Source organism: Pleuronectes platessa, chromosome 17 (assembly GCF_947347685.1).
Source record: "Pleuronectes platessa chromosome 17, fPlePla1.1, whole genome shotgun sequence".
NCBI classification, from domain to species: Eukaryota; Metazoa; Chordata; class Actinopteri; order Pleuronectiformes; family Pleuronectidae; genus Pleuronectes; species Pleuronectes platessa.
In genome coordinates this window covers 15,834,090-15,904,656 of record NC_070642.1, presented here as the reverse complement: position 1 = coordinate 15,904,656, position 70,567 = coordinate 15,834,090, and the positions used below count along the sequence as shown (strand labels likewise).

The 70,567-nt window shown below is 40.1% G+C and overlaps 5 protein-coding genes across 7 annotated transcripts; all 5 read right to left on the bottom strand.

Moving 5' to 3' along the window:
• Nucleotides 1-9,951: 9,951 nt before the first annotated feature.
• epm2a (EPM2A glucan phosphatase, laforin) lies at nt 9,952-16,857 on the bottom strand. The gene is made up of 4 exons (XM_053445287.1): nt 16,223-16,857; nt 15,064-15,238; nt 11,964-12,208; nt 9,952-11,869 (listed from the first exon to the last, which is right to left on the bottom strand). The coding sequence occupies exons 1-4, from the start codon at nt 16,467-16,469 to the stop codon at nt 11,586-11,588; spliced, it is 951 nt and encodes a 316-aa protein (XP_053301262.1). The 5' UTR covers nt 16,470-16,857; the 3' UTR covers nt 9,952-11,585.
• Nucleotides 16,858-17,106: 249 nt separating this feature from the next.
• On the bottom strand, nt 17,107-31,273 carry LOC128460426 (hydroperoxide isomerase ALOXE3). 3 transcript variants are annotated; one of them, XM_053445620.1, is made up of 14 exons: nt 30,904-31,273; nt 30,139-30,343; nt 29,927-30,008; nt 29,706-29,828; nt 29,507-29,610; nt 28,574-28,746; nt 27,661-27,804; nt 27,318-27,521; nt 26,887-26,973; nt 25,275-25,441; nt 24,781-24,902; nt 24,584-24,684; nt 17,845-18,015; nt 17,107-17,726 (listed from the first exon to the last, which is right to left on the bottom strand). In XM_053445620.1, exons 1-14 carry the CDS (start codon nt 31,048-31,050, stop codon nt 17,547-17,549), a joined length of 2,010 nt encoding a protein of 669 aa, XP_053301595.1. In that variant the 5' UTR covers nt 31,051-31,273; the 3' UTR covers nt 17,107-17,546. The 3 variants fall into 3 exon arrangements, with proteins under 3 accessions (XP_053301595.1, XP_053301593.1, XP_053301594.1); XM_053445618.1 differs by lacking the exons at nt 24,584-24,684; nt 24,781-24,902; nt 25,275-25,441; ... (2 more) ...; nt 27,661-27,804; nt 28,574-28,746 and adding exons at nt 18,302-18,402; nt 18,494-18,615; nt 18,912-19,078; ... (2 more) ...; nt 19,987-20,130; nt 21,015-21,187 and having other exon boundaries at nt 30,904-31,269; XM_053445619.1 differs by lacking the exons at nt 17,107-17,726; nt 17,845-18,015 and adding exons at nt 23,448-24,011; nt 24,130-24,300 and having other exon boundaries at nt 30,904-31,271.
• A 2,861-nt stretch (nt 31,274-34,134) lies between these two features.
• On the bottom strand, nt 34,135-42,896 carry LOC128460427 (polyunsaturated fatty acid lipoxygenase ALOX15B-like). The gene is given in 15 exon segments (XM_053445621.1): nt 34,135-34,733; nt 34,863-35,033; nt 35,298-35,398; nt 35,495-35,616; nt 35,983-36,149; nt 37,874-37,960; nt 38,305-38,508; nt 38,636-38,779; nt 39,512-39,684; nt 40,487-40,590; nt 40,686-40,788; nt 41,600-41,619; nt 41,719-41,800; nt 41,931-42,135; nt 42,644-42,896. Coding segments are annotated over 15 exon segments (2,010 nt in total). The 5' UTR covers nt 42,791-42,896; the 3' UTR covers nt 34,135-34,553.
• Nucleotides 42,897-46,524: 3,628 nt separating this feature from the next.
• On the bottom strand, nt 46,525-53,241 carry LOC128460423 (hydroperoxide isomerase ALOXE3). The gene is made up of 14 exons (XM_053445613.1): nt 52,777-53,241; nt 52,015-52,219; nt 51,802-51,883; nt 51,581-51,703; nt 51,382-51,485; nt 50,346-50,518; nt 49,427-49,570; nt 49,089-49,292; nt 48,711-48,797; nt 48,435-48,601; nt 47,913-48,034; nt 47,721-47,821; nt 47,264-47,434; nt 46,525-47,134 (listed from the first exon to the last, which is right to left on the bottom strand). The coding sequence occupies exons 1-14, from the start codon at nt 52,921-52,923 to the stop codon at nt 46,955-46,957; spliced, it is 2,010 nt and encodes a 669-aa protein (XP_053301588.1). The 5' UTR covers nt 52,924-53,241; the 3' UTR covers nt 46,525-46,954.
• A 3,174-nt stretch (nt 53,242-56,415) lies between these two features.
• Nucleotides 56,416-62,617, bottom strand: LOC128460425 (hydroperoxide isomerase ALOXE3). The gene is made up of 14 exons (XM_053445617.1): nt 62,368-62,617; nt 61,683-61,887; nt 61,475-61,556; nt 61,253-61,375; nt 61,055-61,158; nt 60,046-60,218; nt 59,321-59,464; nt 58,978-59,181; nt 58,549-58,635; nt 58,244-58,410; nt 57,824-57,945; nt 57,627-57,727; nt 57,173-57,343; nt 56,416-57,043 (listed from the first exon to the last, which is right to left on the bottom strand). The coding sequence occupies exons 1-14, from the start codon at nt 62,512-62,514 to the stop codon at nt 56,864-56,866; spliced, it is 2,010 nt and encodes a 669-aa protein (XP_053301592.1). The 5' UTR covers nt 62,515-62,617; the 3' UTR covers nt 56,416-56,863.
• Between the last annotated feature and the right edge of the window lie 7,950 nt (nt 62,618-70,567).

Genomic DNA, 70,567 nt, shown 5'->3' with positions numbered 1-70,567 from the left:
CATTTACTGTTTCCACTGAAGCACAGCTTCAAACATTTTCCAATTTCCTACCCGTGAAGATGCCAAACTAAATTAACAGCAGACGCAAGACAATGAGACAGGGCTGTCAGCCCCCCCTCTGCCCTGAGTCATTTTTAATAATCAAAACATTATAAATCATCTGTTTGATTAGAAATTACAGCTTTTAAAGGATGTCTACTCTCAGCAGGACAATGCATATTTACATTCCTGTAATATTATAGAATAAATAGTTTTTCTACAAAATATGCAGGAAAGCAGTAACAGAAGTGGGTTATGGGGAAAGTACAAGTGAAAAAAAAGTGATGAGACTTTAAATGCAAAGAGAGAAGGTCTAAAAAAAAGGGAACAAGTGAAGGCAGAGGGTGAAAGGGAACGAGAGGGTGATAGAATCGGGGATAAGGTCCATTGTGATGCAGCAGAGGAGCCAGATTAGATCAGAAACCGCTATTTTACCTGAGCAACCTGCAAAAAGAGCAGAGAAAGAGACTGAAAATAAGATGAGGAAGAGGAGTGAATAGGGAGGTGAAGTAAAAAATAATACAAGTCTTGTACAGAGACCAAAGGGCGAAAAATGATGTAACCCTGTTTTCCACGAATCCCATTTATATGCAGCTGATTGACAGTCAGTGATAAGTGGCTGTGGAGATGCAGAAAGCATTGTGGCACAGATACAGGTCAGCAAAAATGTTTAAACCTTTCATTCACTCTTTCTTAACTGCTCCAAATCAGCCGGTGTGTTGTACTGCCACTGGGAAGTACTGTTTTTAGAGCAATCATTACATCCATACAGGGTTAGGAGAACAATACAAAAAAGGTTTTCCAGGGATTTGAATCAGAAAGGGAGGAATAGCATCAGAACATCTCCATTGGACACTTCCTTATTTTCAGCCTGACATACTTAGTGTTTTCTCCTCAGATCGCCGTCCAGGAGCTGCAGGTGAATGCGATTCAGATGGATCTCAGTGGTAAACAGACTTTTTTTTTTCTTTTTACATATCTCAAATAATATTGTGTTAAACTGGGACAAGGTTCGAACCAGTCACGAGAACGAGGGACAACAAACGGAGCTCATTATTTTTAATTAGCCCGAACTTTTCAGTCTCGTTGCCTCTAATGCTGCTGCTGTTTCTGCCAGCGCTGAACAACACTGCTGCAGCTACAGACCTTTGTGGATCCTTCCTGCTCCCTGCCATGTTGAAGAGTTGATTTCAAATGAGCTGGTGTCGGTGCTGTTACTGTATTTACAGGTTTAGTTTGGCTGAAAACCAGCAGTGAGTTTATCTTTGTTGGAAGAGAAGGAGTCGGTCAGGAGAGAGAATCGGAGGCGCGTCCAGAATTAACTTCAACACTTAATTGTTCCAAATGAGAACAAAACGCAGCCAATTGTCACCAGTTCCTCAGACTCTAAAAAGTACATTTATTTAATCAGTTAAGACCTGAGGCGCTCTAGTAAAAAAAAGCTTTTTACAAGCACATTTACAACTTATTCAACATTTTTAGGTCATTGTGGTTTATCGACTTTTGCAATGCAATGATTTGCAGTGAAAGTTTTAAGCTCTGTGTTACTTTTATTTTCGTGTTTTAATGTTTTTCACAGGTACATCAGGCCGATCTTCTCCTCCTCTCTCTCCTCCTCTCTCTCCTCCTCAGCCATCGTCTGGACTAGAAAACCAAACACATACTTGTCCCAGCATGCATTTCATCATCTCGACATAAACAGTTAATCTCGATTCATTTCATTGTTCATGTTTCTTAAAAACGACAGCATCATACAAAACTTACGCCTCACCTGCTTTAAGAAGCATGCAGACGTCACACCCAATCTTATAAGGATATATACTGAATGCATATGTTTGTGTTTCTGGTGTAACTGGGTTACAATGGAGACTTTATTAGTATCTCTCTAAAAACTTTTTCCAATCAGTTGTTCATCTTTTGCTCTGATGATTCATGCTCGGCTAAACCTTGGTGTTGCTCCAGCTGTGCACTGAAATCATAATGTGAATGTGGATTGCCTGGAAAAAGTGGAACAATGCACATGTTTGACTTCATCACAGAGGTTGATGGAGGTTCACTCCATTCTGCCCTTTTAATGGGGTGGAAACAAGTCTGAGAATCGGTGCGCCGTCTCAGTTTTCCACGCTCTGCGCTCGGTAATGGCAGAGTATTATTCGCGGAGGCAATGAGACATGGCAGCCAATAATGTCAACATTCAGGGAAACAAGCTGTTTTCATTTGCCTATGCAAATTTATAGATGTGGAAAAATAGCAAATACTTTCCAAATAAAAACAAATATTGAACTTTTTCGTAAAAGGCTTTTTTGAAGAAAGGGTTCACTGTGACTTTTCTGTCATTGTGTGCTGTAGGCTGTTATCTGTCCAACGAAACATCAGTCTGCTGGAAATGTGACATGAAATTACCCACAATCCCCCTCTGCCCTCCCATCAGCTTGGCAGTTTCACAGTCCCTCAGAGGTGCAGGATAATTTAGGTGGGGGATTTCGAGTGAAAATGTGTGTTCTCGCGCGTGTGTGTGTATGTGTGTGTGTGTGTGTGTGTGTGTGTGTGTGTGTGTGTGTGTGTGCGCACACATCTGCATGAGTGTGTGTGTGACAGTGAAGGAACGAGAGAGGGAGATAACTGGAATAGTGAGGTTGAAAGATTGACATTGAATAGAATGGAGCTTTATTTCTGAAGCTAAAGACCGACAGGTGGAGTCCAGCGGTGCCAACTTCTTTATTTGCAAAGTCACTTTAGCGCCGTCTTAGTCCGACTTGGTGTAAGTGATTTGACAGTGAAGATAAACTCTGAGGAACTACTTTATGAGCTTCACCAACATATTCTCCTTTAATGCATCAGCTGTCTGAACAGAGTACGACAACTTGGGGTGAATGATAGTCCACTTTGAAAGACTAATTTGCCTTTGTCTATTATCCAGAGGCCTTGCAGTCATATTCGGGCTCAGCAAAGACACTGACGCCTCTAAGGTTCTGCCACAGAACCTCTACTGAGCACCTTCCGGGACTGGATGTTGCCAATATATTCCTGAAGTAAGCTTTGAACACCTGGCTCAGTCCCCAGACTAAAGACAGGCCTCATCTACTTCCCATCTGTCTGGCTGTGGGGTCCAGATGTGCTGATGAGGAACAATAATCAAGGGAAGATAGAAATTCTGGACAGGAATGAGCCAAATGCGCAGAGTGTCCAAAACAACTCTAAAATCGATGTTTATTTTTGTATTTTTATTAGAATTCGCAGCATCTTATATTTGAATACAAGAAAAAAACAAGCAAATGAGTTTAATTCTGAATTGTTTTGGGGCCACATGTCGTATTCAGTAGCTGAATCATTTTTTCATCTGTGTCTGAAATTATTTATGCGTAAATATTGATGCATGTATTTCATGTTGGACACAAATCTTCTTATTCTGCCATCATTTCACAGAGCAGATATAGAGAGGAGCAAACCAATCTTCTCTGATAGGCTGGCATTCATTATCTGCTGTCGCTAGTGATTTATGAGTCTGGTGGTCCCGGGTACAGGCGACCATATGTCTCCTCATTCCTATACACACACATGCGGCACCGTCCTGTTAATGATGCTCGGATTCATCGTCCACAGACACAATAAACACCCCGAATAAACTTTTAATGGTATCGACAGCGGCCGGGCTTTTTCCTCCTTTCGGACCCGGCTCTGCTAAACAAGCAGAACAGAGATGCTTCGATCAGGGGAGAGAAAAACCTCCGTCTGGCAATTTTGGCTCCATGTGAAGGGCGTGGTTGTCAAATCAGAAATTACCCCATTTCCAAATTCAGCTCATCAGACACTGTGGTATTAGGCTGAAATGGAGCAAATCACATTAGGTCCAAAGATGTCAATTAGCCTGTGGGTAAACTAAATTTGCTTCCTATTGTGTTGAGTGAGTCATTATCTGGTCCCCCCCCCCCCCCCCCCCCCCACACACACACACACACTAAAACCATGTAAATGATAAGATGAGCATCATCAATTTTCAGCACAGTGAATACCCCAAACTATGTGTAATATAATTTGCATAAAGAATGTTTCTAACTAATGTCCCCTTGATGGTCCGGTCAGTTCAGAGACCTTCTTTAAATAATTAGACTAATTTAGCCGAGGCTGTTTCACCACCATGTTCTTCCTGTGAGCACAGACTGTGAATATACTCAGGGCCGTGGAGCTCAGCACCCGCTTGTGTGCGGTCGACGTCTGAGCCGCTCTGTTGTAAATGTTATCTGTTCTGGCGGTGACTCCATGTCAAATGGTGCGAGGGTGACGAAGCAGGTTATAGTCACGCTCTGTCCCCTGTCAGCCCACGTCAGGTCACCCTGCTGCCCCTAGTGGCCTGCTGGGTGTCTGTGACGCTGTGATCGGGGACAACTCGAGCAAGTGCATCAGATGAGATTAGGTCTGCTGCGCACTTCGGAGCTCACAAAAACTTGCGCGATCAAATGTGATTAAAAAAAAAAACGTAAACATGGAGGCGGACAGCCAGTGTCACAATGTTTTGCCCTGAAAAACACCACTCACACTGATTCCAAATGACATTGGAGAGAAAAATCTTATTTACGCTATCGGCAGTTTCAGTTGACAGCTCACTCTCATTGGCTGTTGGGCGTCTCGGCTCACTCACCTAATCACTGTTCCTTTCATACCGTGTGAGTCATCGAATGTTTGATATTTTAAAATTCAGTCGGTGACATTAAGATTATACATCTAAACCCCTCTGCACTACATGTTCATTGGCTCAGATAATTGTGCTGTGATCAGCCTCAGATCAGCAACGCTGCATTTACAGAGGGCATTGGAGCAGCCATGTTGGACTAGTCATCGTATACAGGCATTTTAGACCTAGTTTCCTCAGAGCTGTCACCTGGGAAGACTCTGTAAACCCTCCCAGATAAAATGTCAGATGTCTGCACAGAGATAAGCTGATTTTATTCCAGAGTTAATGGAGTTGCAACTGAAATCAAAGGTAATAATCTTATTGTTCTGGAACCAAATGCCAGTAGGTACTGTTGCATTACACTATTGACTACACAACAATCAAGTCAGAGAGCATGTGGAGTAATTGAAATAAGCAAGTTCAAGCATTCTGATGAGTACGTAATGTAAAAGCTGAATTCATTTTTATGCGGAGGTGTTTCCATTATCAGACGGATGACGATACTCATGACCAAACTAAAGTTCACGTTCAAACCACTGATCACATGGTCCCTGTGCAGAATCATGCTAAAATGTTAGACCTGTTTTCGATTGGATCATTTAGTGCTCATTGATCTCTTGATTACCATGTTAACCGAGCTGTCAGCCCTGGCATCTGGCATCACACACTCAGACAGGGGGAAAGAAACTGGGGAGGCCGCCCCACTTGTCATGCATGGCCACACACTCTCTCCTCTCTTTCTCTTTAGGCTAGCCAACTTAATTACGCGCTAAAAAACGTCTTCAAACGAGCTCCTTCCACAAAGTGACGTATACCTGTCCGCTCCGGTTTGGCTCAAGCTGGATGACAGATATGAAAACAAACAGACTATACTATGTCGCCGCTGTGGTTTACTGCACAATAATATGATGCATTAAGGATCAGGAGACGATTTGCTAAATTTAACTGAAAGGAAAGAAAAGCATCAGATAAGATTGGAGGAGCGGAGACGTCTGAGTGATTCGTTTTCTCAAATTGTCAAACGGCCTTATCCACCTTCTCAGAGAGAAACTGTTTTGAATTTTACCATCAATAAAGATTTAACGATACTATTTTAGTTCATCTGAGACTCTGATTTATGATATAGTAAATATGAATTGTGGCATTGAAAAGAAAAGTGCAGCATCTTTCCTCCTCGCACACAAAGAGCTTTCAGTATAACTCATTTCGCCAAATATAATTTTAGGGGTCCAGATTTTGATTTATGTATTACAATCAAAACCCTTTTAGCTTGATTGGAATACAAAAAAAACTATCCAGGTATGATGTTGATTTAACAAATTAAAAGCTGCTCAATTTGACAACCGATCACATAATTTATTTATCACAGCTTTGGCTTTAACGCACTGCTAACGATTGTTCGGAAAAAATGTGTCCTACCTGCAAAAATATTCTTGTTGACTTTTTAGTTTGGTCCTTGTCTCATCCACTAACATGGAGGAGGCAGGTTCCATGAGCTGTACTGCAGCCAGCCACAAGGGGGCGATTGAAATGTCATACTTTCCATCTTTATATACAGTCTGTGTAAGTAACAGACAAAAACCTATTAGGGTGAACAAATCCAGATTAAATCAATGTGGTTATAATCATAGTGGCAGATCTTAATTTACCAGTTGAATGGCAGTTCCTCATACGCTTCCTCCGTCCTTTGTGTGAAGCAGTTTCTTATGTGAGGAATGAGATGAGGATGGAGAGTGAAATACAGAGTCCAGTCAGGACTGTGTGCGTAGACCCAGAACAGAGCTCCAGGTAGCAGATGGAATTCATTGATTTGGGATATATCTCTATTTTCCAAGGTCATTGACCCCAGCATCTCCCTGAGAGTCAGTGTCAGTCTGCGCCCAACATGAATCATGACATTCTGACCATACAGACCTGCAGAATTTGATATATTACAGTAAGATGTCATGACAGAGTAGAGATAAAGACACCACAGTTGAAATCAGGCCTGGTGCACAACGCGCAATCCTTTAACTGTCACGCTTATCCCAGTGACACGTCGCCCCTCCTCCCCTCCCACTAGTTCATATCAGAATCTGTCCCGCTGACACTGATCAATGGCAGCGGCGATGTAGAAGATGGAGGGAACAACAAAGGTATTGACAGCAAGAGATGGATTTCACGGGAAGCCGGTCAGTACAGTCGCCGGGTGACAGACTCTAGTGGGGTCTTGTCAAAGCAAATGATTTGCTTCGTCCATTTCTCATTTTTCGCCCCATCTGCCGTACCACTCGTCCTTTTCTCGTGATGAACAGCACTGCGCTGAAATTGACTGAAGTGTTCGAGTATCGTTAATTGAGGCAACATCACAACTGGCAGCAATTATCTCATGTCGGGAAAATAACAATTTCTTTGCAGCCTGGTGTCATTAACTTGAATAACATCAGACATGCATGTAATGAGAGCATAACTGATCTGCACTTGATCAAGATGCCTCAAAACTCCCACAGTCGTATCTGGATAAGCAAACCTCCAACCACTGAATTATTTCTAATTCAAGAATTCAATTCATCCATGGAGAACATTTTTGACGTTGATTAATTTTAAGAGAAATCTCGAAGACACTGCTCACGCAATCTCACTAAACTAATTATCGGGTAGGCTTATTAGCAACACTAAGATCTATAGTCGATCATTCATCGATGATACCAACGTAAGAGCCTTTTCACAACTGAAAATCCGAACCAGGGTTAAATGTTTTACATTTGATCACGATGGTTTTAGTTCCACATTTCAATTTAGGGATAATTAGTCAGTAGTCTTTTCTATTTTCAGTTATATAAAATGTCCTTATTTAAAAGTATATAAATTGGTAGATTGCAACAAACAGAATACGCTTCTGCAAAACAGAGATTTGCAGTTTTGTATCTGCAAAAACAACAACCAGGAAATGAATAATTCAAAATCTCAGTAATGTTCTTAATAAAACCAAAAGTGCACTCAGGGTACAGGCAAAGCAAAGTACATGCAGAAGCTCACCAGCTGATTTGGAAAATTAATTGGGTGCATGGTCTATGTGTTGAAGCAATAAATGATTTTCAGATTGCATTCACACAAAAATGTCGAGCCTGCATATATCAGCCCAGTCATTGTTATTGTTTCCCGGAGACAAAGGCCGGGTATTATTGAATATCAGTTGGGCACTGCCACCGGCTCCTTGTGGAATGCAAATAATGCATTAAAGTTCAGTTCAGCGGATGTTTGCTGCTTGGATAATCCCTCCAATTGGCTCTGGTGGATGTTTTGATGGCTCCATCTCCTTCACTTACCACTTTCCAACCTGAATAAATCAACTTCACAGCTTGTGCAACTGCTTGAAAGTTGGGCTGGAGAACTGCAAGACATTTGATTCAGGTATGTCATAAGCAGGGTCGGGAAACCGGTGCCAATTACTACCTGAGCAATGAATGGAAATATTTGCACCTCCCTAGCTAACATTTGGTGTAGCTCTCACACTCTATATAGCTAGTAGCTACCTCAAACTTAACACGACAACAAAATGCTTAAAGCTAAATGGTCAAAAGTGTGGCTGTGTTTCAGGTGAAAGGATTCCGACGCCTGGACATGCAGCAAATGTCCAGGAAGTAATTAGAGCGGGGGAACCTGGATACATTTGAAATCAGATTGATGGCGTCAGGCCATGCCCATGGCTGGGGAGACAGGAGCTGCAGTACTGAAACTTATTTATCTGTTAAATTATTGTTGCTGGGTTAGGTTTTATTTATTGTGTGATTTTGTTATGTAAAATCATAAGAGTTTTCTCTTGTCGTAAGAACTAAATAATTTTGGCGTCTCTAACGGAAAAAGCCCAAACTATACCCAACCCTAATGATAACAGACCACGCTGTTTCTTTGTTGCATCAAGTTTGGGCCTTCCATCTAGATCTAATTCTCTCCACAGTTTAAGTGGAGGTGAAATGCAGAGAACTGTCAGCGTGTGCCAACAAGTCTAGCTTTTTGGAAAATGCTGACCATTCTCCAGACTTATCTCGACGAACACATGCCAGATTTTGGCCCGGCACAGTCTCATGCATATCATATTGCAATTTCTGAATTATCTACTATTCAACAATGTTACCCTGGAGCCTCACAGATTTTTGTAACTATATTTTCCAACTGCCTGATATCACTCTGTTCACTGTTCATTTTGCGCTGATTGCTTCGCAGTCAGATGTTCTCGACCTTCAACGATGGGCGGCTGGTGCACCTGCCGAGACATACGTACGTGGAGGAATACCTCTCCGTGAATCGGGAGCTATAGTGAGTCATTTACCTGACTGCCTGCAAGCAAAGTCAAGTGCAGTGTCTTCATTGTTGGATTGTATTCTTAAGGACATATAGAGAGCCCAGACAATGCAAATCATTTGACTGAACCTGGAATCTATTAAGTTAATTGGCTGATGGTGTCCTGACTGAGGTGATGCATATAAATCATTGGAGGCTCTTTCTATGTAAAGCGCTTTCCCTCTCTGTCTATGATGAATGAATGGCTATAGCGCAGACTGGTCAAGCTAATAGAACTGCGGGGAAGATGAATAGTAAGTGTTTGAAAAGGTGCAAAGTTCATGAGTATCATGAAAACAAAAGGCTCAACAGACAAAATGCAATTCACGCCTCAAAGCTTAAATAGACTGGCTGCCCGGGGAGTGATACAGGAAGTACACAAATCTGGTCTTCTTTGAGGCTTGTTGACTTTAAAATGCTCTGCTCATCCATCTCACAGATATGCAAAGTAAGCAGAAGAACATTCAATGAGGCTTTTAATGAGTCTCGTTTCAGATAACCGCCCTGGTTGGATGAAATGAGGCAATACAGAGTGATTTAATGTATAGTTTGACTGTGTTTGTCAGGTATCTGTATAGTGCACGTGTGCCTGTGTTCCACTGTATTAAATGTAGACACCAACTTCACAATATGACAAAATCTGAAGTTTGTGAACCTGAAGCAACTTTCTATTTGTGCACATATGAACATTACTCAGCTTCTTTTATGCCCTTTTACAAGTAGGTGGACATTGCTTTTGCAATCTGAGTTTAACTGTGCATGTTTATTTGCTTTAATTAAGCTGAGTTTGTTTGGCAGCAATGCACAGTGAGTCACAGAGAGGGAGACTGCTTAAATTGTCGGGGAACCTTAGGGAGGGGGAGGCCTTTAGGAAATGTAAAAGTGAGTGACCAGTAAAGTTGCACTGAGGACAGATAACAGCATAAACAATTTATTCCAGATTTCTGCCTGATAAAATACACACATACATTTAGTTTTAATTATAAAACACCTCCACCAACCTGTGGCAGTAACTGCATGGCAAGAATTCAAGATTCCTTTTGATAAACATCCCAACATGATTCAAGCAGTTTAATGGCTGAAATCAGTTCATCGGTTATTATTATAATCTCACTTCTGTGTGGCTCCCTAATATTTAGTTTACTTTAAATTAAAAAGGATTAAAACATTTCACTGTTTTAAGTTAAATTCAGATCTGCATTCTGTGGACCAACACAAAGGTGAACAAATGAATGTATACAGATATTGGAACATGGTTAATAAACACTAGTCAGAGGCCTGCAGGGACAAAACATTTGGGAAACAACAAAGGTACATGCAGCACTCTCATGACACATTGTTTTAGAGATGGAAGTGTATAATTGTGGAACACTGCACCATATAAATCTGTCTTCTGTGACAGTTGCAAATGCTTTCTAATACTTTCTCCAATTTAAATGCAAGGATCTCGGGGAACAGGCAGAGGTGACTGACAGATCCTGGAAATCATGTGGACTACAAATACTTTATAACATCAGTCACTGACGACTACCCAGTGGAATAAAAGCAACATGTTTTTCCATTTCCAATTGCATCAATCCGATGAAAAAACACCAGCAGCCACACACACATAGTAAGGTATAGACGCATTTGTTTTGAAACCTCAACACATTCTGCTTCTTCTTCAAAAAGGAAAAGTATGTCACTCATTTCTAATCTGGGTTTTATGCATATTTTTTAGAGCGTTTGGAAATCCACAACTTTGCCTCTTTTTTTTCTGCATGGCTCAATCCACCCACCCGTCCCCACTGAGGCTCTTTTAAGTTGCTGTCTTCCGCAGGTACTCACTGAAAAGTAATGAGAGGCTGTAAGACACGCTCGAGGAGAAGAATCCTCCCTCCTCTCTAATCCTCAAACTTTCTTAAATCAGGGAAAGGTAACAAAAACACTGCATCTTAAAAAAGGAAAAGGAATACATCCTCATTTTGAGTCAAGGCAGAAGAACAGTATTCCGATCATGCTTTATTATGTATGCATTAAAATGGTCTGGCAGGGATGTTGTTTTTTGTTATTTAGGAGAAGGATCGGAATAGCATCTGTCGGATAAATAAATAAAGATGAAATGCGATCAGGCTCTCCGAGAAAGACGGGGCGGAGCTGTGTTCTTCAATGTCTGGGAACAGTATAGCTGCTTGACAGATATGGAGAGGCATTGTCATTGGAGAATTGATTTGTTGCTTTGGCATGGGGCCGCCGTTTTCAGGCAGCATCAAGACTTCTTTCCAAAATAATTCGCTGATGAGATTAAAAATGATTTTTGGTACAGAGTTGGGAAATATAGAGAATACCCGTGGAAAGGGTAGACAGCTGGTTTCGTTTTAGTGTATTGATATTTGGTTTGTTTTGCAGTGTGTCCCACTCAATCATTGCTGTTCAACACTTAAACTAGAAGTTGCCTTTTCCAAATGTCAACGCTCTTCGTTGATTATTACTAAAACGGCTGAAGTCTTTCTTGTTTTAGTTCCAGTCTTCTTTAAATGTGAAAACTTCAAAGTGCAAAGACCCTTTACCCTCAAGGCTCCAGGTAAGAGAGGGAGGGTCTCAGTTGTCCAAACTTCTGGATGAAGTCGGCCTGAGCCTGGACCAAAGCCTCCTCATCGATGTACACCACCGGCCTCCTGACTGCGACAAAGTACTGCACCTTCCTCAGGCTCCAGCCGAGGACGTACATTAGCAGGCCACACACGGCGGCCGTCGACCTGCCCACTCCAGCGTTGCAGTGAACATAGACGGTGTGGCCATTCTCCAAGAGACCTTTAAGCAGGAATACCGCCTGGGGAAGCATCCTGATACGACCTGCACAAGAAGACAGTAAAGTACAATACGTGTAAAGGAGAAGGCGGGTAATTACATCTCAATATATCCAACGGAAAGACCTCCTGTAACTTACCCTCCGTGCTCATGTCAGGTGTGGGCATCCACAGGTACACCATGCCACAGTCTTTGTACAAATGCATCATGGTCTCCGGCGTCATCGCTTCCCCAGGGTCGCATCTGCAGCCGTGGGAGTTGTTCACCACGTCGCCCTCGGTCTGGAAGTTCACCACCGCAGTGATGCCCAAGTCATGCTTCATCTTAATAGTCACATGCTCTACCTTTCTAGGGCAGCTGCCGAGCCAAACACGTGGAAGCACCCTGAAGACAAACAAACACGTATGCATTAATCATTTATGTTTAGATTTGAGCTGGGTGCAATATTATTTAATTCTTCTGTGCAGTTGTCTTGTTCTTGTTCTGACTGAAAGTAAAGTGACACTCTGAATCTCTTGAATCCCGATCTTGAATTTAAACTGATCAACTAGTTTAGAAAGATCTCCAATCGGTCTAAAAATGTCTCACCTCTCTCTTCTATCTTACCTTCCTCCCTCAGAGCAATGAGGTTTTATTGACCTCCTGTCCCTCTCATCTTCTTCCTGACCACTGTGGTCGGTGGCAGACTCCATTTTAGCGCTCATTAGCATGCACAAAGTCAACAGCCAGAGGAGGTGACACATAAAACAACGAAACGACGGCTGTTAATCTGTGATGTTTCAGAGTGGCACTGCGGTGAGAGCCTGTGGTCCTGACTTGTTACCAGATGAACTGTGTGTATGTTTTAAACATGACAAAAATTCTTCAAAACAGTATTAAGATGAATCAAATCTTCTTTCCCCACCACTGAAGAATTATACATTTATTTTTTTACTCTGAGTTTAAATATATCTAAAAATATAACCCGGATTTATGCAGAAGCTTTTTTAATCTTTTTCTTTGTATACATAACAGTTTCACTATTTCAATCTCATAAAGTAGAATCAAATAACAAGGTCTCTTGTTTTACATTGTCGTTTTATGACTGTATATCTTAATCAAATGAAAATGATGTCTCTTCGGCCCCTGTTTGTTGAAATATGCCACTTGTTCAAGGCTGCATAACTCTGAGGCCCTCCTTTGAACATTAGAGACGAGGCACCAGATTAAAGTTGAGTTAAATTCCCTTTGAATCGTATAATGATTTACTACAGAGGTGAGTCTGAATCATACTCGGGGCAACACGGATGCAAGGTCGGCGGGACTCATTTGAAAAGCTATTTATAGGCCAGATAAAAGGGTACAGTGCTTCCTACTGAACAGGGGTCCTTGACATAAGCCGTGTACGGTCTTGGGGCACAAATTAGAACCTGATGGCAGCAGCCAACACTGTTTATTCCCATGCTATTTTATTAACTCACTGCTTCAGGGGTCAGGGGTTAATTTGGGCTGTACCTGGGATGCTCTCTGTGTATGACATTGTGAAAGGAAGGCGTGCATGGGGTAGGTGGAGCCATTGCATGCTGGATGTTTTGAGGTTTCGGCACCGGTTGAGTATATGACCATTTATTTTCCTAAATTACAGATTTTCTTCCACTATTGTAGACATCAATCCTCTGCACTGTTAAAATGATGAAACACTATCTGATAAAGATTCCACTGTAAACATTACGAAAAGTTTAGATTTATTTTAAACTGAGTAACTCTTGCAACTCTTCAAGGTGGAGGCTGCAAATGGCTGAATAGAGTCAAAGTCATTGAGATGTTATGAGCTGACAAACGACTTACTGTCTAATAGACCTGTGAGATAAAAAGAAAACAAGGACTTCAAAGAAGACATTGTTTAACTATCTGTCACTTACACTAAAAGAGACAGTTACTGAATGACTTGCCTTGAAAATAAAATGAATTTTATGATTACCATACCTGCCTTCTCCAGTTAAATGGCAGAGAGCAAGGTTAAAAAACAAGGGAGCGAACAGAGGCCATTGCCTGCTCCGCAACAAAAAGGTCAAGCTGTATTTGAATAGCACTTTTTAACAAAGGGCTTCACAGAGGCATACAAATTAAAGTAAATTCTTGATATTTTTAATTCACCCATTGATTTGAAAGCAGTTAGTGATGTAGCAAATCTAATCTCAGGTGGTTAAGAGTTATGGTGTCTGTACTGCAAAAGCACAATAAGCCTGCCCTCTGATCTTTGCAGCACACTGAAGCACAACAGAAGTATTTGCTTGAACAGATTTAATATCTGAATGAAGTTTAATTCAAGCTTTCTCTAAGAACACATATTTACACAAGAGTCTTACTATAGAAGATAAATTATGTGTGGAAACTGTAAAATTAGATAAGGTTAGAGAAGCTGATTTAATCCACACACTTCCAGCATGGGTTAATTCCCTGCATGTCCCCCAGGGCACCAGTTTAACTTTTGTTATTATTAACTTTGGTCTCAGATCTCACATCAGCAAGGCAGAAAACTTTCAACAACTATCACATTTCTTTGGGTGTTTGTTTGTTTTTGCTACAGACCACACGGTTGTTTGGCACTTTTTAATTTCTACCTGTTTTCAGCCCTGTCTGGTTGGTGGTTTGTTTGTTTGTTTGTAAATGAGATTACACAAGAACTACTGGACAGGTAACCACGAAACTTGCTGGAAAGATGTGGTATGGTAAAGCATTTTTGTTAACTTCTCAAAGAATACTTAATCTGACATGTTAAGATGTGCGTGAAATTTGGGGCAGATCAAAATAAAAATCTGGATCTAGTGAATTAAATGTGGATTCACAATAAGGGAATTGTTGGGTCATGTCTGACGTATGCAGTCTACTAAGTACTACTGGAATTTTTGTTTTTTTTTAAATTTGGGAATCAATCTATTAACACATCTAATCCCCAATAATTGAAAAATGATATGGTGGTTGTTAAATCTATGATACATCCAAATTGTAAAAAGAATGAGATAAAGGTACAGAAGCTGTGCAGCATTCAACAATCAAGATCATGGAATGTGAAAACATAAATATATATTCAAAGTCTGTCAGTGCATTGCCTCCCTTGACAAGATCAGAGATAAAGCTCAACAACAATAACGAAACACCCTGAAGGCTGGTAAACATCCTGATAAATGACACCTCAGCAGTTGGCACCCATGCTGTCTTCTTAAACGCTCATGCAGGGAGGGTTTCTTTAGTTTTACCTGGAGAAATGCATGGCCGCCTGACCCGCCACGCCCAGATAAAAGCGGCTGGTGTGTTTCATCTCGTCTGTGTGTCCAGTTTCCTCTATCCAGTGGCCAATCGGGTGGCAGTACACTCCGTCCACCACGTTCCTCTCATCATATGAACAGAACCTGTCATGGCTGGGGCCGCTACCTGGTGACAAAGTAGACAGCACTTGTGTAAGTTAGACAAATACAGAGCATTAACTTATTAAACTGAACATATATAATCAGATTAAAAAATATGTTGCAGTGTTATACACAACCAAGCCTCCACAACAATGCTCCAGCATTAAATTATTGGAAAGGTGTCTAAAATCAATAACAAGGATCCAGTAATACAATATAAATAACATCACTGTCAAAACAATCTCATTTAGTCCTTACTAACGACAAATATTGCACAGGTAGTGGTCAATAATAGTTGTTATAACAATACTTTTCAATATTGTATTTAGTTTATTGCACTGACATATATTATTCATCCAAAGAGAAACGTCTCTGTACGATGTGTTTTTTTTAATCCCTTTTATATAATTTAGGATTTCTTTTCTATTCCTATTATATTTAACATACGATGAGGCATTCGTTTATTTCTTACTTTACTAGGAAACGTGCAGTGTTGCACCTGCAAAAACAGACACCTGTCGAGGTGATAACAAGTAAACATGCAAAATAAATGCAGTGAAATATAAAAATATAAATAATATAAACACAGTGAGCAGAGTATAAACAGTATCACATATCTCTCACCACATTTTCTCCTACTCTGCAACGGTTTGTGTACAGCAGTGTCTAGATCAAATTTCCTCTATAGAATCAATCATAATTTAGGAATATTTGCAGAATAATATATTTCAAATTTTACATGTAGACTTTATTACATGCAATGACATATTTGAATCATCGAACAGTTACTTTAACTCCAAAACTCTGATATACACTGATATTTAAAAGTAGATGTGCGTTGGAGTCAAAAGAGCCAAATTGCTGAATTACAAGTTGCGCTGTAACGCCATCGTGAGGCGATAGGGGCACATTACATAGTACAAACCAAACATGGCGCAGTTGTTTTGGTGCTTTTCTCCTGAATCGCAGCTTTGAGCATGAACATCCCCACAGGAGCTCAGTGTGTTACCTTCCCAGATGTAGCAGCCTCTGGCTCTTTGCAAGAACTTGAACCACAGCGCGTCTTTCACCGGCTCCTCCAGCTGCACGTCGCCGAGCCACAGGTTCGGTTCATCCGGCGACAGGAGCTCGTGTACTGGCTTCATGTGCACCGCTCTGTCCGGGTCCCACCGACCCATCTCCTCACGAGAGCCCAGGACCAAGAGCTGCACGTCCGCACTGTCCGGAGCGAGAATGACCCCGAATCTGAACAACATGGTCACGGGTGTCTAACACGGCACGGCACGGTTAGATTATAGCGCGGTTAGTATTCAGTGGAGTCGATAGTGTTTGGTGTCGTCTAAATATAACACACACACAAATGATTGTAATTCTATCTAAGTGAGGACACAGATTGGCATCATGCATTTCCGAGCCCCTTATCCTAACCAAAATGTCCTCACGTACCCAACCTGTCTTCCCTTTATCCAAAATGTCCTCTTCCCCAAAATGTTTTCACTTTCCACAACATGTTTTAATTCCCCCAACATGTCGTCAATTTGCCCAACATGTCTTCACTGTCCCAATGTTTCCTAACTTTCCCCAATTTGTCCTCACTAACCCCAACATGTCCCTTGCTACCCAACATGTCTACACTTCCCCCAACATGTCCTCACTTTCATAAATGTCTTCACTTCCCCTTATATGTCCCAACTTACCCCAATATGTCATCACTTCCCCCAAATTGTCCCCACATTCCCGAAATGTCTGATGCATCTCTGTCCAGATGTATTTATTATAAAGAGTCCTGACATAATGCTTTCAACACGTGCATAAGTAATGCACTTTATTTCTGATGGACATGAATTGATAAATTATACATGATGTTATACAAATAAAGGGAGGTTGCAAACATGAGCGACTATAAGTTTAATGGATTCGAAGTTGAACACAGTTGACAGGAAGTAATTATACACAGTAAATCTTTATCTTTATTGTTTAAGCAAATAATTCATGTATTTCCCCAAAACACAACATCAGTGTGTTTTTTTTACAGCTAATTCATCTCTGCCATCATGTCCATTACAGGAATGGAAAAAGCTAAAAATCAATGTTAGAAAAGTGTAAAAAGTATCATTATACATTTTTCGCCTTTTTGTTCAATAAGGATGGAGTAATGTTTAAGCTATTATTTCGTTTGTCTATCAATTAAGTTATTGCTGAACAACCACACCACAGACCCACGTATCAACTAAAATATTTGATAAAATCATGCAACACCTACCCACAACAAAAACACCTCCCAGGATGAAATACAATCGGTTAAAGATACAGAATTGATCTCTCTGACTTTCTCAAATAGACACGCTGTTCTCAATGCGAGAAGGGAGCAGGTAGTCATAGGGCAGTTCAAGCTGCGAGTTTCTCTTCATGATTTCTTCACCGAGTTTTGACAACTCCGCTTGAAACTCCAGAATCACCTGTGTAAGCTCAGGCTCGTCAAATCTTTTCTCAGGATATTGACCCAAAGGAACCTGCCAAGGACAAAGTCGAGACAGAAATATAATTTATCATGGTGGAAAAGACGACAAATTCTTATTGAATTATGCAAGTATGAATTAACAAATGCATTAATATTTAAATAAAACTTACAAGACCACTGTATTTTCCTGAAAGTTGATTTATCAACACTGATGTGGCAACAGTCTCTCCAACGTTGGGGAGGGTATCCATAATTGTCTCCATGCTTGACTGCCCCTTGGTGGTCGGAGGAGACTTGTGCAATAGCAATGTGCCATTCAGAATCCAGTAGTAGAAGTCAAACTAGATGATGAGAGAAGTTTCAACAGGCATGTAATGGATGATGAAACATTTTTGTATTTATGTATTATTTTGTGTCATGTAGTTATGTTGTGGCAAATTTGATGTCAAAATAATTAAATCGACTGAACCTCATTAAAAGTTACAAAAAAGTGATGTAAATGTAGGAAATGAAACCTGATAGTGGAAGAAGCAGATTACACATCTGCCCCACGTCCCATATATTTGAAATGTGAAAACAAACCTCAATACACATTCCAGTGTCCTAACATTTACTCTCTTGCCTCACCTGTCCCTTATTGACTGCTGCGTGTTGAACCGACACTGTGAAGATGACCATGGTGATGAATTTTATCAATTCCTCAATGGAATGAAAGGAATATGGGAATCCTGTCGGCGGCACCACCATCATTATTTAATGATTGGCATTCACAATTTGGACATTGGACTATATATTGTATACAGAACATGGGTTAAATACCTGAGCCATAGTTTCTCAAGAGGCCGTAGATGAATATCTCACAGATCCAATCCTGCAGCTCTGTGTCTTTAGAGACGTCAGCGTCTGAGGGATAGTAGTACTCCACTGCTGCCCTAAAAAAGCTGGTTAACACAAAACAATGGGATTGTGAGTAATTATGTGGAAGAATGTGAAAAAAATAAGTCCCTTTCAAAACCCACAGACTGAAATTAAACATGGACATTATGACAGCTCCCCAGACGTGAGGCCAAAGTATCTCAATCGACACCTGGAGTTTCTCCTACCAGCCACCTAGTGCAAAGTATGTAACAATTCTTCCACAGGATTCAACGCCAGCTAGTGGTTGCTTTGATGACATTTCTAATATGCGACAGGCGCAAAAGAAAAAAAAATCTCAGCAGAATAAATACATTATTACCTGTTGATGATGTACCACAGCTTCAATCCATCATCTCTGTAGTAGTAGTTGGGGATTGACTCCAGTCCTCGTGCAACGATGTTCTCTGGCAGACAGGCGGAGCTGTAGGTCATTTCACTGAGGGACCTCCTCATGATCTCTATCATCCCCTCAATTCCAGCTGTACTCTAATAATAAATTGTACAGAAATATTTTCATTTAGACAAATATAACTTTGTTTTCTTATAGAAATTCAGTTTTTCCATAGTTCAAGATGAATAGAATAGTCCGGCTTTGTATTGTATGTGTGAAAGCCTTACTATTTTCAAGATCCCATTAGGTCCCATTAGACCGACACGGCCTCTAACGTTTATGTCGAGAGTGGACTTACAGTGTGGAATCAACAGCTGAAGAGAAAGAGGGGAACATTTTAAATGTCAAGTTAAGAAGCTTATTAAAGCCAGAATGGCACAGAATCTACAACAAAAATGTGTTCTTCCCTGACCCATACCATATCCTTCCCACCAACTAAATATGTTCGGTAGTTTTTCTGTGATATATATTTATAACAAACAAGGAAATAAACAGCAACACATCCTGCCTGTGTTGATCAGCAAAGAGAAGACACAACCATAACAAAACAGGTTTCCCTCAACTCATGAACAAAAACCTTAAATACAAGTCAAACATCAGTTCAGATCCAAAAGATAAACACAGGTATGAGCAGAGTGATCTCTGCTGTGTCGTCGTACCTTGTAGAGGGGATGAATCACAGGGAAGCAGCGCAGAGTGGCGACAGTGTAGACCTCTCCCATGAAGTGAGTATTCATGAGGTGATGGACGGCTTCATGATCCATTGCATCTGCGTTTTTGATAAACATTTTGGCCAGCAGCCAGTCGGTCTCCAGGTCGCTGGGCAGAAAGATGGGATTCTTCTCTGAGGGCTGTTGATGCAGCTGGAATGGAATGAAAAGATATTGACTTTAAAAGTGAAACGGGACTTTTGAAAATATATATATATATATATAATATATAATAATGCAAAGTGGAAAATAATGTGATTCAATGATCACACTAGATTTTCATCTAAATATACCTGTATTGCAATTGGCATCAGTTTGTTTTCTGGGTTCAAGTAGAACAGACAGAGACCAGAAGTCACAGTCAGAGATTCTCCATTGTAGACTTGTGTGGGGATTCCATCCAGCTTCTTTTGGTCATAGAGGAATATATTGCCTTTCTGTATGGGAAGGAATCAAGACCCAACACAGATTTGTAATTAATCAGTGGATCAATCAACCTTAAATCAGACCTTTCAAACTAAACTAATACAGTCAAAGTGCCTTACAGGTGACTGACAAGACAAGGAATTGAAAATAAGTACAAACATTTTAAGATTTAAAGACTAACGCTTATCAAAGCAGTCAATAATGGAAAAGACAGCAATCAAACAAAGTCAAGAAATTAAATATATAAAATGAAACCATAAATTATAAAACACTACATTAAAGCGAGACTAAACATTAACAAATCTGAGGGGTCTTCCCCCACAGATTCAGAAACCACATGCATTTCAGATGCTTTGTCTGTTTTGTGGATGTTTCACATATGTTAGCAACTTAATTTATTTTAAAATTAAGGTAGTATGAGTTAAAAACAGTTGTTTATCGTCCATCCACCTATTGTGACCTTGGTAAATGGTCAAATGGCTCTTGGATCCCTGTGTTTGAATGTGCTCACCAGTGGGTCTGTGACCCAGTCAACTTTAAAGTATATGCACCAGTAACAGTATTACACATTAACACGTTCTATAGCCTTTTTTTTAAAGTATTTTTCAATACCAGTAGTCAGTGTCAAGATTGGTGTGATGTGTCCTGTCCTTTTGGGTTTTGTCACCACTTGTGAGGCAGAGTTTTAAATTAATTGTCACTGATTATTGTGTTCTATGTTGTTTGTTGTCTCTGCTTGTTATAAAAACATGCATTTGTCGCTCTGTGTTGCTCAAAGACAAATGGCATCAATTTGACAATAATCTTTAAAAGTTAAATTGCTGTTTTCAATCTGAATCAATGATTCAAGAATTGAGGATGAGACAATATTATTTAATTTTCTCTTCTTTCTTACCCCAATTTCCCTCATCAGACTGCTGCCCTCAGCCAGGAACGGCTTCACCATCTCCTCTGTGACAGGGAAGTTTCGGAGAAGCTCTGAGCAGAGCTTGATCAAAGTGGGGTTGATTCCGTTCAGAAACTGGTATCCGTAAAAGTCATCCTCCTTCCAGTGCTCTGCAATGTACTCTGAAAAAAAAGAAACAGTGATATAAGGTTTTATCTTCATTCATAAAGTTTTTTAATGTATATAAAAAAACAGAAGACAAGTTTTTATTTAACGAAAAAGAAGAAAATGTTTTCAACATTATCAGCTGATAGGTTTCCTTGTTGAAATTTGGGATGCAACAACCATAAAAAGGGATATGGAATGATGCATGTGCCTGTGGGAAATAAGCTGGTAGGTGTTAACTAAACAATTTCAACTATTAAATGCTCGATAACTATTATAGTATTAAATATACATACTGTATCATTAATCCATCTTACAATGCATTGTAAAGTTTTCAAGAAACCTAACTAAAAACGTTCATAGAATAAATGTTGGTCACATGATTTGTAGGACAACCTCTACCTGCTGAGCCACAGGCACCTCTGATTTGTGAAACCAGAGTGGACAAGACATTTCTGTCGAGCAAATCTATGATTTAATCTGAAGTACTGAAAAATAGGACATTACCTGACATTGGTGTCTTTTGGAAGTTAAAGAGTCTTTTCAGGGGTGTTTCCAGAAACTTTAAGGACTTTAAGAGACATGGGGACCCTACACAACCGATATTTATTATGTAATCAGCCATTCTCTGAGTGGAATCAGTTCATGGCCTCAGGTAATGACCTTATTTGCCCTCAGCGCTGCAACGTTCCTTCCTGGTACTGATAATAACAGGTTTGGTTATGCTGGGAACTGGCACACTAACCTAATATCACATTTCAATCTGCTCCACCTTCTGAGTGAGAAGGGGACGTATTCTCCTGATGTTGAACAGCATCTATCTACAGCAGTGATTCTCAAACTGTGTCGGAGGCATTACAGGTGGGGCGCATGACCAGGAGGGGGAAATGTGAGGCGGAAATAAGGTTATAGTTGAACTGACGTTTTGACGTCCGACATCTCTTTAACGTTAGAACAGTAAAACAAATCGTTATTTCGCCGAGCCAGGGGTCGGCAACCCGCGGCTCTGAAGCCCCTCTTCAGTGGATCCCTGTACAGTGTTGTGTAGGTCGCGCATATTTACAATGGAACTGGGCGAATGTGTGTTTGTGTTTGTGTGTGTATGTGCGTGTGTTTGTGTGTGTGGGCGCGCGCTCCCTGACAGCTCGCACACACACAGGCCCCGGGGCTGCTCCCCTCCCACATTCACTCGCTCAGACACACACACAGTGAGATCAGAGCTTGTTCACATGAAGCAGCCGGTCGGGGACAAACAAGGGGCATGAAAACTATTCTAGCTCCAAATTGGGGCATGACAGAAAAAGTTTGATAACCACTGATCTACAGGAACGTGTTGTTGCAGTAATGTTGGCAGTAATGGAGAGTTGACTATCGAGAGTCACACCCATGTTCCAAGCAACCTTGGAGGGGGCTACCACGGTGTTGTCAAAGGTAATAGTCAGGTCGTGGACGGGAGAGCCTTTCCCTGGAAGGAAAAGTAGTTCAGACTTGTCAATGTTAATTTTCAGGTGGCTAACCTGATAATATTATGATTCACATTCTTTCTTGCGTTGAAATACACATACTAATAAAGAATCCATGAATTCTAACTGGCCTGTGGAGAGTAAAGCGTTAATGCCGCTGTGCCGCTGTATGTGCCACGTCCGCACTGTCCGGAGCGAGAATGACCCTGAATCTTATCATAAGGTTATTATAGCCCTTGTTAGATTATAGCGAGGTTAGTACTCAGTGGAATCAATAGTGTTTGGTGTCATCTAAATATAAAACACACACAAATGTTTGTAATTCTATCTTAGTGAGGACACAGATTGGTATAATGCATTTCCAGGCTCTTATCCTAACCAAAATGTCCTCCCTTTCCCAAAATGACCTCACTTTATCCAAAATGTCCTCTTCCCCAACATGTCGTCACTTTGCCCAACATGTCTTCACTATCCCAATGTTTCCTAACATTCCCCAATATGTCCTCACTTTCCCCCTGTGCCTTGCTACCCAACATGTCTTCACGTCCCCCAACATGACCAAACTTACCTTAATATGTCATCACTTCTCCCAAATTGTCCCCACATTCCCAAAATGTCTGACGCTTCTCTGTCCAAATCTATTTATTATAAAGAGCCCTAACATAATGGTTCCAACATGTGCATCAGTCATGCACTTTACTTCTGATGGACATGAACTGATAAATTTTGCATGATGTTATAAAAATAAAGGGAGGGTGCAACCTGAACGACTATACGTTTAATGGATTCGAAGCTGAATACAGGTGACAAGAAGTAATTATACACAGTAAATCTTTATCTTTATTGTTTAAGCAAATAATTCATGTAGTTACAAAACAACATCAGTGTGTTTTCTTACAGCTAATTCATCTCTGCCATCATGTCCATTACAGGAATGGAAAAGCGAAAACTCAATGTTAGAAAACAGTTAAAAGTTACATTATATACATATATCGCCTTTTTGTTTAATAAGGTCGGAGTAATGTTTAAGCTATTATTTCCAACGTCCATCAATTAAGTTAATGCTGAACAACCTCACCACAGACCCACATATCAACTAAAATATTTAATCACATCATGTAACACCTACCCACAAAAAAAAACCTCCCAGGATGAAATACAGTTGGTTAATGATACAGAATTGATCTCTCTGACTTTCTCAAATAGACACGCTGTTCTCAATGCGAGAAGGGAGCAGGTAGTCATAGGGCAGTTCAAGCTGCGAGTTTCTCTTCACGATTTCTTCACCGAGTTTTGACAACTCCGCTTGAAACTCCAGAATCACCTGTGTAAGCTCAGGCTCGTCAAATCTTTTCTCAGGATATTGACCCAAAGGAACCTGCCAAGGACAAAGTCGAGACAGAAATATAATTTATCATGGTGGAAAAGACGACAAATTCTTATTGAATTATGCAAGTATGAATTAACAAATGCATTCATATTGAAATAAAACTTACAAGACCACTGTATTTTCCTGAAAGTTGATTTAGAAACACTGATGTGGCAACAGTCTCTCCAACATTCGGGAGGGTCTCCATAATTGTCTCCATGCTTGACTGCCCCTTGGTTGTCGGAGGAGGTTTGTGCAATAGCAATGGGCCATTCAGAATCCAGTAGTAGAAATCAAACTAGATGATGAGAGAAGTTTCAACATGCATGTAATGTATGATGAAACATTGTTGTATTTATGTATTATTTTGTTTCATGTAGTTATGTTGTGGCAAATTTGATGTCAAAATAATTGAATTGACTGAATCTCATTAAAAGTTAAAAAAAGTGATGTAAATGTAGGAAATGAAACCTCATGGTGGAAGAAGCAGATTACACATCTGCCCAACGTCCCATATTTGAAATGTGAAAACAAACCTCAATACATATTCTAGTGTCCTAACTTTTACACTCTTGCCTCACCTGTCCATTATTGACTGCTGCGTGTTGAACCGACACTGTGAAGATGACCACGGTGATGAATCTTATCAATTCCTCGTTGGAACGAAAGGAGTCTGGGAATCCTGTCGGCAGCACCACCATCATTAGTTAAACGTTTGGCATTCACAATTTGCATGGACATTGGACTATATATTGTATACAGAACATGGGTTAAATACCTGAGCCATAGTTTCTCAAGAGGCCGTAGATGAATATCTCACAGATCCAATCCTGCAGCTCTGTGTCTTTACAGACGTCAGCGTCTGAGGGATAGTAGTACTCCACTGCTGCCCTCACAAATCTGGTTAACACAAAACAGTGGGATTCTGAGTAATTATGTGGTAAAAAGAAGTCCCTATCAAAACCCACAGACTGAAATTTAACATGGACATCATGACGGCTCCCCAAAAGTGAGGCCAAAGCATCTTAATTGACACCTGGAGTTTCTCCGACCAGCCACCTAGTGCAAAGTATGTAACATTTCACTGCCAGCTAGTGGTTGCTTTGATGACATTTCCAATACAAACATTTAAAAACTAATCTCAGCATTATGTAAATACATTAATTCCTTTCTCCTACATGCTGCACCACTTCTTTACTGAAGACAAGCTGTTGATTGTAAAACAGATCACTGAGGACATCTGCAATATTTATTACCTAAATTTGAAGTTACCTGTTGATGATGTACCACAGCTTCAATCCATCATCTCTGTAGTAGTAGTTGGGGATTGACTCCAGTCCTCGTGCAGCGATGTTCTCTGGCAGACAGACGGAGCTGTAGGTCATTTCATGGAGGGACCTTCTCATGATCTCTATCGTCCCCTCAAGTCCAGCTGTACTCTAATAATAAATTATACAGAAATATTTACCATGAGAAAAATACAACTTTGTTGTAAATCAAGATGAATAGAATAGTCCGGCTTTGTATTATATCAACGTGGTCTCATGAAACTGTTCGTAAGATATCCTACTAAAAGTTATGTCCAAATTGTCGTACATAATCCAACGAAATGCGCCTGCGCAGACCTCCGCAGCGCTCTGATAAAGCAAAATAGAGGAGATTGCTGTATTCTTGGTGGAAAACGCTATATTTTAGCAATGTTTCTTAATAAAAATGTGTTTTGATGATATCTATGCCGAGATATGTGTGTTTCAGTTTCAATATTTTCATTCATGGTTAAAAAAACAAACCACTAATATGATTTCTAAACCCTATTTTCAGAAACCCTAATCTCAACCAGGGAGAACCATACAGAGAACTACAAATTGAATGGCGTTCCTTTAAGTGTGTGTGTGTGTGTTGTTCCCATCTTTTGTAGTTCTAATGTGTTTTCACTATTATGTGAGATTGCGACCGGGAGCCTTGCATGCTTTTAAATGTTTTTTTGGTGTGAGAAAAACATCTGTTTAGTCAGATTTAGTTTTTCTTACTAATAAAATGGTCAAATCCGTTTTTTTCAAGGTTTTGGCCCTAGACAGTGGCGCCCCCATAGTTTTGAATTGGGCTATTGTAGTGGACTTCAAGACCTTTCCAAAACAGTTCATACTATGTCTGTTGCATATTTAGTTTCCATCCTGCAAGCCATCAAAACTGACTCAGGTGCAAGGTTCAAAGGTCATCCCTGAGGAGCAGGAGCCATCCACAATTTTCCCACTGACATAATGTTACTCCAGAGGTCAAGATCTTTACGATAATGTCTTTGCTTTTGTTCTATGACTTAGTTTACATTTCATCTTGCTCCAAGCACAGGCCATCTCAGGTCTACTTTTTCAGAACCCTTTGAGGTCCAAGCTGGATCAAATTTGTCAAATCTGTTTTAAGTGGTATTTAATGGCCAGATATGGTCAAAATATGTACGTTTGCTTTATACACAATCATATGTTTCACTTTGGACCAAGTTAGAGACACCTTTGTTCATTAACAACCCAATTTCTCACAACTCAGTCTCAGACTGTTTGCCCTCCTTCCCTCTGGGAGGCGCTACAGGGTCCTCCGTTCCCGGACCAGCAGGTTCAGGAACAGCTTATTCCTGCGGCTGTCACTCTGCTGAATCACCGTGGTGCAGACTTCATATGTATTTTTCATATTAGGGTTAGGGTTAGATGAATGTCCGCCATATTTTTTGTTTTCACGAAGAGAGTCAAGCGCATAGGTCACGTGTCCCCAGCCTCCTGACTCACAATTTAGTGGAATTCATACGAATTCTATTGCATTACTTTTAGTAGCATTTCCTACGAAATTGTGATGAGACCAGCCTGATTATATATATGTGAAAGAGCCTTACTGTTTTAAAGATCCCGTCAGGTCCTATAAGACTGACACGGGCTCCAATGTTTATGTTGAGTGTAGACTTGAAATGTGGAATCAACAGCTGAACAGAAAGAGGGGAACATTATAAACGTCAAGTTAAGATGCTTATTAAAGCCAGAATGACACAGAATCTATAACAAAAAATGGTTTCTTCCCTGACCCATACCACATCCTTCCCTCCAACTTAATCTGTTCGGTAGTTTTTGTGTGATATATTTATAACAAACAAGGAAATAAACAGCAACACATCCGGGCTGTGTTGATCAGCAAAGAGAAGACACAACCATAACAAAACAGGTTTCCCTCAACTCATGAACAAAAACCTTAAATACAAGTCAAACATCAGTTCAGATCCAAAAGATAAACAAAGTTACGAGCAGAGTGATCTCTGCTGTGTCGTCGTACCTTGTAGAGGGGATGAATCACAGGGAAGCAGCGCAGAGTGGCGACAGTGTAGACCTCTCCCATGAAGTGAGTATTCATGAGGTGATGAACGACTTCATGATCCAGTGCATCTGCGTTTTTGATAAACATCTTGGCCAGCAGCCAGTCGGTCTCCAGGTCGCTGGGCAGAAAGATGGGATTCTTCTCTGAGGGCTGTTGATGCAGCTTGAATGTGATGACAAATATTGACTTTAAAATGTTTGAAGAGTGAAACAAGACTTTTGAAAAGATGTAATAAAAATAATAATGCAATGTGGAAAATAATATAATTCAATGATCACACTTGATTTTCATCGAAATATACCTGTATTGCAATTGGCATCAGTTTGCTTTGTTGGTTCAAGTAGAACAGACAGAGACCAGAAGTCACAGTCAGAGATTCTCCATTGTAGACATAAGTGGGGATTCCGTCCAGCTTCTTTTGGTCAAGGAGGAATATATTGCCTTTCTGTATGGGAGGGAATCAAGACGCCTCACAGATTTGTAATCAATCAATGGATCAATCAACCTTAAATCAGACCTTTCAAACTAAACTAATACAGTCAAAGTGCTTTACAGGTGATTGACAAGACATAGGTAAAAATGAATTGAAAATGACTACAAAAATGTTAAGATCTAAAGACCAACGCTTACCAAAGCAATCAATAAAGGAAAAGACAACAATCAAACAAAGTTAAAAAATGTAATATATAAAATGAAACCATAAATTATAAAACACTACATTAAAGCCAAACTAATATTAACAAATCTGAGGGGTCTTCCCCCCCAGCTTAAAAAAACCACATGCATTTCAGATGCTTTGTTGGTTTTGTGGATGTTTCACAAATGTAAGCATCTTAATTTATTTTTATAATTTTGGTAGTATGAATTAATTACAGTTGTTTATCGTCCATCCACCTATTGTGACCTTGGTAAATGGTCAAATGGCTCTTGGATCCCTGTGTTAGAATGTGCTCACAAGCAGGTCTGTGACCCAATCAACTTATTACTCTCTATACCAGTAACAGTATTACACATTAAAACGTTCTATTTTATTTTTTAAAGTCTTTTTCAATACTAACAGGTAGCCAGTGTAAAGATTTTGATATAGGTGCTCAAAGAAAAATGGCATCAATTTGACAATAATATTTAAAAGTTAAATTGCTGTTTTCAATCTGAATCAATGATTCAAGGATTGAGGATGAGACAATATTATTTTATTCCCTCTTCTTTCTTACCCCAATTTCCCTCATCAGACTGCTGCCCTCAGCCAGGAACGGCTTCACCATCTCCTCTGTGACAGGGAAGTTTCGGGGAAGCTCTGAACGGCGCTTGATCAAAGTTGGGTTGACTCCGTTCAGAAACTGGTATCCGTAAAAGTCATCCTCCTTCCAGTGCTCTGCAACGTACTCTGAAAAAAAAGAAACAGAGATATAAGGTTTTATCTGCTCAGGTTTGATGTTCAACATGATCCTAGTCATAACAAATGTATGTCTTTTTAATTTGTATAAAAAAACAAGTTTTTATTTCACGGAAAAGAAGAAAATGATTTCAACATTATCAGCTGATTTCAATAGATTTCCTTGTTGAAATTTGAGATGCAACAACCATAACAAGGGATATGGAAGGATGCATGTGCCTGTAGGAAAATAAACTGTAGTTAGGTGTTAACTCATCAATTTAAATTATTTAATGTTCGATAACTATTACAATATTATATATACATATATATACTGTATCCAATTGTCTTTTTTCAGTGCATTGTAACATTGTCAAAAAACTTAATTTAAACCGTTCATAGAATAAATGTTGGTCACATCGTAGGTGCATTGTTTTCCATGATATCGAGCAGTATGTTGGAAACATTAAGCCTATATATTATAAAATATGAATGATTGTTTTAACTTTGGAGGTAAGCTGTATAATATCAGCTTTGGAGATTTAAATGTCTCCCACATCCTAACATGTAGCCACTTGTATTTCTAAAGCGGTTCTCCAGTCACATTCACAGCCAACAGACACCAGGTATCAGACCACCGAACTTCTGATTAGTAAAACAACCTCTACCTGCAGAGCCACAGCCACCCCTGATTTGTGTAACCAGAGAGGACAAGACATTTATGTCGAGGAAATCTATGATCAAATCTGCATTACTGGAAAAAAGGAAATACCTGACATTGGTGTCTTTTGGAAGTTAAAGAGTCTTTTCAGGTCGTCGAGATCTTTCCATTTTTCGGTGGATCCGACCATTCCCTTAAATTTGAACTTCAATCCACTTAATTAAGACATGGGAAAAGGGAAAGGGAAAAAGAGAGTGTGAGTATATTGGAACCAGTTTGTGTTGCAAATCGTTATCTACAGTCGACCCACAGTTGTTTGGTTGTGTCTTCAATTTCGTCCGCTTTGGCCTGAGAGAAGCGAATTTCAGCTGGTAGCTCAGACGTATTTTCAAAACTGCTTGTGTGGAGTAGTCCTTCAGCTAGAGGCTTCCACCTGAAGAAATCAAACAACAAAGTTACGTAAAGGTAAATTGTCTCTAAGCGGACATGCTTGGATCTTTAGGTACAGGACGTGCTGTGCTGCACACTTACTGGTACAAGCTCTTTTGAAGTGTCAGCTCTTTTTTCCGATGTTCAATCAACAGGCGATGTTCTTCCTCAAAAAACTTAACGGCTGAGAAGTGAAAGAAAGTTACAGCAGTCAAATTTCAACTGGCCAAAAATTTGAAGATTTAATATCCACCAAAAATATATAATTTTTCATAAAAAAGATCCATAAAATATATAAGAATATAATATCAGACCTCTCCCTCCTCTCAGCTCCACATACTCTCCCCTGGAAATCCATCTGTGACAGGGGAAGAGAATTGCGTCTCCCTCTGGAGTCGTCACTTCTATGGTGGAGCAGTACCACTCGTCTTCTTGGAAATTGAGAAAGGGATCCTTCTCCACCTTGACCAGCAGAAGTTTCCCAAGAGACGAACTTGTTTTCACCGTGTAGGTCCCGGTCTGGAAGTAAGAGTTAATGTAAATATAAACAGTGAAGTAAGTGCGACATCTGGTGAAAAGGGTTGGGTTTGATGTTATCAGTCTCACAATTGTTCCCAGTACACAGAAATAGACAAACATGGCAGCTGCCTGGTGAAATTGGGAGAAACACAACACCTTGAATTAACCTCAAAACAAAACAAGTTGTTGAAATTTGTTGAAACATGGTAGATTTTTTTCAGATGATAGATGTGATCCACAAAATTGTAATTGATTTGTTCTGGCAGAGATCTGCTCATCTTAACTGAAAAATTGGTGTTGATCAAACTTTGATTAGGTAGAAACTGTATAAAATAAAAAATGGAATGATTAAAATACACAAAAAATCTGAACCAGGGAAAAGCGTACCTGTAGAAATTGGCCTTTATGAGAGATTTAAATGAGTATAAGGAGTTTGTTGGACTGACCACCTCAAGGATATTGATTCAGAGAGTGGGAGCCAGGCAGGAAAGGTCTGATCACCTTGTGGATCCTTTAATTTGATAATACATTTTAGAGTGTGGTGCAGGTGGATAACTTACTTTCCCAGTGACGAAGTCTCTACCCCAGTTGTCCAGATCAGTTTTCTCACTCTCTCCCTCACTTCCAATTAGAGTGACAGAAACGTGATCCCATGTTCCTGCACTTGGCATGTCACCTGTTGACACCTGAAGCTTGTACTCAGCCATGGTCACTCAGTGGATCCGGTCCAGAAAAACAAGCAAAATATCAGATCCAGATTTTTCCTCTCCGTGCTCTGTTTTCTTGATCTCTGCCTCTTCTCCTCACAACCCTCCACCCTGTATTTAAGACCTTTACAAGACAACACCTCTTTTGGACATTAAAAAAAGTTCAGTTATATAACTCACGATCGGACGATTATTGCAACAGAACAGGTTTAATGTTTGGCATCTAGGCTCCAACTTAATCACTCACCCAAAAGATTACACAGGAAGGATGGGAGTGATGAGCAAATACTTGGAACCCTGTTGGAGCCTATAGGTGGATGCTGGGGTGGTGGAGGGGCAGAAGCAACTGGTGGCAATACTGTAGCAGCAGTGCGAGCAAAGGGGATGATGGGAAACTTCTCTCTGCTTAAATAGACCACCCGATAAGGTGGGTGTTTCTTATAGATGATTGTCGAGAGTGAGGTGTTTCACATGATGTATGTCACATGATTGGAGCAGCGCTGTTTTTTTTTGTCAGCTTGAAGTCCTTTACATCAGGATATGACACTTATTTGCTCAGGTTTGTCCTGTTGCGTTGTCTGCACTAGTGCACATCTGTTTACATTTGTTAATTTAACCCAAACTGACTTTGTACTCAAAGACCGAACTCCTCTGATAGGGTGAGATGTGACTTTTAACAGGGGTGTTTCCAGAAACTTTAGGGACTTAAAGAGACCTGCATGGGGACCCTACACAACCGTTATGTATTGTGTAATCAGCCATTCTCGAGGTGGAATCAGCAGGGCCTCAGGTAATGACCTGATTTGCCTTCTGCGCTGCAACGTTCTTCCTGGTACTGATAATAACAGGTTTTGTTATGCTGGGAACTGGCACACTAACCTAATATCACATTTCATTTAGCTGATACTTATTTATCCAAAGTGACTTGAAATAAGTGCATTCAACCATGAGAGTACAAACCCAGAACAACAAGAATCTGCTTTACCTTCTGAGTGAGAAGGGGACGTATTCTCCTGATGTTGTACAGCATCTATCTACAGCAGTGATTCTCAAACTGTTTCTGAGGCAAAACAGGTCGGGCGCATGACCAGGAGGGGGAAATGTGAGGAGGAACTGATGTTATAGCCGAACTGACGTTTTGACGTCCGCATCTCTTTAACGGTGGAACAGTAAAACAAATCGTTATTTTGCCAGAGCCAGGGGTCGGCAACCCCCAGCTCTGAAGCCCCTCTGCAGTGGCTCCCTGTACAGTGTTGTGCATGTCGCGCATATTTACCAGGAACGGGGCGAATGTGTGTTTGTGTTTGTGTTTGTATGTGCAAGAGTCACACCCATGTTCCAAGCAGCCTTGGTGGGGGCTACCACGGTGTTGTCAAAGGTAATTGTCAGGTTGCGGGCGGGAGTGCCTTTCCCTGGAAGGAAAAGTAGTTCAGACTTGTCAATGTTAATTTTCAGGTGGCTAACCTGATAATATTATGATTCATGTTCTTTCTTGCATTGAAATACACATAAAGAATCCATAAATTCTAACTGGCCTGAGGAGAGTTAAGAGTTAATGCCGCTGTGCCGCTGTATGAGTGTTTGTGCGAGTGGTAAGACTATATGGTAAAACAGTTTGTGTGTTATATAAATACAGACATGTGTCCATTTTTGCTTTGAATAAGGGAAAAAAAACGGTTTGCTTGTGAATTCACAATGAACTTAACAATAGTGGTTTGACTGAATAGATAATTTTTTACTCGAGCCCATTTCATATTAACTTAGACTCCTCTAATATCTGTGCAACACATGTTGATTTATCGATTCACATTTTCATTTTGGACTCATAGCAGTCATACACAATATACACTATGTTCTGTACACACCATTAAAAGTTAAAAAGAAATTGAATACACAGGGTGGCTGTGGCTCAGGGGTAGAGTGGTCGTCCTCCAACCTGAAGGTAGGCGGTTCGATCCCCAGTCTGACCCATCTTCATGCAAGTATCCTTGGGCAAGCTGCTGAACCCTGCATAACCCCACATTAAATAACAAAGTGCTGCGAATAGATGCACTCTGTGAATGAGTGAATGTAAAACTGTACTGTAAAGTGCTCTGAGTGGTCATCTAGAAAAGCGCTATATAAATACAAAACCATTTATATAAATATATTATATACAGTATCACATAGCGCTCACCACACTTCCTCTTGCACTGCAAATTTGTTTGTACAGCAGTCTCTATATCTACTTTCCTCTATAGATTCAATAATAATGTATTAATTTTTCCTGAATAATATTTTTATAATTTTGCATGCAGAATGTTTTACATGCAATGAAATATTTGATACATCGAAAAGTTACTTTTACTAAAAAACTCCACTTATATTTAAAAGTAGATGTGCAACGAAGTCAAAGGGTCAGCTTGCTGAATTGAAGCTTCTGTGCGGGCTTCATGTGCACCGCTCTGTCCGGGTCCCACCGAACCATCTCCTCACGAGATCCCAGGACCAAGAGCTGCACGTCCGGACTGTCTGGAGTGAGAATGACCCCGATCTGAACAACATGGTCACAGCTGTTTAACACGGCACGGCACGGTTATTATAGCCCCTGTCAGATTATAGCGCGGTTAGTACTCAGCGGAGTCTATAGTGTTTGGTGTCATCTAAATATAACACACACAAAAGTTTGTAATTCTATCTTAGTGAGGACACAGATTGGTATAGTGGTATTTCCTGGCCCCTTATCCTAACCAAAATGTCCTCACGTCCCCAAAATGCCCTCACTTTACCCAAGGTGTCCTCACTTAACACAAAATGTCATCTTCCCCAAAATGTCTTCACTTTCCACATGTCGTCACTTTGCCCAACATGTCTGCACTGTCGCAATGTTTCCTCACTCATCCCAATATGTCCTACTATAATGAATCCTAACATAATGGTTTCAGCATGTGCATCAGTCATGCTCTTTACTTCTGATGGACATGAAATTGATAAATCACGCATGATGTTTTAAAACTAAAGGGAGGTTGCATGTATGAGCATGTGATGGAATTTCGTCTTGAGATTTGAAATAATGAGATTCTCAGACTGGAGTTGCCTTTGAGTCTTTTTAATAGGAAGCTCTGCAGAGGTTACACAACAAGCACAGGTGCTCAAAGTGGAACTGCCCCAAAGTCCAAAAAAGCCAGTACTTATACACAGAGGTGTTTCAGAAAACATAACATGAAAAAATTACATTAAAATCGATATCTGTCTATCTACTGTGTCCGGTCTCTGTTGCAGTTGGAAGAAAACATTACAGAATAAGTGAATACACACTGTTTGTCAAGGTCACAGCAGTGAGACACCGCCAAATAAGGAATTATTTCCTACGTCCATCAATTAAGTTGTTGCGTAAAAACCACACCACAGGCCCACATAACATAAATATTTTATCAAATCATGCAACACATACCCACAACAAAAACACCTCCCAGGATGAAATACAATCGGTTAAAGATACAGAATTGATCTCTCTGACTTCCTCAAATAGACACGCTGTTCTCAATGCGAGAAGGGAGCAGGTAGTCATAGGGCAGTTCAAGCTGCGAGTTTCTCTTTGCGATTTCTTCACTGAGATCTGACAACTCCGCTTGAAACTCAAGAATCACCTGTGTAAGCTCAGACTCGTCAAATCTTTTCTCAGGATATTGACCCAGAGGAATCTGCCAATGACAAAGTAGAGACAGAAATATTACATTAGCAGAGTTTATCGTGGTGGAAAAAATGACAAATTCTTCTTAAATTATGCAAGTATGAATTAATAAATGCATTAATATTTAAATAAAACTTACAACATCACTGTATTTGCCTGAAATTTGATTTATCAACACGGATATGGCGACAGTCTCTCCAACATTTGGGAGGGTCTCCATAATTGTCTCCATGTTTGACTGCCCCTTGGTGGTTGGAGGAGGTTTGTGTAATAGCAATGCCGCATTCGGCATCCAGTAGTAGTAGTCAAACTAGATGATGAGAGAAGTTTCAACAAACATGTAATATATGATTAAACATTTTTGTATTTATTTATTATCTTATTTCTTGTAGTTAGGTTGTGGCCTATTTGAATTGACTGAATCTCATTAAAAAAAAGTGATGTAAATGTAGGAAATGAAACCTCATGGTGGAAGAAGCAGTTTACACATCTGCCACACGTCCCATATATTTGAAATGTGAAAAGAAACCTCAATACATATTCTAGTGTCCTCACTTTGACACTCTTGCCTCACCTGTCCATTATTGACTGCTGCGTGTTGAACCGACACTGTGAAGATGACCATGGTGATGAATCTTATCAATTCCTCAATGGAACGAAAGCAGTCCGGGAATCCTGACGGCAGCACCACCATATTTAGTTGATGTTTGGCATTCACAATTTGCATTGGACATTGGACTATAGGTTGTATACAAAACATGGGTTAAATACCTGAGGCTTTGTTGCTCAAGAGGCCGTAGGTGAATATCTCACAGATCCAATCCTGCAGCTCTGTGTCTTTACAGACGTCAGCGTCTGAGGGATAGTAGTACTCCACTGCTGCCCTCACAAAGCTGGTTAACACAAAACAATGGGATTCTGAGTAATTATGTGGAAAGAAGAAGTCCCTATCAAAACCCACAGACTGAATTTAAACATGGACATCATGACGGCTCCCCAAAAGTGAGGCCAAAGCATTTTAATCGACACCTGGAGTTTCTCCGACCAGCCACCTAGTGCAAAGTATGTAACATTTCACTGCCAGCTAGTGGTTGCTTTGATGACATTTCTAATACAAAAATTAAAAAATCTAATCTCAGCAGTATGTAAATACATTAATTCCTGTCTCCTACACCACTTCTTTACTGAAGACAAGCTGTTGATTGTAAAACAGATCATTGAGAATATCTGCAATATTTATTACCTAAATTTGAAGTTACCTGTTGATGATGGACCACAGCTTCAATCCATCATCTCTGTAGTAGTAGTTGGGGATTGACTCCAGTCCTCGTGCAGCGATGTTCTCTGGCAGACAGACGGAGCTGTAGGTCATTTCATGGAGGGACCTCCTCATGATCTCTATCGTCCCCTCAAGTCCAGCTGTACTCTAATTATAAATATACCGAAATATTTAACATGAGACAAATACAACTTTTTTGTAAATCAAGATGAATAGAATAGTCTGGCTTTTATATCAACATGGTCTCATGAAACGGTTCGTAAGATATCGTACTAAAAGTTAATTCCAAATTGTCGTACGTAATCCAACGAAATGCGCCTGCGCAGACCTCCGCAGCGCTCTGATAAAGCAAGATGGAGGAGATTAAGATTAAGATGCATTTATTAGTCCCAAACACATGCACAGACATGCAGGTAGGGAAATTTAACCTCTTCTTTTGACCCATCTGGTGCAGGACACACAGAGCAGTGAACGACCATGTACGGCGCCCGGGGAGCAGATGTTGGGGGAGTAAGATGCCTTGCTCAGGGGGACTAGACAGGGTAGGGAGAATCCTCTTGGATTTTCGGACAGATCAATCCAAGTTCGTCTTTTTGTTGTTACTCCGTGGAGTCGAACCAGAGACAAACCAGAGACCTTTTCTGCCCATAGTCCAAGTTTCTGCCACTAGCCCACCGCCTTGTTGGAAAACGCTATATTTTAGCAATGTTTCTTAATAAAAATGTGTTTTGATGATATCTATGCCGAGACATGTGTGTTTCAGTTTCAATATTTTCATTCATGGTTAAAAAAAACCCCCGCTAATATGATTTCTAAACCCTATTTTCAGAAACCCTTATCTCAACCAGGAAGAACCATAAAGAGAACTACAAATTGAATGGCGTTCCTGTACGTGTGTGTGTCTGTTGTTCCCATCTTTTGTAGTTCTAATGTGTATTCACTATTATGTGATATTGCGACCGGGAACCTTGCATGCTTTTTAATGTTTTTTTGGTGTGAGAAAAATATCTGTTTAGTCAGATTCAGTTTTTCTTACCAATAAAACGGTCAAATCCAGTTTTTTCAAGGTTTTGGCCCTAGTCAGTGGTGCCCCCCATAGTTTTGAATTGGGCTATTGTAGTGGACTTCAAGACCTTTCCAAAACAGTTCATAATATGTCTGTTGCATATTTAGTTTCCATCCTGTAAGCCATCAAAACTGACTCAGGTGCAAGGTTCAAAGGTCATCCCTGAGGAGCAGGAGCCATCCACAATTTTCCCACTGACATAATGTTACTCCAGAGGTCAAGACCTTTACGATAATGTCTTTGCTTTTGTTCTATGACTTAGTTTACATTTCATCTTGCTCCAAGCACAGGCCATCTCAGGTCTACTTTTTCAGAACCCTTTGAGGTCCAAGCCGGATCAAATCTGTCAAATCTGTTTTAAGTGGTATTTAATGGCCAGATATGGTCAAAATATGTACGTTTGCTTTATACACAATCATATGTTTCACTTTCGACCAAGTTAGAGACACCTTTGTTCATTAACAACCCAACTTCTCACAACTCAGTCTCAGACTGTTTGCCCTCCTTCCCTCTGGGAGGCTCTACAGGGTCCTCCGTTCCCGGACCAGCAGGTTCAGGAACAGCTTATTCCTGCGGCTGTCACTCTGCTGAATCACCGTGGTGCAGACTTCATATGTATTTTTCATATTAGGGTTAGGGTTAGATGAATATCCGCCATGTTTTTTATTTTCACGAAGAGAGTCAAGTGCCTCCTGACTCACAATTTAGTGGAATTCATACGAATTCTATTGCATTACTTTTAGTAGCATTTCCTACGAAATTGTGATGAGACCATCCTGATTATATATATGTGAAAGAGCCTTACTGTTTTAAAGATCCCATAAGGTCCTATAAGACCGACACGGGCTCCAATGTTTATGTTGAGTGTAGACTTGAAATGTGGAATCAACAGCTGAACAGAAAGAGGGTAACATTATAAACGTCAAGTTAAGATGCTTATTAAAGCCAGAATGACACAGAATCTATAACAAAAAATGGTTTCTTCCCTGACCCATACCACATCCTTCCCTCCAACTTACTCTGTTCGGTAGTTTTTGTGTGATATATTTATAACAAACAAGGAAATAAACAGCAACACATCCGGGCTGTGTTGATCAGCAAAGAGAAGACACAACCATAACAAAACAGGTTTCCCTCAACTCATGAACAAAAACCTTAAATACAAGTCAAACATCAGTTCAGATCCAAAAGATAAACACAGGTACGAGCAGAGTGATCTCTGCTGTGTCGTCGTACCTTATAGAGGGGATGAATCACAGGGAAGCAGCGCAGAGTGGCGACAGTGTAGACCTCTCCCATGAAGTGAGTATTCATGAGGTGATGGACGGCTTCATGATCCAGCATATCTGCGTTTTTGATAAAAATCTTGGCCAGCAGCCAGTCGGTCTCCAGTTCACTGGGCAGAAAGATGGGATTCTTCTCTGAGGGCTTTTGATGCAGCTGGAATGTAATACAATTTTTTTTTTATTTCAAATGTTTGAAAAGTGACTTTTTTTAACAAAAATAATAATGCAATGTGGAAAATAATGTTATTCAATGACAATACTTGATTTTGATGTAAATATACCTGTATTGCAATTGGCTTCAGTTTGTTTTGTGGGTTCAAGTAAAACAAACAGAGACCAGAAGTCACAGTCAGAGATTCTCCATTGTAGACATAAGTGGGGATTCCATCCAGCTTCTTTTGGTCATAGAGGAATATATTGCCTTTCTGTATGGGAAGGAATCAAGACACAACACAGATTTGTAATTAATCAATGGATCAATCCACCTTAAATCAGACCTTTCAAACTAAACTAATGCAGTTCAAAGTGCTTTACAGGTGATTGACAAGATAAAGGTAAAAATGAATTGAAAATGACTACAAAAATGTTAAGATCTAAAGACCAACGCTTACCAAAGCAGTCAATAATGGAAAAGAGAGCAATCAAACAAAGTAAAAAAAACTAAATATTAACAAATCTGAGGGGTCTTCCCCCCCCAGCTTAAAAAACCACATGCATTTCAGATGCTTTGTTGGTTTTGTCGATGTTTCACATATGTTAGACCCAAGCTGTGACCCAATCAACTTATTACTCTCTATACCAGTAACAGTATTACACATTAACACGTTCTATTGTCTTTTTAAAAGTCTTTTTCAATACTAACAGGTGGCCAGTGTAAAGATTTTGATATAGGTGTGATGGGTGCTGACCTTTTGGGTTTTGTCACCACTGGAGAGGCAGAGTTTTAAATGAATTGTCACTTATTAATTGTGGTCTATGCTGTTTGTTGTCTCTGCTTGTTATAAAAACATGCATTTGTCGCTCAGTGTTGCTCAAAGACAAATGGCATCAATTTGACAATAATCTTTAAAAGTTAAATTGCTGTTTTCAATCTGAATCAATGATTCAAGGATTGAGGATGAGACAAGATTAAAATTTAATTTTCTCTTCTTTCTTGCCCCAATTTCCCTCATCAGACTGCTGCCCTCAGCCAGGAACGGCTTCACCATCTCCTCTGTGACAGGGAAGTTTCGGGGAAGCTCTGAGCAGCGCTTGATCAAAGTGGGGTTGACTCCGTTCAGAAACTGGTATCCGTAAAAGTCATCCTCCTTCCAGTGCTCTGCAACGTACTCTGAATAAAAAGAAACAGAGATATAAGGTTTTATCTGCTCAGGTTTGATGTTCAACATGATCCTAGTCATAAAAAATGTATGTCTTTTTAATTTGTATAAAAAAACAAGTTTTTATTTCACGGAAAAGAAGAATATGTTTCATTTCAAAATTATCAGCTGATTTCAATAGATTTCCTTTTTGAAATTTGACATGCAACAACCATTACAAGGGATATGGAAGGATGCATGTGCCTGTAGGAAAATAAACTGTAGTTAGGTGTTATTTAATGCTCAATAACTATTACAATATTATATATACATATATATATACTGTATCCAATTGTCTTTTTTCAGTGCATTGTAACATTTTCAAAAAACCTATTTAAAACCGTTCATAGAATAAATGTTGGTCACATTGTAGGTGCATTGTTTTCCATGATATCGAGCAGCATGTTGGAAACATTTAGCCTATATATTATAACATATGAATGATTGTTTTAACTTTGGAGGTTGGCTTAGTCAATTCACACATGTGGTTTACAGCAATGAGTCCATATATAAGCTGTATTATATCAGCTTTGGAGATTTAAATGTTTCCCACATCCTAACATGTAGCCACTTGTTACTGTATTTCTAAAGCGGTTCTCCAGTCACATTCACAGCCACCAGACGCCAGGAATCAGACCACCGAACTTCTGATTAGTAAAACAACCTCTACCTGCAGAGCCACAGCCACCCCTGATTTGTGTAACCAGAGAGGACAAGAAATATCTGTCGAGGAAATCTATGATCAAATCTGAAGTACTGGAAAATAGGAAATACCTGACATTGGTGTCTTTTGGAAGTTAAAGAGTCTTTTCAGGTCGTCGAGATCTTTCCATTTTTCGGTGGATCCGACCATTCCCTTAAATTTGAACTTCAATCCACTTAATTAAGACAAGGGAAAAGGGAAAGAGAAAAAGAGAGCGTGAGTATATTGGAACCAGTTTGTGTTGTAAATCTTTATCTACAGTCGACCCACAGTCGTCTGGTTGTGTCTTGCATATCGTCCGTTTTCTTCTTAGAGAAGCGGATTTCAGCTGGTAGCTCAGACGCATTTTCAAAACTTCTTGTGTGGAGTAGTCATGAAGCTAGCGTAAGTTCAGTCAGGAAGACTTAAACCTGCAGACGATCAGCTGATCAGGGGCGTTCCTAAACATAGGAAAGCCCAATGGAGGACTTAACTTGCCTAGTGATCAGCTGATTGGGGGTGTACCTAATCATTCAATCAGGTCGGGCGCGGTCTCGTCAGCCAGTCATTCAGCAGCTGTCAAACTTTAAAAGTCCCTTTCCTCTCTTCCTCAGTCTTCCATCATTCAGCGACTCGCGAAAGCCCTCCTCCACCCCATTCTCCTCCCGGCTCGAAGGACATTCACCTCATCCGGATCCCGACCTCAACTGATCGCGGATTACGCAATGGATCGAGGATCTTAGCAGCGCCTAATCATGGTGGCAGCTGATCGCGGACAAAGAATATTCAAAACTGCCTATCAATATACGATTACTAGTGGCATTCATTGCACTTCTGTCCATCCTGGAAGAGGGATCCCTTGCATGCGTCTCTTCCTGAGGTTTCTACTTTTTCTCTGTTCAAGGTTTTGTAGTTTTTCCTTACCCTTGTGAGGGTTGAGGGCAGAGGATGCCACACTAGCAGTTCAGTAGGACTACGAGCATAAGATTTGCCTTCTAAACATACATTAGACGATAAACCACCACCAGTGTCTAGACCCCGGGGGGTATTCCTGTTCGATGCTCTGCTACACCCCCTTCTAAATCCTGATGACATCTCACAGGGGTCTAAAATGCCAAAGACTGTTTAACATTCACATTTCTCTGTGTGTATAAAGAAAATAAATAAAATCTGTTAAATTGGAAATCAAGTCTCTCCTGATTGAACTTCAGCGAGAGGCTTTCACCTGAAAAAAATCAAACAACAAAGTAACATAAAAGTAAATGGTCTAAAAGGGGACATGCCTGGATCTTTAGGTACAGGACGTGCTGTGCTGCACACTTACTGGTACAAGCTCTTTTGAAGTGTCAGCTCTTTTTTCCGATGTTCAATCAACAGGCGATGTTCTTCCTCAAAAAACTTAACGGCTGAGAAGTGAAAGAAAGTTACGGCAGTCAAATTCCAACTGGCCAAAAATGTGAAGATTTAATATCCACCAAAAATATATAATGTTTAATAAAAAAGATCTATAAAATGAATAAGAATATAATATCAGACCTCTCCCTCCTCTCAGCTCCACATACTCTCCCCTGGAAATCCATCTGTGACAGGGGAAGAGAATTGCGTCTCCCTCTGGAGTCGTCACTTCTATGGTGGAGCAGTACCACTAGTCTTCTTGGAAATTGAGAAAGGGATCCTTCTCCACCTTGACCAGCAGAAGTTTCCCAAGAGACGAACTGGTTTTCACCGTGTAGGTCCCGGTCTGGAAGTAAGAGTTAATATAAACAGTGAAGTAAGTGCGACATCTGGTGAAAAGGGTAAGGGGGACGCTGGCTGGTGAAAGTGGGAGAAACACCACACCTTGAATTAACCTCAAAACAAAACAAGTGGTGGAAATTTGCTGAAACATGGTCAATTTTTTCAGATGATAGATGTGATCCACAAAATTGTAATCGATTTGTTCTGGAAGAAATCTGCTCATCTAACTGAAAAATTTGTGTTGATCAAACTTTGATTAGGTAGCAACGGTATAAAATGAAAAATGGAATGATTAAAATACACAAAAAATCAGAACCAGGGAAAAGCGTACCAATAGAAATTGGCCTTTACGAGAGATTTAAATGAGTATAAGGAGTTTGTTGGACTGACCACCTCAAGGATATTGATTCAGAGAGTGGGAGCCCTGACAGGAAAGGCCTTGTCACCTTGTGGATGTACTATCCTTTAATATGATAATACATTTTAGAGTGTCGTGCAGGTGGATAACTTACTTTCCCTGTGCAGAAGTCTTTACCAAAGTTGTCCAGTTCAGTTTTCTCACTCTCTCCATCACTTCCAATTAGAGTGACAGAAACGTGATCCCATGTTCCTGCGCTTGGCATGTCACCTGTTGACACCTGAAGCTTGTACTCAGCCATGGTCACTCAATGGATCTGGTCCAGAAAAACAAGCAAAATATCAGGTTCAGATTTTTCCTCTCCGTGCTCTGTTTTCTTGATCTCTGCCTCTTCTCCTCACAACCCTCCACCCTATTTAAGACCTTTACAAGACCACACCTCTTTTGGACATTAAAAAAAGTTCAGTCATACAGCTCACAATCGGACGATTATTGCAACAGAACAGGTTTAATGTTTGGCATCTAGGCTCCAACTTAATCACCCACCCATAATATTACACAGGAAGGATGGGAGTGATGAGCAAATACTTTGAACCCTGTTTGAGCCTATAGGTGGATGCTAGGGTGGTGGAGGGGTAGAAGCAATTGGTGGCAATACTGCAGCAGCAGTGCGAGCAAAGGGGATGATGGGAAATTTCTCTCTGCTTAAATAGACCACCCGATAAGGTGGGTGTGTATTATAGATGGTTGTAGAGAGTGAGTTGTGTCACATGATGTATGTCACATGATTGGAGCAGCGCTGTTTATTTTGTCAAGTTGAAGTCCTTTACATCAGGATATGACACTTATTTGCTCAGGTTTGACCTGTTGCGTTGTCTGCACTAGTGCACATCTGTTTACATTTGTTAATTTAACCCAAACTGACTTTGTACTCAAAGACCGAACTCCTCTGATAGGGTGAGATGTGACCTTTTAACAGGGGTGTTTCCAGAAACTTTAATCAATCAATCATTCAATCAAATTTTATTTGTATATCCCGTATTCACAAATTACAATTCATCTCATAGGGCTTTAACAGGGTGTGACATCCTCTGTCCTTAACCCTCAGCAAGAGTAAGGAAAAACTACTAAAAACCCTTTTAACAGGGTAAAAACACGTAGAAACCTCAGAGAGAGCCACATGTGAGGGATCCCTCTCCCAGGACGGACAGAAGTGCAATAGATGCCACGTGCAGGAAAACATCATCAAAGTTAAAGTCTTCAAGATTAAAGATTAAAGTCTCTAGCAGCATTTGATGAGGGTAGACATCCCGAAGGACAACCCCAACATGACATGCCAAGCAGTCCTGCTGCAATCACAGTCCATGGTCAGCAACCATCCAGACCACGATCCACCATCCAGACCAGACGCCACTCCAGTCCTCAGTCACCGTCCACCGCCGCCCACCAGGACCCATCACAAGCCACCACCGCGGTCCTGGTCCACCGCCCGTGCCCAATGCCAACGCGACACAGGGTCCGCCACCAGCACCACGATCAGCCCACATAACTCAGAATCCGCCACACTGGATCCAATACTGGGACCCCCGGTGCGCGATCCCCCAACCAGCAATCCATGGTGTGGCCACAGAGGCCCTGGATCTGCGGGTGCTTTAAGGACTTTAAGAGACCTGTATGGGGACCCTACACAACCAATATTTATTATGTAATCAGCCATTCTCTGGGTGGAATCAGTTCATGGCCTCAGGTAATGACCTTATTTGCCCTCAGCGCTGCAACGTTCCTTCCTTGTACTGATAATAACAGGTTTGGTTATGCTGGGAGCTGGCAGACTAACCTAATATCACATTTCAATCTGCTCCACCTTCTGAGTGAGAAAGGGACGTATTCTCCTGATGTTGAACAGCATCTATCTACAGCAGTGATTCTCAAACTGTGTCGGAGGCATTACAGGTGGGGCGCAAGACCAGGAGGGGGAAATCTGAGGCGGAAATAATGTTATAGCCTAACTGACGTTTTATCGTCCGCATCTCTTTAACGGCGGAACAGTAAAACAAATCGTTATTTCGCCGAGCCAGGGGTCGGCAACACACGGCTCTGAAGCTCCATGCGGCTCTGAAGCCCCTCTGCAGTGGCTCCCTGTACAGTGTTGTGCATGTCGCGCATATTTACCGTGGAACGGGGCGAATGTGTGTTTGTGTTTGTGTGTGTATGTGCGTGTGTTTGTGTGTGTGGGCGCGCGCTCCCTGACAGCTCGCACACACACAGGCCCCGGGGCTGCTCCCCTCCCACATTCACTCGCTCAGAGACACACACAGTGAGATCAGAGCTTGTTCACATGAAGCAGCCGGTCGGGGACAAACAAGAGGCATGAAAACTATTCTAGCTCCAAATTTGGGCATGACAGAAAAAGTTTGAGAACCACTGATCTACAGGAACGTGTTGTTGCAGTAATGTTGGCAGTAATGGAGAGTTGACTATCGAGTGTGACACCCAGGTTCCAAGCAGCCTTGGAGGGGGCTACCATGGTGTTGTCAAAGGTAATAGTTAGGTCGTGGGCGGGAGAGCCTTTCCCTGGAGGGAAAAGTAGTTCAGACTTGTCGATGTTCATTTTACCTGATATTATTATCATTCACATTCTTTCTTGCATTGAAATACACATAGTAATGAAAAATCCATGAATTCTAACTGGCCTGTGGAGAGTTAAGAGTTAATGCCGCTGTGCCGCTGTATGAGTGTTTGTGCGAGTGGTAAGACTATATTGTAAAACGGTTTGAGTGTTATATAAATACAAAGCTGTATCCATTTTTGCTTTGAATAAGGGAAAAAAACCATTTGTTTGTGAATTCACAATGAACTTAACAATAGTGGTTTGACTGAATAGATAATTTTTTACTCGAGCCCAATTCATATTAACTTATACTCCTCTAATATCTGTGCAACACATGTTGATTTATCGATTCACATTTTCATTTTGGACTCATAGCAGTCATACACAATATACACCATGTTCGGTACACACAGTCTGACCCATCTTCATGCAAGTATCCTTGGGCAAGCTGCTGAGCCCTGCATGACCACCCATTAAATAACAAAGGGCTGCGAATAAATGCACTCTGTAAATAGGTGAATCTAAAACTGTAAACTCTATGAATACAAAACCATTTATATAAAGATATTATAAACAGTATCACATAGCGCTCACCACATTTCCTCTTGCACTGCAAATTTGTTTGTACAGCAGTGTCCATATCTACTTTCCTCTATAGATTCAATAATAATGTACTAATTTTTCCTGAATAATATTTTTATAATTTTGCATGTAGAATGTTTTACATGCAATGAAATATTTGATACATCGAAGAGTTACTTTTACTACAAAACTCCACTTATATTTAAAAGTAGATGTGCAGTGAAGTCAAAGGGTCAGCTTGCTTAATTGAAGCTTCTGTGCGGGCTTCATGTGCACCGCTCTGTCTTGGTCCCACCAACCAATCTCCTCACGAGAGCCCAGGACCAAGAGCTGCACGTCCGCACTGTCCGGAGCGAGAATGACCCCGATCTGAACAACATGGTCACAGCTGTTTAACACGGCACGGCACGGTTATTATAGCCCCTGTCAGATTATAGCGCGGTTAGTACTCAGCGGAGTCGATAGTGTTTGGTGTTTCTAAATATAACACACACAAATGTTTATAATTCTATCTTAGTGAGGACACAGATTGGTATAGTGCATTTCCTGGCCCCTTATCCTAACCAAAATGTCCTCACGTCCCCAAAATGACCTCACTTTACCCAAGGTGTCCTCACTTAACCCAAAATGTCATCTTCCCCAAAATGTCTTCACTTTCCACAACATGTCGTCACTTTGCCCAACATGTCTGCAGTGTCGCAAAGTTTCCTAACTCATCACAATATGTCCTTTGTTAATGATTCCTAACATAATGGTTTCAGCTGGTGCATCAGTCATGCACTTTACTTCTGATGGACATGAAATTGATAAATCATGCATGATGTTACAAAACTAAACTGGAGTTGCCTTTGAGTCTTTTTAATAGGAAGCTCTGCAGAGGTTACAAAACAAGCACAGGTGCTCAAAGTGGAACTGCCCCAAAGTCCAAAAAAGCCAGTACTTATACACAGAGGTGTTTCAGAAAACATAACATGAAAAAATTACATAAAATCAACATCTGTCTATCTACTGTGTCCGGTCTCTGTTGCAGTTGGAAGAAAACATTACAGAATAAGTGAATACACACTGTTTGTCAAGGTCACAGCAGTGAGACACCGCCAAATAAGGAATTATTTCCTACGTCCATCAATTAAGTTGTTGTGTAACAACCACACCACAGGCCCACATAACACAAATATTTTATCAAATCATGCACCACATACCCACAACAAAAACACCTCCCAGGATGAAATACAATCGGTTAAAGATACAGAATTGATTTCTCTGACATCCTCAAATAGACACGCTGTTCTCAATGCGAGAAGGGAGCAGGTAGTCATAGGGCAGTTCAAGCTGCGAGTTTCTCTTTGCGATTTCTTCACCGAGATATGACAACTCCGCTTGAAACTCCAGAATCACCTGTGTAAACTCAGGCTCATCAAATCTTTTCTCAGGATATTGACCCAAAGGAACCTGCCAAGGACAAAGTTGAGACAGAAATATTACATTAGCAGAGTTTATCGTTGTGGAAAAAATGACAAATTCTTATTAAATTATACAAGTATGAATTAATAAATGCATTAATATTTAAATAAAACGTACAACATCACTGTATTTCCCTGAAAGTTGATTTATCAACACGGATATGGCGACAGTCTCTCCAACATTGGGGAGGGTCTCCATAATTGTCTCCATGCTAGACTGCCCCTTGGTGGTTGGAGGAGGTTTGCGCAATAGCAATACAGCATTCGGTGTCCAGTAGTAGAAGTCAAACTAGATGATGAGAGAAGTTTCAACAAACATGTAATATATGATTAAACATTTTTGTATTTATTTATTATCTTATTTCCTGTTCTTAGGTTGTGGCAAATTTGATATTTGAAATAATTGAATCGACTGAATCTCTTTAAAAGTTACAAAAAGTGATGTAAATGTAGGAAATGAAACCTCATGGTGGAAGAAGCAGATTACACATCTGCCCAACATCCCATATATTTGAAAGGTGAAAACAAACCTCAATACATATTCCAGTGTCCTAACATTTTCACTCTTGCCTCACCTGTCCATTATTGACTGCTGCGTGTTGAACCGACACTGTGAAGATGACCATGGTGATGAATTTGATCAATTCCTCAATGGATTGTAAGGAATATGGGAATCCTGTCGGCGGCACCACCATCATTATTTAATGATTGGCATTCACAATTTGGACATTGGACTATATGTTGTATACAGAACATGGGTTAAATACCTGAGCCATAGTTTCTCAAGAGGCCGTAGATGAATATCTCACAGATCCAATCCTGCAGCTCTGTGTCTTTAGCGACGTCAGCGTCTGAGGGATAGTAGTACTCCACTGCTGCCCTCACAAAGCTGGTTAACACAAAACAATGGGATTGTGAGTAATTATGTGGAAGAATGTGAAAAAAAAAAGTCTCTATCAAAACCCGCAGACTGAAATTAAACATGGACATTATGACAGCTCCCCAAAAGTGAGGCCAAAGCATCTCAAACGACACCTGGAGTTTCTCCGACCAGCCACCTAGTGCAAAGTATGTAACATTTCTTCCACAGGATTCACCGCCAGCTAGTGGTTGCTTTGATGACATTTCTAATACAAACATGAAAAAAAACAAAAAAACTCAGCAGTATATTAATACATTAATTCCTGTCTCTTACATGCTGCACCACTTCTTTACTGAAGCGAGCTGCTGATTGTAGAACAGATCAGTGAGGATATCTGCAATATTTATTACCTAAATTTTGAAGTTACCTGTTGATGATGGACCACAGCTTCAATCCATCATCTCTGTAGTAGTAGTTGGGGATTGACTCTAGTCCTCGTGCAGCGATGTTCTCTGGCAGGCAGACGGAGCTGTAGGTCATTTCATGGAGGGACCTCCTCATGATCTCTATCATCCCCTCAATTCCAGCTGTACTCTAATAATAAATTATCCAGAAATATTTTCTATAAGACAAATATAACGTTGTAAATCAAGATGAATAGAATAGTCCGGCGTTGTATTATTTATAAGTGGAAGAGCCTTACTGTTTTAAAGATCCCATCAGGTCCCATTAGACCTACACGGCCTCTAATGTTTATGTCGAGAGTGGACTTACAGTGTGGAATCAACAGCTGAAGAGAAAGAGGGGAACATTATAAAAGTCAAGTTAAGATGGTTTTTAAAGCCAGAATGACACAGAATCTATAACAAAAAATGGGTTCTTCACTGACCCATAGCATATCCTTTACCACCAACTAAATATGTTCGACAGGGGAAATAACAGCAACACATCCTGGCTGTGTTCATCAAAACAGGGTTCCCTCAACTCATGAACAAAAACCTTAAATACCAGTCAAACATCAGTTCAGATCCAAAAGAAAAACAAAGTTACGAGCAGATTGATCTCTGCTGTGTCGTCGTACCTTGTAGAGGGGATGAATCACAGGGAAGCAGCGCAGAGTGGCGACAGTGTAGACCTCTCCCATGAAGTGAGTATTCATGAGGTGATGGACGGCTTCATGATCCAGTGTATCTGCGTTTTTGATAAACATCTTGGCCAGCAGCCAGTCGGTCTCCAGGTCGCTGGGCAGAAAGATGGGATTCTTCTCTGAGGACTGTTGATACAGCTGGAATGTGATGAAAAATATTAACCTTAAATAGTTTGAAGAGTGAAACAGGACTTTGGAAAAAATCAAAGAAAAATCGTAAATTGGAAAATAATGTTATTCAATGACAATACTTGATTTTGATGTAAATATACCTGTATTGCAATTGGCATCAGTTTGTTTTGTGGGTTCAAGTAGAACAAACAGAGACCAGAAGTCACAGTCAGAGATTCTCCATTGTAGACATAAGGGGGGATTCCATCCAGCTTCTTTTGGTCATAGAGGAATATATTGCCTTTCTGTATGGGAAGGAATCAAGACGCAACACAGATTTGTAATTAATCAATGGATCAATCAACCTTAAATCAGACCTTTCAAACTAAACTAATGCATACCAAAGCAATCAGTAAGGGAAAAGATAACAATCAAACAAAGTTAAGAAATTAAATATATGTTGAATTATAAAACACTGGGTCTTCCCCCTAGCTTCAAAAACCACATGTATTTCAGATGCTTTGTTGGTTTTGTAGATGTTTCACATATTTAAGCAACTTAATGTATATTTTATATATTTTATAATTTTGTTAGTGTTAATTAATTAATGTTTGTCATACAGAAAAATCATCTATTCATCCATCCACCTATTGTGCCCTTAGTAAAGGGATAAATGGTTATTGGATCCCTGTGTTTAAATGTGCTCACCAGGAGGTCTGTGACCCAGTCAACTTTAAAATCTCTATACCAGTAACAGTATTACACATTCTATATACTTTTTTTAAGTCTTTTTCAATACCAGTATTTTTTTATATAGGTGTGATGTGTGCTGTCCTTTTGGGCTTTGTCACCACTGGTGAGGCAGAGTTTTCAATGAATTGTCGCTAAAAAATTGTATTGAATGTTGTTTGTTGTCTCTGCTTGTTATAAAAACATGCATTTGTCTGTCAGTGTTGCTCAAAGAGAAATTGCATCACTTTGACAGTAATCTTCAAATGTTAAATTGCTGTTTTCAATCTGAATCAATGATTCAAGGATTGAGGATGAGACAATATTATTTTGTTCTCTCTTCTTTCTTACCCCAATTTCCCTCATCAGACTGCTGCCCTCAGCCAGGAACGGCTTCACCATCTCCTCTGTGACAGGGAAGTTTCGGGGAAGGTCTGAACAGCGCTTGATCAAAGTGGGGTTGATTCCGTTCAGAAACTGGTATCCGTAAAAGTCATCCTCCTTCCAGTGCTCTGCAACGTACTCTGAATAAAAAGAAACAGAGATATAAGGTTTTATCTGCTCAGGTTTGATGTACAACATGATCCTAGTCATAAAAAATGTATGTATTTTTTAATTTCTATAAAAACCATAAAGATAAGTTTTTAATTTACGAAAAGGAATAAAATGAGTTCAGAATTATCAGCTGATTTCAATAGATTTCCTTGTTGAAATTTAAGATGCACCAACCATAACAAGGGATATGGAATGATGCATGTTCCTGTAGGAAAATAAACTGTAATTAGGTGTTAACTAAACAATTTCCACTATATAATTCTCGATAACTTTTACAATATTACATATACATATATACTGTATCCAATTGTCTTTTTTCAGTTTATTGTAAAGTTTTTAAAAAACCTAATTAAAACTTTTAATAGAATAAATGTTGGTCACATCGTAGGTGCATTGTTTTCCATGATATTGAGCAGCATGTTGGAAACATTTATCCTATATATTATAACATATGAATGATTGTTTTAACTTTGGAGGTTGGCTTATTCAATTCACATGTGTTGTTTACAGCAATGAGTCCATATATAAGCTGTATAATAATCAGCTTTGGAGATTTAAATGATTACCAATCTACCAATTTCTGTTAGATCACTTTTGAACTGATAATTCTGTGTGTGTCCCACATCCTAACATGTAGCCACTTGTTACTGTATATCTACAGCGGTTCTCCAGTCACATTCACAGCCACCAGACACCAGGTATCAGACCACCAAACTTCTGGTTAGTAAGACGACCTCAACCTGCTGAGCCACATTTGTGAAACCAGAGAGGACAAGCAGTTCTGTCGAGGATGTCTATGATCTAATCTGCAGTACTGGAAAACAGGAAATACCTGACATTGGTGTCTTTTGGAAGTTAAAGAGTCTTTTCAGGTCGTCGACATTTTCCCATTTTTTGATGGATCCAACCATTCCCTTAAAGTGGAATTTCCTTCCACTTAATTAAGACAAGGGAAAAGGGAAAGAGAAAAAGAGAGCGTGAGTATATTTGAACCAGTTTGTATTGTAAATCTTTATCTACAGTCGACCCACAGTTGTTTGTTTGCATCTTTTATTTCGTCCGTTTTTGCCTGAGAGAAGCGGATTTCAGCTGGTAGCTCAGACGCATTTTCAAAACTACTTATGTGGAGTAGTCCTTCAGCCAGAGGCTTCCACCTGAAAAAAACAAAGAACAAAGTTACATAAAAGTAAACTGTCTCTATGCGGACATGCCTGGATCTTTAGGTACAGGACGTGCTGTGCTGCACACTTACTGGTACAAGCTCTTTTGAAGTGTCAGCTCTTTTTTCCGGTGCTCAATCAACAGGGGATGGTCGTCCTCTAAAAACTTCATGGCTGAGAAGTGAAAAGAATGTTACAGCAGTCAAATATCACCTTTAAAAAAAATTGAAGATTTCATATCCCCCAAAAATATCTATTGTTTAATAAAAAAAGATCTGAAAATGAATAATGATATAATATCAAACCTCTCCCTCCTCTCAGCTCCACATACTCTCCCCTGGAGATCCATCTGTGACAGGGGAAGAGAATGGCGTCTCCCTCTGGAGTCGTCACTTCTATGGTGGAGCAGTACCACTCGTCTTCTTGGAAAAAGAGACGGGGATCCTTCTCCACCTTGACCAGCAGAAGTTTCCCAAGAGATGAACTGGTTTTCACCGTGTAGGTCCCGGTCTGGAAGTAAGAGTTAATGTAAATATAAACAGTGAAGTAAGTGCAACATCTGTTGAAAAGGGTTGGGTTTGATGTTATCAGTGTCACAAGCGTTTCCCAGTACACAGAGATAGACAAACATGGCAGCTGGCTGGTGAAAGTGGACAAACACCACACCTTGAATTAACCTCAAAACAAAACAAGTGGTTGAAATTTGCTGAAACACTTCCCAAAATGTGATCTACAAAAACTAAATCGATTTGTTCTGGCAGAAATCTGCTCATCTTAACTGAAAAGTTGCTGTTGATCAAACTTTGATTAAGCAGAAACTATTAAAAAATATATATAGAAGGATTAAAATAAACATAAAAATCTGAACCAGGGAGAAAGCGTACCAGCAGAAATGGGCCTTTATGAGAGATTTAAAAGAGTATAAGGAGTTTGTTGGACTGACCACCTTATGGATATTGATCCAGAGAGTGGGAGCCCTGACAGGAAAGGCCTTGTCAGCTTGTGAATGTACGATCCTTTAATGTGATTATACATATTAGAGTGTCGTGCAGGTTGATTTAACTTACTTTCCCGGTGCAGAAGTCTTTACCAAAGTTGTCCAGATCAGTTTTCTCACTCTCTCCGTCACTTCCAATTAAAGTGACAGAAACGTGATCCCATGTTCCTGCACTTGGCATGTCACCTGTTGACACCTGAAGCTTGTACTCAGCCATGGTCACTCAGTGGATCCGGGCTAGAAGAACTAACAGATTTTTCCTCTCCGTGCTCTGTTTTCTTGCTCTCTGCCTCTTCTCCTCAGAATCCTCCACCCTATTTAAGACCTTTACAAGACCACACCTCTTTTGGTCCTTAAACATAGTCCATTCAGACAACTCACAATCTAACGTTCATGGCAGCAGAACAGGTTTAGTCTTTGGCATCTAGGCCCCAACTTAATCACTCTCCCATATGATTGCATAGGAAGGATTGGAATGTTGAGCAAATACTTGTAACCCCCCAGTTGGAGCCTACAGGTGGATGCTAGGGTGGTGGAGGGGCAGAAGCAACTGGTAGCAATACTGCAGCAGCAGTGCGAGCAAAGGGAATGATGGAAAATGTCCCACTGCTTACATAGACCACCCGATAAGGTGGGTGTGTATTGTAGATGGTTGTGGAGATTGGGGTATGTTAAATGATGTATGTCATATGATTGGAGCAGCGCAGCTCGAGTTGGCAGCCTGAAGTAGCTTGCAGGCGACGCGCCATAGATGCTGGAACCTGTTTTTGTGGGGGGGGGGGGTTCAGCTTGAATTCCTTTACACCAGGATATGACACTTATTTACTCAGGTTTGTCCTGTTGCTTTGTCTGCGCTAGTTAAAATCTGTTAACATGTGTTAATTTAACTCAAAAGTACTGACTTTCTACTCAAAGACCAAACACCTCTGACAGGGTGAGATGTGAGCTTTTAACGAAGGCCTCAGGTAATAAACATTCAGTGCTGCAACATTCCTGCCTGGTACTGATAATAACAGGTTTTGTCATGCTGGGACCCAGCCCACTAACCTAACCTTGCATTGCATTGCATTACATTTAGCTGACTTTTTTATCCAAAGTGACTTACAACAAGTGTGAGGGTACAAACCCAGAACAACAAGAATCAAGAAAGTACAATTTCTTCAAGAAAGCCAAGCTAAAAAGGGCTATAAGTAAGTGCCATTTAAGTGCTACTAAATTGTTAATTTAAACTTTTTTCAAGGTATAGTCGGATCAGGTGTGTTTTTAGTGTGCGGTGGAATATGTATAGACTATAACAAACACATGTGATTGAGTGTTTAGCTCGCAGTGAGGGTGCAACAAGCTGATTGGCAGATGCAGAGTGTAGTGAACGGGCTGGGGTGTAACGTTTGATCATGTCTTGGATGTAGACTGGACGTAGTTTGAAACGGATGCAGGTAGCCACTGGTAACCAGTGAAGGGAGCTGAGGAGGGGAGTAGTGTGAGTGAATTTGGGTAGGTTAAAGACCAGTCCAGCTGTTGCATTCTGGACGAGCTGCAGAGATTGGATGGCGCTAGCAGGTAGACCTGCCTGGAGGGAGTTAAAACAGTCTAGGTCTGAGATGACCAGGGCCTTGACCAGAACATGCGCCAACCTCTGAGTGAGAAGGGGACTTATTCTCCTGATGTTGTGCAGCATCTATCTACAGGTACGTGTTGTTGCAGTAATGTTGGCAGTAAGGGAAGGTTGACTGTCAAGTGTCACACCCAGGTTCCAAGCACCCTTGGTGCGGGCCAACACAAAGTTTTCAAATATAATAGTCAGGTCGCGGGCGGGAGAGCCTTTACCTGGAAGGAAAAGTAGTTCAGTCTTGTCATTGTTCATTTTCAGGTGGCTGACATGGTATTATTATCATTCACATTCTTTTCTTGCATTGAAATACACATAGCAATAACTAATTAATGTATTCTAACTGGCCTGTGTAGAGTTAAGAGTTAATGTAAAAATGTGATTTGATTGAATACATTTCTGGTTAAAGTCTACAATAGAAAGTAATGGTAAATCAATTTTTTCATTTTCTCAATACACGCCTGTAGAGAGTTATTATCGTGCATCCAACAACCTGTGAGTCCTCTCATTCTCTGTGTGGTTATTACTCCCACAGAAATTTCATTCCAGATTCTTCTCATGTGAGTCCAAGATACTGAACCCCAAATTGCCCCTTAAGGCTGTGCTGCTGCATGAGTGATGTAGGACGCACACATATATGCACTGTATAAGTGTTTGTGCGAGTGGTAAGACTAAGATTTTCTTTTGAATTCACAATGAACTTAACATAATAGTGGTTGGACTGAATAGATACAATTTTTACTCAAGCCCAATTCATATTGACCTCAACTCCTCTAATATCTGTGCAACACATGATGATTCATCGATTCACATTTTCATTAGGAATCATGGCAGTCATACACAATATACACCATGTTCTGTATACACCCTTAAAAGTAAAAAATGAATTGAATACACTGTATATAAATAATATAAACACAGTGAGCAGAGTATATACAGTATCACATAGCGCTCACCACATTTCCTCTTGCACTGCAAATTTGTTTGTACAGCAGTGTCTGGATCTAATTTCCTCTATAGATTAAATAATAATGTACTAATATTTGCAGAAAAAATTATTTATATTTTTGCATACAGAATATTTGACATGCAATGAAATATTTGATACACCGAAGAGTTACTTTTACTACAAAACTCCACAGATATTTAAAAGAAGATGGGCAGTGAAGTCGAAGAGCCAGGTTGCTGAATTACGTGTGACGCTGTACCGCCATCATGAGGCGACAGGGGCACATTACACAGTACAAACCAAACATGGCGGAGTTGTTTAGGTGCTCTTCTCCTGAATCGCAGCTTTGAGCGTGAACATCCTCACAGGAGCTCAGTGTGTTACCTTCCCAGATGTAGCAGCCTCTGGCTATTTGCAAGAACTTGAACCACAGTGCTTCTTTCACCGGCTCCTCCAGCTGCACGTCGCCGAGCCACAGGTTCGGTTCATCCGGCGACAGGAGCTCGTGTACTGGCTTCATGTGCACGGCTCTGTCCGGGTCCGAACGACCCATCTCCTCACGAGAGCCCAGGACCAAGAGCTGCAGGTCCGCACTGTCCGGAGCGAGAATGACCCCGAATCTGAACAACATGGTCACGGGTGTCTAACACGGCACGGCACGGTTAGATTATAGCGCGGTAAGTATTCAGTGGAGTCGATAGTGTTTGGTGTGGTCTAAATATAACACACACACAAATGTTTGTAATTCTGTCCTAGTGAGGACACAGGTTGGAATAATGCATTTCCGAGCCCCTTATCCCAACCAATATGTCCTCACGTACCCGACATGTCTTCACTTTATCCAAAATGCCCTCTCCCCCAAAATGCTTTCACTTTCCACATGTCCCTTGCTACCCAACATGCCTTCCCTTTCCCCAACATGTCTTCCCTTTCCCCAACATGTCCTCACTTTCATAAAAGTCTTCACTTTTCCAAACATGTTTTCACAATCCTCAACATGTCTTCACTTCCCCCAACATGTTTCAACTTTCCCAAAGTGTCCTCACCTTCCCAAAAGGTTTCAACATTTGCATCAGTCATGCACTGTATTTCTGATGGACATGAATTGATAAATTACGTGTGATGTTATAAAAATAAAGGGAAGTTCCAAATATGAGCGACTATGAGTTTAATCGATATGAAGCTGAATACAGGTGACAGGAAGTAATTTTACACAGTATATCTTTTATCTTTATTGTTTAAGCAAATAATTCATGTAGTTCCCCAAAAGACAACATCAGTGTGTTTTCTTACAGCTAATTCATCTCTGCCATCATGTCCATTACAGGAATGGAAAAGCGAAAACTCAATGTCAGAAAAGTGTAAAAAGTAACATTATATATATATATATATATATCGCCTTTTTGTTTAATAAGGTCGGAGAAATGTTAAAGCTATTATTTCCTACGTCCATCAATTAAGTTGTTGATGAACAACCACACCACATGCCCACATATCAACTAAAATATTTGATCACATCATGCAACACATACCCACAACAAAAAACCCTCCCAGGATATACAATCGGTTAATGATAGAGAATTGATCTCTCTGACTTCCTCAAATAGACACGCTGCTCTCAATGCGAGAAGGGAGCAGGTAGTCGTAGGGCAGTTCAAGCTGCGAGTTTCTCTTCTCGATTTCTTCACCGAGTTTTGACAATTCCGCTTGAAACTCCAGAATCATCTGTGTAAGCTCAGGCTCGTCAAATCTTTTCTCAGGATATTGACCCAAAGGAACCTGCCAATGACAAAGTCGAGACAAAAATATTACAGCGACAGAGTTTATCATTGTGCAAAAGACGACAAATCTTTATTGAATTATACATGTATGAATTAACAAATGCATTAATATTTAAATTAAACTTACAACACCACTGTATTTGCCTGAAAGTTGACTTATCAACACTGATGTGGCCACAGTCTCTCCAACATTGGGGAGGGTCTCCATAATTGTCTCCATGCTTGACTGCCCCTTGGTGGTCGGAGGTGGTTTGTGCATTACCAATGGGCCATTCGGCGTCCAGAAGTAGTAGTCAAACTAAATGATGAGAGAAATTTCAACATGCATGTAATGTATGATAAAACATTTGAGTATTTATGTATTATTTTATTCTTTGAGTTAGGTTGTGGCAAATTTGATGTCAAAATAAATGAATCGATTGAATATCATTAAAAGTTACAAAAAGTGATGTAAATGTAGGAAATAAACCTGATAGTGGAAGAAGCAGATTACACATCTGCCACACGTCCCATATATTTGAAATGTGAAAACAAACCTCAATACATAATCCAGTGTCCTAACATTTTCACTCTTGCCTCACCTGTCCACTATTGACTGCTGCGTGTTGAACCGACACTGTGAAGATGACCATGGTGATGAATTTGATCAATTCCTCAATGGAATGAAAGGAGTCTGGGAATCCTGTCGGCAGCACCACCATCATTAGTTAACGTTTGGCATTCACAATTTGCATTGGACATTGGACTATATGTTGTATACAGAACATGGGTTAAATACCTGAGGCTTTGTTTCTTAAGAGGCCGTAGGTGAATATCTCACCGATCCATTCCTGCAGCTCTCTGTCTTTATAAACGTCAGCGTGTGAGGGATAGTAGTACTCCACTGCTGCCCTCACAAAGCTGGTTAACACAAAACAATGGGATTCTGAGTAATTATATGGAAGCATGTGGAAAAAAGAAATCCCTATCAAAACCCACAGACTGAATTAAACATTGAAATCACGACAGCTCCCCAAAAGTGAGGCCAAATCATCTCAATCGACACCTGGAGTTTGTCCGACCAGCCACCTAGTGCAAAGTATGTAACATTTCTTCCACAGGATTCACCGCCAGCTAGTGGTTGCTTTGATGACATTTCTAATATGCTACAGGCGTAAAAATTAAAAAACAAATCTCAGCAGAATAAATACATTATTACCTGTTGATGATGTACCACAGCTTCAATCCATCATCTCTGTAGTAGTAGTTGGGGATTGACTCCAGTCCTCGTGCAGCGATGTTCTCTGGCAGACAGACGGAGCTGTAGGTCATTTCACGGAGGGACCTCCTCATGATCTCTATCATCCCCTCATGTCCAGCTGAACTCTAATAATAAATTATACAGAAATATTTCCGATTAGACAAATATAACTTTGTTGTCAATCTTATAGAAATTCATTTTTTCAGCAGATCAAGTTGAATAGAAGAGTCCAGTTTTATATTATATATGTGAAAGAGCCTTACTTTTTCAAACATCCCATTAGGTCCCATTAGACTGACACGGCCTCTAATGTTTATGTCGAGAGTGGACTTACAGTGTGGAATCAACAGCTGAAGAGAAAGAGGGGAACATTATAAACGTCAAGTTAAGAAGCTTATTAAAGCCAGAATTAAACAGAATCTACAACAAATATGGGTTCTTCCCTGACCCATACCATATACTTTCCACCAACTTAATCTTTCGGGTGGTTTTTGTGTGATATATTTAAAACAAACAAGGAAATAAAAAGCAACACATCCTGGCTGTGTTGATCAGCATAGAGAAGACACAACCATAACAAAACAGGTTTGCCTCAACTCATGAACAAAACCTTAAATACCAGTCAAACATCAGTTCAGATCCAGAAGAAAAACGCAGGTACGAACAGAGTGATCTCTGCTGTGTCGTCGTACCTTGTAGAGGGGATGAATCACAGGGAAGCAGCGCAGAGTGGCGACAGTGTAGACCTCTCCCATGAAGTGAGTATTCATGAGGTGATGGACGGCTTCATGATCCAGTGTATCTGCGTTTTTGATAAACATCTTGGCCAGCAGCCAGTCGGTCTCCAGGTCGCTGGGCAGAAAGATGGGATTCTTCTCTGAGGGCTGTTGATGCAGCTAGAATGTGATGAAAAATATTGACTTTAAAATGGTTGAAGAGTGAAACAAGACTTTTGAAAAAGATGTAATAAAAATAATAATGCAATGTGGAAAATAATATGATTCAATGACGATACTTGATTTCATCTAAATATACCTGTATTGCAATTGGCATCAGTTTGTTTTGTTGGTTCAAGTAGAACAGACAGAGACCAGGAGTCACAGTCAGAGATTCTCCATTGTAGACATAAGTGGGGATTCCGTCCAGCTTCTTTTGGTCATAGAGGAATATATGGCCTTTCTGTATGGAAAGGAATCAAGACCCAACACAGATTTGTAATTAATCAGTGGATCAATCCACCTTAAATCAGACCTTTCAACCAAATTAATTCAGTTCAAAGTATTTTACAGGTGATTGACAAAACATAGGTAAAAATGAATTGAAAATAACTACAAACATTTTAAGATCTAAAGACTAACGCTTACCAAAGCAATTAATAATGGAAAAGACAATCAAACAAAGTTAATAAAATAAATATATAAAATGTAACCATAAATTATAAAACACTACATTAAAGCCAAACTAAATATTAACAAATCTGAGGGGACTTCCCATCAGATTGTTTCAGGATGTGTCACATAATAAGCAACATAATATATATTTTATTTATTTTATAATTTTGTTAGTATGAATTAGTGAAAAAGAGTTGTTTGTTGTCTCTGCTTGTTTTAAAACAGTCATTTGTCGCTCAGTGCTGATCAAAAAGAAATTGCATCACTTTGACAATAATCTTTAAATGTTAATTGGCTGTTTTCGAGCTGAATCAATGATTCAAGGGTTGAGGATGAGACAAGATTATTTAATTTTCTCTTCTTTCTTACCTCAATTTCCCTCATCAGACTGCTGCCCTCAGCCAAGAACGGCTTCACCATCTCCTCTGTGACAGGGAAGTTTCGGGGAAGCTCTGAGCAGCGCTTGATCAAAGTGGGGTTGATTCCGTTCAGAAACTGGTATCCGTAAAAGTCATCCTCCTTCCAGTGCTCTGCAATGTACTCTGAAAAAAAAAAAAGAGATATAAGGATTATCTGCTCAGATTTAATGTAAAACATGATCCTAGTCATAAAATATTCATGTTTTTATAATGTGTATAAAAAAACAGAAGACATAAGTTTTTATTTCATGAAAAATAAGAAAATGTTTTCAACATTATCAGCTGATTTCAATAGTTTTCCTTGGTGAAATTTGCGACGCAACAACCATAACAAGGGATCTGGAATGATGCATGTGCCTGTGGGAAAATAAACTGTAGTTAGGTGTTAACTCATCAATTTAAATTATTTAATGTTCGATAACTATTCCAATATTATATATACATATATTCTGTATCCGATTTAGTAATTAAACTGTTCATAGAATCAATGTTGGTCACATCGTAGGTGCATTGTTTTTTCATGATATCGTGCAGCATGTTGGAAACATTTAGCCTATATATTATAACATATGAATGATTGGTTAAACTTTGGAGGTAGCTTTAGTCAATTCACATGTTTGGTTTACAGCAATGAGTCCATATATAAGCTGTATAATATCAGCTTTGGAGATTTAAATGATTACCAATCTACCAATTTCTGTTAGATCACTTCTGAACTGATAATTGTGTGTCTCCCACATCCTAACATGTAGCCACTTGTTATTGTATTTCTACAGCGGTTCTCCAGTCACATTCACAGCCACCAGACGCCAGGTATCAGACCACCGAACTTCTGATTAGTAAGACAATCTCTACCTGCAGAGCCATAGACACCCCTGATTTGTGTAACCAGAGAGGACAAGATATTTCTGTCGAGGAAGTCTATGATTTAATCTGAAGTACTAGAAAATAGTAAATACCTGACATTGGTGTCTTTTGGAAGTTAAAGAGTCTTTTCAGGTCGTCGAGATCTTTCCATTTTTCGGCGGATCCAACCATTCCCTCAAATTTGAATTTCATTCCACTTAATTAAGACAAGGGAAAAGGGAAAGAGAAAAAAAAGCGTGAGTATATTGGTACAAATTTTTGTTGAAAATCTTTATCTACAGTTGACTCACAGTTGTTTGGTTGCCTTTTGGATTTCCTCCGCTTTGGCCTGACGGAAGCGGATTTCAGCTGGTAGCTCAGACACATTTTCAAAACTGCTTATGTGGAGTAGTCCTTCGGCTAGAGGCTTCCACCTGAAAAAAGCAAAGGAATAAAATTACGTAAAAGTCGAATGTCTCAAAGCGGACATACCTGGATCTTTAGGTACAGGACGTGCAATGCTGCACACTTACTGGTACAAGCTCTTTTGAAATGTCAGCTCTTTTTTACGATGTTCAATCAACACGACATAGTCTTCCTCAAAATACTTCATGGCTGGGAAGTGAAAAGAACGTTACGGCAGTCAAATTTCAACTGTCAAAAAATTTGAAGATTTAATATCCCCCAAAAATATATAATGTTTAATAAAAAAGATCTATAAAATGAATAATAATATCAGACCTCTCCCTCCTCTCAGCTCCACATACTCTTCCCTGGAAATCCATCTGTGACAGGGGAAGAGAATTGCGTCTCCCCCAGGAGTCGTCACTTCTATGGTGGAGCAGTACCACTCTTCTTCCTGGAAATAGAGAAAGGGTTCCTTCTCCACCTTGACCAGCAGAAGTTTCCCAAGAGACGAACTGGTTTTCACCGTGTAGGTCCCGATCTGGAAGTAAGAGTTAATGTAAATATAAACAGTGAAGTAAGTGCAACATCGGTTGAAAAGGGTTGGGTTTGATGTTATCAGTCTCAAAAGCATTTCCCAGTACACAGAGATAGACAAACATGGCAACTGGCTGGTGAAAGTGGGTCAAACACCACACCTTGAATAAACCTAAGAAATAAAACAAGTGGTTGGAATTTTCTGAAACACAGCCCATAAATGTGATCTACAAAAACTAAATCGATTTGCTCTGGCAGAAATCTGCTCATCTTAACTGAAAATTGGTGTTGATCAAACTTTGATTAGGTAGAAACTATGTAAAATAAAATATAGAATGATTAGGAGTTTGTTGGACTGACCACCTCAAGGATATTGATCCAGAGAGTGGGAGCCCTGATAGGAAAGGCCTTGTCACCTTTTGGATTTACTATCCTTTAATTTGTTCATACATTTTACAGTGTCGTGCAGGTGGATTTAACTTACTTTCCCGGGATAGAAGTCTCTACCCCAGTTGTCCAGTTCAGTTTTCTCACTCTCTCCGTCACTTCCAATTAGAGTGACATAAACATGATCCCATGTTCCTGCACTTGGCATGTAACCTGTTGACACCTCAAGCTTGTACTCAGCCATGGTCACTCAATGGATCCGGGCCAGAAAATCTAACAAAATACCGGGTCCAGATTTTTCCTCTCAGGCTCTGTTTTCTTGATCTCTGCCTCTTCTCCTCACAACCCTCCACCCTATTTAAGACCTTTACAAGACCACACCTCTCTTGGTCATTAAAAAAAGTTCAGTCAGACAACACAAGATCAAACGTTTATTGCAACAGAACAGGTTTAGTGTTTGGCGAGGCTCCAATTTAATCACTCACCCATATAGGAAGGAAGGATGGGAGTGATGAGCAAATACTTGTAATCCTCATGTAGCCTACAGGTGGATGCTAGGGTGGTGGAGGGGCTTAAGCAACTGGTGGCAATACTGCAGCAGCAGTGTTAGCAAAGGGGATGATGGGAAATTTCTATCTCCTCATATAGACCACCCGATAAGGTGGGTCTGTATTATAGATGGTTGTGGAGAGTGAGGTGTGTCACATGATGTATTTCACATGATTGGAGCAGCGCAGCTTGAGTTGGCAGCCTGACCTAGCTGGCTGTTTTTTTTGTCAGCTTGAAGTCCTTTACACCAGGATATGACACTTATTTGGTCAGGTTTGTACTGATGCTTTGTCTACACTAGTTCACATCTGACTACATGTTTTAATTTAACTCAAAATTACTTACTTTGTACTCAATGACCGAACTCCTCTGATAGGGTGAGATGTGACCTTTTAACAGGGGTGTTTCCAGAAACTTTGGGGACATTAAGAGACCTGCATGTGGACCCTACACAACCGATATTTATTATGTAATGAGCCATTCTCGGGGTGGAATCAGGTCAGGGTCTCAGGTAATGACCTGATTTGCCTTCAGCGCTGCAATATCCCTGCCTGGTACTGATAGGGGGGAAATGTGAGGCGGCACTAATGTTATAGCCGATCTAATGTTTTTACGTCCGCATCTCTTTAAGCGGCTCTGAAGCTGCATGCGGCTCTTCAGCCCCTCTGGGGCTGTGTCTCACTTTACCCCACCATGAAGCACAAGTTAAGTTTAGTCTTAAACATATTTTAGTGTTATATTACATTATATATGTTTTATTTTTTATGTCATAAACATTGTAGAAAAGCCATCATGCCAAGAAACTATACACCAGGAAGACAACCTGGGGCCAAACACCCCTCGCAGAGATAGAGAGTGCAGCCGCTGAGGTCATGCAAGGAAAGAAGTCCTTAAGAAAAGCTGGAAGGGATAGAAATATTGATAAGACAACCCTCAAAAGATTCATAAAGAAAAAAGAAAAATGGAAAGTAAAATCAGTAGCCTGGGGTGCAGTAGCTGAGGTAAAGAGAATATTCACAGATGAGATGGAGGAGGAGCTTGCCAAACCCTTGAAACAACTAGCTGACCAGTTCCATGGCCTTTCTCCAGTTAAGTGCCGTGAACTGGCATTTGAATACGCAGAGAAAACAATATCCCTGTCCCTGTGCAGGTAAGCTAGGGTGTGCAAGAGATCAAATGAATCATAATAATCATAAATGTGCTTAATTGACCAATCCCCATGATTCTGTTACTAGTCCGCTATTAGTTTTGGAAAGTTTGGTTGTCAATTTAGCTGTCGGGATTTTAACTATTACAACATGTGTTGTTATGGTAGGTATAAGTGGAAAAAGTAAGTGGACCACTTTACCCCGTAGCTGGGGTAAAGTGGGACACAAGACCTCTTTTTTTTAAAACAATCATATTTTCACTGTCCTTTGTCCTGAAGACATTCTGATCATTTCCATTGCTAGAAAACATCCTGAATTAATGGGAAATGTGTACATTTTACTGATGTATCATTTTAGCTCGTCTAGAGGGGAGCAAATGTAAAAAATGTCACACATTACCCCGCTCTCCCCTACACATAGCAATAAAAAATCAATGAATTCTAACTGGCCTGGGGAGAGTTAAGAGTTAATGTAAATATGTTCTTTATTGAATAAATTTCTGGTTAAAGTCTACAGTAGAAAGTAAATGTATATTTATTATTTCATTTTCTTAATGCTCGCCTGTAAAGGAGTTATCCACGGCGCTTCCAACAACCTGTGAGTCCTCTCATTCTCTGTGTGGTTATTACTTCCACAAAAATTTCATGAGAGTCCAAGATACTGATTTACAGGAATGTGTTGTTGCAGTAATGTTGGCAGTAAGGGACAGTTGATTATCGAGTGTCACACCCAGGTTCCAAGCAGTCTTGGTGGTGGCTACCACGGAATTGTCAAAGGTAATAGTCAGGTGGTGGGCGGGAGAGCCTTTACCTGGAAGGAAAAGTAGTTCAGTCTTGACAATGTTCATTTTCAGGTGGCTGACCTGGTATCATTATCATTCACATTCTTTTCTTGGATTGAAATACACATAGCAATAAATAATCAATGAATTCTAACTGGCCTGTGTAGAGTTAAGAGTTAATGTAAAAATGTGATTTTATTGAATACATTTCTAGGAAAAGTCTACGATAGAAAGTAATGGTATTTTTTTTTTTTCATTTTCTTAATGCTCGTCTGTAAAGGAGTTATCCACGGCGCATCCAACAACCTGTGAGTCCTCTCATACTCTGTGTGGTTATTACTCTCACAGAAATTTCATTCCAGGTTCTTCTCATGTGAGTCCAAGATACTGAACCCCAAATTGCCCCTTAAGGCTGTGCTGCTGCATGAGGGATGTAGGACACACACATATATGCACTGTATAAGTGTTTGTGTGAATGGTAAGACTATATTGTAAAGTGCTTTGAGTGGTATATAAATATCCATTTTAGCTTTGAATAATGAAAAAAAACTATTTGCTTGTGAATTCACCATCAACTTAACATAATAGTTGTTTGACTGAATTGATACTTTTTTACTCAAGCCCAATTCATATTGACCTCGACTCTAATATCTCTGTAACACATGTTGATTCATCGATTCACATTTTCATTAGAACTCATGGCAGTCATACACAATATACACCATGTTCTGTACACACTATTAAAAGTTAGAAAGAAATTGAATACACGGTATATAAATAATATAAACACAGTGAGCAGAGTATATACAGTATCACAAAGCGCTCACCACATCTCCTCTTGCACTGCAAATTTGTTTGTACCGCAGTGTCTAGATCTAATTTACTCTATAGATTAAATAATAATGTACTAATATTTCCTGAATAATATATTTATAATTTTGCATGTAGAATGTTTTACATGCAATGAAATATTTGATACATCGAAGAGTTACTTTTACTACAAAACTCCCCTGATATTTAAAAGTAGATGTGCAGTGAAGTCGAAGAGCCAGGTTGCTGAATTGAAGCTCGTGTGCAGGCCTCATGTGCAAGCTTTGCGTACACTTTGTTTACCCCCAGTTTGTGAACCGATAGTTTAATGCATTTCCGAGCCCCTTATCCTAACCAGAATGTCCTCACGTTCCCCAAATGCCCTCACTTTGCTTTCGATGTCTTCACTTTACCCAACATGTCTTCACTGTCCCAATGTTTCCTAACTTTCCCAAAATGCCCTCACTTTAACCAAAGTGTCCTCACTTCCCCAACATGTCTCCAATTTCTACAACATGTCTTAAATTCCCCCAATATGAAAAAGTACACACTGATGGAGGAACATAGTGATAAATGTCACCAAAAGTACTTCAATTATGTTGAATTTTAGCAAAGTTATTGCACTAGTTTTTTTATTTAAAAGCAACAAATGTCACAAAAAGTTGTTTGAAAAAGGTTTTTTGTTTGCACATCAGAGTTTCCTGAAAATAATGTGAATTGAATGTTCATGTGTATGTTATGTAAATACACATGTTGAACTCTGCCCATTTTGTTGGGGCAGGGGTGCGGTGGGGGGGAGGGGGCATGAAAAATATTCTAGCTCCAAAGTGGGGCATGACAGAAAAAGTTTGATAACCGTTGATCTACAGGAATGTGTTGTTGCAGTAATGTTGTCTGTAAGGGACAGTTGATTATCAAGTGTCACACCCAGGTTCCAAGCAGTGTTGGTGGTGGCTACCACGGAATTGTCAAAGGTAATAGTCAGGTCGTGGGCGGGAGAGCCTTTACCTGGAAGGAAAAGTAGTTCAGTCTTGACAATGTTCATTTTCAGGTGGCTGACCTGGTATCATTATCATTCACATTCTTTTCTTGCATTGAAATACACATAGCAATAAATAATCAATGAATTCTTACTGGCCTGTGTAGAGTTAAGAGTTAATGTAAAAATGTGATTTTATTGAATACATTTCTAGGAAAAGTCTACAATAGAAAGTAATGGTATATTTATTTTTTCATTTTCTTAATGCTCGCCTGTAGAGGAGTTATCCACGGCGCATCCAACAACCTGTGAGTCCTCTCATACTCTGTGTGGTTATTACTCTCACAGAAATTTCATTCCAGGTTCTTCTCATGTGAGTCCAAGATACTGAACCCCAAGTTGCCCCTTAAGGCTGTGCTGCTGCATGAGTGATGTAGGACACATATGCACTGTATAAGTGTTTGTGTGAATGGTAAGACTATATTGTAAAGTGCTTTGAGTGGTATATAAATATCCATTTTAGCTTTGAATAATGAAAAAAAACTATTTGCTTGTGAATTCACCATCAACTTAACATAATAGTTGTTTGACTGAATTGATACTTTTTTACTCAAGCCCAATTCATATTGACCTCGACTCTAATATCTCTGTAACACATGTTGATTCATCGATTCACATTTTCATTAGAACTCATGGCAGTCATACACAATATACACCATGTTCTGTACACACTATTAAAAGTTAGAAAGAAATTGAATACACGGTATATAAATAATATAAACACAGTGAGCAGAGTATATACAGTATCACAAAGCGCTCACCACATCTCCTCTTGCACTGCAAATTTGTTTGTACCGCAGTGTCTAGATCTAATTTACTCTATAGATTAAATAATAATGTACTAATATTTCCTGAATAATATATTTATAATTTTGCATGTAGAATGTTTTACATGCAATGAAATATTTGATACATCGAAGAGTTACTTTTACTACAAAACTCCCCTGATATTTAAAAGTAGATGTGCAGTGAAGTCGAAGAGCCAGGTTGCTGAATTGAAGCTCGTGTGCAGGCCTCATGTGCAAGCTTTGCGTACACTTTGTTTACCCCCAGTTTGTGAACCGATAGTTTAATGCATTTCCGAGCCCCTTATCCTAACCAGAATGTCCTCACGTTCCCCAAATGCCCTCACTTTGCTTTCGATGTCTTCACTTTACCCAACATGTCTTCACTGTCCCAATGTTTCCTAACTTTCCCAAAATGCCCTCACTTTAACCAAAGTGTCCTCACTTCCCCAACATGTCTCCAATTTCTACAACATGTCTTAAATTCCCCCAATATGAAAAAGTACACACTGATGGAGGAACATAGTGATAAATGTCACCAAAAGTACTTCAATTATGTTGAATTTTAGCAAAGTTATTGCACTAGTTTTTTTATTTAAAAGCAACAAATGTCACAAAAAGTTGTTTGAAAAAGGTTTTTTGTTTGCACATCAGAGTTTCCTGAAAATAATGTGAATTGAATGTTCATGTGTATGTTATGTAAATACACATGTTGAACTCTGCCCATTTTGTTGGGGCAGGGGTGCGGTGGGGGGGAGGGGGCATGAAAAATATTCTAGCTCCAAAGTGGGGCATGACAGAAAAAGTTTGATAACCGTTGATCTACAGGAATGTGTTGTTGCAGTAATGTTGTCTGTAAGGGACAGTTGATTATCAAGTGTCACACCCAGGTTCCAAGCAGTGTTGGTGGTGGCTACCACGGAATTGTCAAAGGTAATAGTCAGGTCGTGGGCGGGAGAGCCTTTACCTGGAAGGAAAAGTAGTTCAGTCTTGACAATGTTCATTTTCAGGTGGCTGACCTGGTATCATTATCATTCACATTCTTTTCTTGCATTGAAATACACATAGCAATAAATAATCAATGAATTCTTACTGGCCTGTGTAGAGTTAAGAGTTAATGTAAAAATGTGATTTTATTGAATACATTTCTAGGAAAAGTCTACAATAGAAAGTAATGGTATATTTATTTTTTCATTTTCTTAATGCTCGCCTGTAGAGGAGTTATCCACGGCGCATCCAACAACCTGTGAGTCCTCTCATACTCTGTGTGGTTATTACTCTCACAGAAATTTCATTCCAGGTTCTTCTCATGTGAGTCCAAGATACTGAACCCCAAGTTGCCCCTTAAGGCTGTGCTGCTGCATGAGTGATGTAGGACACATATGCACTGTATAAGTGTTTGTGTGAATGGTAAGACTATATTGTAAAGTGCTTTGAGTGGTATATAAATATCCATTTTAGCTTTGAATAATGAAAAAAAACTATTTGCTTGTGAATTCACCATCAACTTAACATAATAGTTGTTTGACTGAATTGATACTTTTTTACTCAAGCCCAATTCATATAGACCTCAACTCTAATATCTCTGTAACACATGTTGATTCATCGATTCACATTTTCATTAGTACTCATGGCAGTCATACACAATATACACCATGTTCTGTACACACTAGGGCTGGGTATTGCCTACAACCTCACGATACGATACGTATCACGATACAGAGGCCACGATACGATACTATCACGATACACGTTGCTTTTGAATAATGACCATGTCCTGCACAGAATTGACTACAACAGTTGTTCTTTATTATTCCATATAACAGCAAAGGCGAAGTCTTAGGGATCGCACCACTCAAAATACTTAAAATTCGGGCCATTAAAAGATCTTAAAAGTAAAATAAAATAATTATCATTCTAATCTCAATAATAATAAAAAAGGCAATGCCATGGATCTGTCGCTCACGCATCTCCTCCCAAGATCCCCGGATACGGTGTTTTAATTTCCCTCGTAAGTGCAGAGTCTGTTGCTTGAACATGAGCGCAGTTGCACATCTGGGCATTCAGCGGTTCTATAATGTTCTTCGGACATTACGAGTGCTGGAGCTTTTAGCGGCTTCAGGGCTTTAGCCTCATCTTCAGCACAGGCCAGGTCCGCTTCAGTTAAGGTCCACAGCTCCTTGGCATTCTTCCACACCTCAGTGGAGAATAAGTAAGAAACAGTGGGCGTCTCGAGCGCACGTTGAGCGGCCAAATTCAGACTGCGAGCAAAGCATTTCACGTGCAATAACTCCGCCAGTTTTTCCCGGTGTTTCTTCCTTGCTTGTTTTGAGTTGAGACGTGTGCTGTTTTTGCCTATGCTGCCCCCTTTGGCATTATTGTGCACTGCACCATAGGTGAAGTTTCGTTTTCAAGACGGCCGTCAAAGCATTTGATGCCGTATCGATACAGTAGCATCTGCATCGATGCGTGCATCGGCATGACGACGTCACGATATATCGCCATATCGATTTTTTGAGCACAGCCCTAGTACACACTATTAAAAGTTAGAAAGAAATTGAATACACTGTATATAAATAATATAAACACAGTGAGCAGTATCACATAGCGCTCACCACATTTCCTCTTGCACTGCAAATTTGTTTGTACAGCAGTGACTAGATCTAATTTCCTCTATAGATTAAATAATAATGTACTAATATTTGCAGAACAATGTATTTATATTTTTGCATATAGAATACTTGACATGCAATGAAATATTAGGTACACCGAAGATTTACTTTTACTACAAAACTCCACAGATATTTAAAAGAAGATGGGCAGTGAAGTCAAAGAGCCAGGTTACTGAATTACGTGTGTCGCTATAATGCCATCATGAGGCGACAGGGGCACATTACACAGTACAAACCAAACATGGCGCAGTTGTTTTGGTGCTTTTCTCCTGAATCGCAGCTTTGAGCGTGAACATCCTCGAAGGAGCTCAGTGTGTTACCTTCCCAGATGTAGCAGCCTCAGGCTCTTTGCAAGAACTTGAACCACAGCGCGTCTTTCACCGGCTCCTCCAGCTGCACGTCGCCGAGCCACAGGTTCGGTTCATCCGGCGACAGGAGCTCGTGTACTGGCTTCATGTGCACCGCTCTGTCCGGGTCCCACCGACCCATCTCCTCACGAGAGCCCAGGACCAA

What these genes read in the sequence shown, in the direction of transcription:
- LOC128460425 (XM_053445617.1), bottom strand. Translation starts at nt 62,514, where the DNA reads ATGGCTGAGTACAAGCTTGAGGTGTCAACAGGTTACATGCCAAGTGCA. An exon ending in TGATTCATCCCCTCTACAAG is followed by an intron (nt 58,636 to 58,977) that starts GTACGACGACAC and finishes CTTTCTCTTCAG; the next exon opens with CTGTTGATTCCACACTGTAA. An exon ending in CTAATGGGATGTTTGAAAAA is followed by an intron (nt 58,411 to 58,548) that starts GTAAGGCTCTTT and finishes ATTTATTATTAG; the next exon opens with AGTTCAGCTGGACATGAGGG.
- epm2a (XM_053445287.1), bottom strand. Translation starts at nt 16,469, where the DNA reads ATGTTGTTCAGATTCGGGGTCATTCTCGCTCCGGACAGTGCGGACGTG. An exon ending in AGGCTGCTACATCTGGGAAG is followed by an intron (nt 15,239 to 16,222) that starts GTAACACACTGA and finishes CTTTGTCACCAG; the next exon opens with GTAGCGGCCCCAGCCATGAC. An exon ending in ACCTGACATGAGCACGGAGG is followed by an intron (nt 11,870 to 11,963) that starts GTAAGTTACAGG and finishes CTTCTTGTGCAG; the next exon opens with GTCGTATCAGGATGCTTCCC.
- LOC128460423 (XM_053445613.1), bottom strand. Translation starts at nt 52,923, where the DNA reads ATGGCTGAGTACAAGCTTCAGGTGTCAACAGGTGACATGCCAAGTGCA. An exon ending in CCAAAAGACACCAATGTCAG is followed by an intron (nt 50,519 to 51,381) that starts GTATTTCCTGTT and finishes CTTTTTATTCAG; the next exon opens with AGTACGTTGCAGAGCACTGG. An exon ending in GTCTGATGAGGGAAATTGGG is followed by an intron (nt 49,571 to 50,345) that starts GTAAGAAAGAAG and finishes CTTCCCATACAG; the next exon opens with AAAGGCAATATATTCCTCTA.
- LOC128460426 (XM_053445620.1), bottom strand. Translation starts at nt 31,050, where the DNA reads ATGGCTGAGTACAAGCTTCAGGTGTCAACAGGTGACATGCCAAGTGCA. An exon ending in GAAGACACAACCAAACAACT is followed by an intron (nt 29,611 to 29,705) that starts GTGGGTCGACTG and finishes GTCTTAATTAAG; the next exon opens with TGGATTGAAGTTCAAATTTA. An exon ending in CAGGAAAATACAGTGGTCTT is followed by an intron (nt 17,727 to 17,844) that starts GTAAGTTTTATT and finishes TGTCCTTGGCAG; the next exon opens with GTTCCTTTGGGTCAATATCC.